Below are 63,585 nucleotides of genomic sequence, written 5' to 3' on the forward strand. Positions count from 1 at the left end.
CGCCCTTGCACATGTGGGCTAATTAATGCCCTTCTCAATAAGATCCCATTTTTAAAGAGTTGTTGCCAAGAGATTTAATAATTTTGGGGGTCCAATTTAAAATCAAGGGGCCTAGGAGTTTATAAGGAGAGAGACAAGACAATGTGTGTTCGATGTGGGACTAAACTCAACACGCCCTTGCATATGTGGGCCAAATCATGTGAAGATATGAACTAAGTGATGTGAAGGAGAGAAAGGCTCGCTTTGATAACCATGATAATTTTGGGGGTCCAATTCAATGAGAGAAGAGACCCAAGAGCTTAAAAGGAGAGAAACACGGCAATATGTTCGATATGGGACTAAACTCATCAAGATGTGTGGTAGTATATGGCTTGATCAACTCAAATCAGTAGACAATTAGATTACCTCTTAGGTCTTGATAAATAGGATCCACCATGGGTAAAAATTTTAGATGTTGTAAAAATGTACTAATGCAACTAACAAGACAGAAATGTTATCCGGTAGATACCCTAGAGTCGAACAAAATTAGAATTGACCGAGGCTTGTGTTGAACACAATGTCCTTAAGACAATTTTGTTCCCACAACTTGGTGCCCACGGATCAATGAACAATTGTCTCCCAAGATACAACGATCACACGTGTAAAAGCAGCACTACAATCTACATTTCTAGCAAACCGAACGCTAATGTTGTATTCTTAAAGAATGCAGACAAGAAATCAGAATTCAAGCAATTTAAAACAACAAAGAAGAATAGAAAATTTTGAATTAAAAAAACTAAGGTCGAAATGACCTATTTATAGAATTTTAAGAGACAAGGTGTCTCTTGGAAAAATGGAGGTTTTAAGAGACATGATGTCTCTTGGAAAAGGAAAGGTGTGTCTCTTAAGAGACAACTTAAAACCAAAGGAGGTGTCCTTTCTAGACGAACAAGCATCTATAAAAATCAAGAAGTGTGTCCTCTCTGAATTAAGGGGTGTGCCCCTTCTGTCCTTCCTGAATTAAGGGGTGTACCCTTTCAAAATCAATAGGTGTCATCTGAAAGGAATAAAGGGGTTGTTTGGAGCCGATTTCTCATTCACCCAAAATGGATTTTTGAAACTAAATACATGAAACTATTCTTTTCAATGAGAAGAATAAGTTTCCAAGTGGTCTTGCCTCAAATAAATTATGAAACCCACTTAAATCGTAGCTCAAATAGACCCACTAGATCACAAAAATCTGGAAAAACTGTAGATTTTTCCAACAAGAAAATCAATTGACAAGAATGATTGAGGCATGATGAATCACTGTCCTTAAAAATATATCACATCCCACGAAGATTATATCTTGGTGCAATAGATTATAGAGGAAAAGTCGTGCTGGGTGACACAAACGGAGACACAAAGGTGACAAAATGATGTGATGTCGCGTGCATTACCATAGATGCTTTTCTGTAAGATAAGAGTAAAAAGCATTTACAATTATGTGGATGCCACCACATCATTTTTGTCACCTTTGTGTCTTTGTTTGTGTCATTCCAGCATTTTCCTATAGAGGAATACCATCCAGGATACAATAATTTGAATCCCAAACCAAGTGTGTACTCACAATGACTGAGAAGGTCGAATAACTCAAATTGCTCCTTATTGAAGAAAAGGAAGAGAAAATAATTTTAGGTCAAGAATAGAAGAATAGATAACAAAAAAATTTTGTGCGTATATTTTATTAGAGGAAACTCGTTTTTATAGACCAAGGGTTTGACCGACCCATGACAACTAATTAATTTTATTAAAACAGTAAATAACCAGTTAGATTAAAACGTTCTAATTGTTAATTAGGCACATCGGCTAAATTAATTACGAACATATGGATAATGGATCGAATCCGGTTCAAAATAATGCTTTGATTAGCAATTGGAGAATATATTTTTTTCGAAGTGCAATCACATACTTATGAAGTGCAACAAGGATTATTTAAGTGATGGAATGCAATCAATATTAAGTGATCTACAACTAATTGGTACCTAAAAAGAACCTTGATTTTTCTTGAATAAATCCATCTTCTTCAAGTTCTTTAACCTACTCAACCTCTCCTTAAATCCATCGGCTTCAACCTTTTGAAGAAAAACCTTCGATTTTTGTACCAAAATCAATCAACTTCTACCTCCTCAAAAATTCTATTTTATTTTTTAAGTTTAAAGGTCAAAGGAGACATATCTTAATGTTGAAGAGGAGTGTAAAAATTGAACCCCCCTGAAATTGAAATGACTAGTATTTTAGAGCAAAACCAAGTGTTTTTACATAGAGGATTGAAAATAAGGGAATTTAGAGTCTGTTAAAGAAGATTGAAGTCAGGGCATCTCAAATATTCACGAAAATGTTGAAGGGGATATTTCTAAATCACCCTAAATATAAGCTTCTATTAGTGCACCGACTTTTGCTTATAGCACCCTAATTCTAATGCACTCAATTAAATCATAGTCACCTATTTTTCTTTAACCTTCTTTTAAGTTTCTTCTTAACTCTCCACAACTCCACAGTCTGTGGGAACTTTTGGTATGCTGGAAAATCACTCGATACACCATTTTTCGAATCTAGATGATCAGAGCATCCAAGACCTATGATGGGTTTGATTCTGGAAAGTTGGGGTTGGTCACTTTGTTGAAGACTACTATTTTGGTCAATCTTTTATATACTCAATCCTAAGTCTTATTTTTACTACTTTAATGAGAGAAGGTGGAGTAAAAGTGATTCGACACCAAAATTTGGATTATAAGATATTTTAACATTTAAATTTAATATAATTAAAATCATTTTTATCAAAATCAATAAAATTACAATCCCACAACCCTCTAATTATGTCCCATAATTTCTAAATTATCCTTTTTTTACCATCTAATCTTCAAAATCCTATAACTAATGTTTTAAATTACAAATAAACCATTTAAAAACATATGCATACGCGCATTTCAAGTTTTAGTTTGTTAAAATCACACAAGATGTCTGAGTAGGAGATAACATGATTGGTTGCTACAAGTAAAAGTTGGCGTGGCAATAGAAGCGCTCTATACAAAACTATATAAACTGGAAGTCAAAAAGTAAATGAACAAGGCCGAGATTTTGATTGTAGATTTTCAGAGAGAGAGAGAGAATGGGGTCTTGCTGCGGCTGCTTCGGTGGAGATAAGGAGCAGAGAAGAGAGGAAGACAGATTGGCCTCTGAAGAAGTTCGAGCGAAAGCAGCTGAAGCCGCACAGAGAAGGTAAATCTAATCACTCCTTTTTCTGTGATCGCAATTGAATTTGTTTCTTCCTCTTCTTCAGATTCAATAGATATCTAGATCAATTTTTATGGTTTCTTTTTCTATAATTAATCTTCTCCTAGCGTTGTCGATCCTGTATTGCATTTTTTTGGGGTTTTAATTCTGTTATGTTTTTGGTGCAAGAATTATAATGCACTCCAAGCGTTGAACTACACCTAAATTAGGAAGAAGGAAATGAAATAAATAAGAATGAAAATTTATTGAAGTTTCAGAAGCACTACAATTATGATATGGTTTGTCTTCTTCTTGAAAGCTATCTTAAGAGTTTACTGAAATTGATCTAGAAAATGATCCTCTTCGAGGGGGATCTCCTCCATGTTTTCCTCTTATTGAAGAGAAAAAGGTTTTTTGGATGAAATTTCTGGTGCTTTCCTTCATTAGCAGATGAAATTAAATACATACTTGACACTTACTCTGACTCCCCATGATCTCTACATGTAGATCTGAATCCCACAATTACCCAACTAACTAATACTAACTGACTTGTACTCCCTCAATGTTACTCAACTGTCTGACTCAAACTCCTAAAACAATACAAAGACTCCACACTGACTCAACATCTACCATGACTCCTAACTAACTCAAGACCCATAACAATCCTCCCCCCTTGGTTTCGCCTTGTCCTCAACGAGAAAACTCAGGGTAACGGTTAGTCATGGTTTCAAACCGCTCCCAAGTAGCATCTTCTGGCGGAGCACCATGTCACTGCACCAATACTTCTATGTCTGCCTTGTTTCCTCACTTGATCATACAACGATCAAGGATAGTTAAAGGTTCTAGCTGTAACTCTCCTTCTTCTGTGAGCGGTGGTAGGTGTTCGTTGGACTGAGTGCTTTTTCCAAGTTTCTTCTTAAGACAAGAAACATGGAAGACATTATGGATCTTGCTTCCAGCAGGTAGATCTAACTTGTAGGCTACTGATCCAACACTTCGAATGGTCCATAATACCTGGCTGACAGCTTGAGTGATTGTCGAGCTGATATAGTAGACTGTCGGTAAGGTTGCAAGCGAAGGAAAACCCAGTCCCCAACTTCAAACTCTCGTTCAGTACAATGTCTATCAGCAAATCTTTTCATTCGTTCCTGTGCAATCTCCTAATTAGCCTTGAGTTGCCGTAAGATTAGAGAACGGTCACGAAGCTCTATATCAACAGCTTGGACTTTAGTGGTTCCCGGTTCATAAGACAATAGCATTGGAGGCAGCACTACATACACAACCTCGTAAGGCGTCATACGAGTGGCAGAATGGAAGGTGTTATTATACCACCACTCAGCCCAATGCAACCACTGCACCCAGTTTTTAGGTTTGGTACTAGTGAAGCACCTTAAATAGTTCTCAAGGCACCTATAGATGACCTCTGTTTGCCCATCTGATTGAGGATGATAAGAACTACTCATTTGAAGGCGGGTTCATTGTAGACAAAACAATTCTCACCAGAAAGCACTAGTAAAAGTGGGGTCTCTGTCACTCACAATTGAAGTTGGCATTCCATGTAATTTAAAGATGTTTTCCATAAAAACTCGAGCAACGATGATAGTCGTATATGGGTGTGCGAGTGATAGGAAATGTACATATTTTGATAAGCAATCGACCACGACAAATGTCACAATCTTACCATGGGAAGGTAAGGCTGTCGATGAAGTCCATAGATATGTTTATCCTAACCTTCTCCGGAATTGGTAAGGCTGTAATAACCACGGTGAAGCCATTGTTTCAGTCTTATAAAGTAGGCATACATCACATTCTTGAACTTGCCTTTTGATGTATTTTCTCATGCCTAGCCAATAAAATAATTTGGAGATCCTCCATAATGTCTTATGGTAGCCTGAGTGACCCGTGATGGGTGAGCTATGCAAATCATGAAATACTAAATCTTTAAAAGAAGTTGGGCTGACTATAATTCATCCCTTTCTATAAAGAATTCCATCTTTGAACTGATAGTAACTTTGTTTAGAGCTCCTTCTTCGTACAATGTTACGAGTGCCTAACCAAGAAGCAATCGGTATAGATAAGGCCATTATCTCTCCATTCTCATCTCTTCTTGATAAGGCATCTGCTGCCATGTTTACTCTGCCGCTTTTGTACTCGATGGTATAGTCATACTTCTAAAGTGAGTCTAAGATGGTGCAAATGTTCTTCCCAAGTCTTGTTGTACACTAGTATATCGTCAAAAAAAAAAAAAAAACCTAACACAAAACATCGAAACACATCATTCATCAAGCTTTGAAATGTGGAAGGTGCATTGGTGAGCCTGAATGGCATGACTAAGAACACATAATGGCCTTCATGAGTTCGAAAGGCAGGCTTGGGAATGTCACTCTCGCAGACTCTTATTTGGCGAAGACCAGACTGCAAGTCCAACTTCGAAAAGAATCGAGCCCCATGTAGTTCATCAAGCAACTCGTCAATGACAGGTATTGGAAATTTGTCTTTGATGGTTACTTGATTTAGAACTCTATAGTCAATGCAAAGACGCCAAGTCCCGTCATGCTTTCGCACTAGCAATACTGGTGAGGAAAAAGGACCAGTGCTAGGTCGAATAATACCAGCAGATAACATTTCCTTGACAATTTTTTCTATTTTATTTTTTTGGTAATAAGGGTACCTGTAAGGGCGTATACTGACTGGTTGAGCTCCTTCAATTAATGGAATATGATGATCATGAGTACGAGGTGGTGGTAACCCCTTCGGTTCAATGAATACATCCTTGTATTTGAGCAATAAGTCATGGAGGTCCGCCTTTGTATCAACAGAATACGTGGTTGTTGGTGCAATGCTACAAAGTTGCAATACAAGGGCCTTTCCATGCCGTACTGCTTCTTTAGAAATTGACTTTGTCGTTGCCATTTCAAGAGGAGCAGCTTGCATGCCATTAAGTTGGTGCTCTTTTTGGTTTGACATGAACTTCATGGAGGGATCTGAGAAATCCCAAACTACTGGACCCAAGGTTCGAAGCCATTGAGCGCCTAACGCAATATCACATCCCCCAAGAGGCAATAAAAAGAGGTTTGTGATGATGGGTACTCCTTGTACATGGATTGTTAATCCTATGCATTCCCCTTGCTTTGTAGTCACTCCCCGCTATCTACCATAACCTCAAAGTGAGAGTCTTGTTGAATTGGTAGACTTGCCTTTTTAACAACAGCAGGATCAATGAAATTGTGGGTGCTCCCACTATCTATCAACACCGTTGCTGCCAGATTGTGGATCATCCCAATGACACTCATGGTTTGTGGGGTAGAAGTCCTTACAATTGCATGTAAGGAAATCTCAGCTGGCTTCTGCTCATCCTCAGCTTGCTCTTTGGTTCCTTCTTTCAGTTCATCGTCTTCAATTGAGGACCCATCAATTCCAAAAAGACGAGGATTTTTACAACAATCACCTGACTGAAAATTTTCATCCCAATAATAACATAAGCCTTTTCACGTCGTTCTCGAGCTTCCTGTGAAGAGATTCGCTTCGCCAATGGCATTGAAGTGGTGTTGTTGGAGTTGCTAGCAACCATCACCCGCGCCCCTGTTTACGACGAATGTTTAACTTCTCTTCCTGCAAACGAGCTAATCCAATGGCAGCATTTAGTGAGGTTGGGCGGAACATTTGTACCTCAAGTCTTATTTCATCCTTCAGCCCACAAACAAAACAGCTAACCAAGAAATCTTCTTGAAGATGGTGGGTGCGATTGGCCAATCGCTCAAATTGGCACTGATAATTTCGGACAGTCATATGTAGTTGGGCCGAAACATTTGTTGATGGCATCAATAAATATAGGCCATGTCAGATGGTGGTGAAATGTCTCGAACCACCTAAACCACTGAAGAGCTTCACGCTCCATGTGAAATGAAGCAATAGTGATGTATTGTTCCACCTGAATTCTGTGATAAGAGAAGAATTGTTCTGCCCGGTAGACCCAACCCAATGGGTCGTTGCCGTCAAAGCGCGGGAAGTCAAGTCGGACTGCTCTAGTTTGAATGCCTCCTCCATCACTCATTCCCGACCTGTTTGGAACGTCAATTGGGGGTTGAACGTTGACTGAACGCCTCATCAATGTCTCCCCTTGATCCTTCATAGGGCTTCGAATCGCCTGGTCAAATTTAAGATTCATGGCTGCAAGCATGTTGTAGAGTTCAGTAAGTTGTTGGCCATGTTGGTCGGAGGACTGATGGAGCTCATCAAGTCGCTTGCCTTGATGCTGAGATGTGTCTTGGAGATTTTTCACAGCTTCCTCCATCTTTACAGAGCGTGTGCCTTCGGCCATCCCTGGGTCGCCTGCTCTGATACCAACTTGATATGGTTTATCTTCTTCTTGAAAGCTATCTTAAGAGTTTACTGAAATTGATCTAGAAAATGATCCTCTTTGAGGGGGATCTCCTCCTGTTTTCCTCTTATTGAAGAGAAAGAGGTTTTTTGGATGAAAGTTTTGGTGCTTTCCTTCATTAACAGATGAAAGTAAATACATACTTGACTGTCACTCTTTAACTCCCCATGATCTTTACATGGAGATCTGAATCCCACTACTCCCACAATTATCCAACTAACTAATACTAACTGACTGGACTCCCACAATTACTCGATTGTTTGACTCAAACTCCTAAAACAGTACAAAGACTCCACACTGACTCAACATCTACCATGACTCCTAACTAACTCAAGACCCATAACAAATTACCACAAGTCATGGTTTTGAATCTCGGTATTTCATCTCGTCCCGATCATGAACAAGACCGAGTTGTCTCAAACGAGTCATCTCGGTCAAAGATGAGACATCCGAGATTCATTCATCATCTTTTACTTTCTAAAAATCATATCTTGTTGTTGATGTTTGAAGTGGATAGAATCTTTTGTTGAAAACCAGGGTACAAAAAAAAAACATTACCTTTCATGGATTTGGGTGGAGAAAAATCAATGTAAAATTCCATCTAACTGCTGTTGAGGTTTGAAAGTTGAAGGATCTTTGGTTGAAAACCAGTTATACATATATAAAAATACCTTAGATGGGTTTGGGTGGACAAAAGTCAATGTAAAATGTCCATCAAATTTTTGCTCTCCAAAATCCTATCTCATTCTTATGGTTTGAAGGTTGAAGAAGACAGAATTTCAAAGTTGAAGTTCGAAAAAAAGTAGGATTGGGTTTGGGGAGAAAATCAAGGGACTTTGGCTACGGTTTGAAGACTAGGGGGCATGTCATCTGTTTTAAAAACACAGGTATCTTTAAAAACACGATATCTTGATTATCTCATTCGAGCTTTACAAAATATTGGCCTAGATATATGGTATATCCAAGGATTCAATGTCAAGGTCGGATCACGTAGAATATCCATCTTGTTCACCAATGAAACCAAGATGACTCCGATATTTAAAACCATGACCACAACCTTTGTTAGCCCAACCTACTTGAATCTTAGCTGCATGTATGAAAGATTTTTCTTCCACCCATCCTCCTATACTAATGTGGGCAATCTATTTTCGTTCTTATAGAATTTCTCTGTCAAGTCAAGTTTTCAGTTATGGTTTCCTATCATGAGTTGCCCATAAGCGTATATGGGTTGGGATCTGTTGAATCATGAAAAACAACTCATAGATGTGTTTTATATGAGTCATTTTTCGTGAGTCCATGGATCCCAACCATGGCATATTAATCTAATATTTGAGTTTTCACTAGCATCTTAATTATGATTAAAATTGCCCTGCACATTATGTTTCTGTTATCCTGAGTTTAACAATTTTATACCGTATAATACAAGCGGAGATAAATCATAATATAGGATTTAGTCCATACATTGGGGTTGGCAACATGAAAATTATTTTGTTATTCAGCCCTATTTGAGCCATATCTTTGTTCAAGACATTTGAGTTCATTCAATGAGAGAAGTCAGAGACAGCAATAATAATAATAATAATAATATTAATTATTATTATTATTATACTGATTCTTATGTCTGTAAAACAATGCAAATTGCAGGCAAGAGCAATTTGAGAAGTCTGCTGCAGGAAGAGCTGCACGTGCACAACAAGTAGCAATTGCAAAGAAATCTTCCAGTACTGACCAAGGAGAACCGGTTCTTAAGGTATTTCCGATGAACATACCTATATACTTTGCTTGATTTCATTGCTACCAATCTGTGTTTTTAGAGGCATGTGAAGCTTACATCTCGAGGCACACCACAAGATGAGGCTTATGAAAAACGACCTGAGGCAAAAGGTTGAAACCTTAAAGTTGTTAAGGCTTACACCTCAAACCATGAGGCTCCTTACAAAGCAGCTTAGAAATGAATTTGAATACAATATATATGTATATATGTATATATAGATAGGGCTTAGACCCATAGCTCAGTTGGTTCAACACATTGCAAAGCAACTTTGAGGTCGTGGGTTTAAGTCCAGCTTACCTATCTAAAAAAATATAGTAATATATATACAAAGAAAATCATTGAGTTAAGCTGATCTATAAATAACTTTTGGTAGTATTTAGTATTGTACATATGGAGTTATTGAAAAAATATTTAATTATATTTTTTCAATAAATATAAAATAGTTATTTATTGTAGAGACTTTTAACTATTCAAAGAATATTTCTATTTTTCTAAAATATAAAATAATTACATTTTATAATATTAATTATTGTAATGGGTTAAGACCTGAAATTTGATTGTGCTAATTTAAGATTTATAAGTATGCAATGGCTATCCTAATTTTTAATATTATATTATTTATCTAAAGAAATCATACATCTAAGGCTTGCACTTTATACCTTAAGGCTTCTGCATTGAGGCACTGGCCAGCCAAGCGTCTTGCCTCACGTCTTAGTGTCTGAAAACATTACTAGCAATAATGCAAGACAATGGTGAGACAGCTCAAGCATTAAAGTAAATATTAACTCAAGTGTTAAAGTTAATATAATAGCTCATGTGTAAGTTGTTCTACAAGTGCCAGGGTTCCAATCTGTTGGATCAAGCGACAATGTGTTTTTTATAGCATTATTGTCACCCCAACCAATCCAACCGGTTGGGACGTGGGACCCTTCTAAAACTTGATTGTGAAATGGAAATGAATACATGACTTTGGGTTTTTTCTTGGTTGTGTTGTGGATTTTACAGTGGCAGATGGGATGAAGTTTTTCTTGTTGGAAGTTCAATTGTAAGTGCACTGAATCTTGACTCAGTATGACGTTGAACTAGTATTTTATGTATTCAAGGTTGAAATTTTTTTTTTAATGTAGGTGACATTTTTAACTTGAGTTACGGTACTTGTAAGAGAAAACATGTGATTTAGATGGATTGTCATATGTATAATATAATGCATTCTAATGCATCAGATATTTTATCTAGTTTAGGAATAGCCCCAACAGTAGATCAAATAAAATCTTTTGAGATGTTTTGCACAAGTGCAAAGAAGACGGATAGAATGCAATGGCGAAATAGGGTTCGTATTTATATTTGGGATAAGCAATAGATGATGATTATCATACGATATATGTATTAATTGTTTGATAGGTAAAAAGGGTTAGTGGTTAGAACAGTGAAGTTGGGTTCAAAGGGATTTGAACCTAATGTGGGAATGACATTCCACACGTCTTACCAACTTAGCTAAGTTTGTGCTTCGTGATCGTACCAAATCATGTCATACACATGGCCCACCAACTCAATAATTTGGAATGTTAAATTAGTGGGTTTCTTAGGTGTATTATTATCCAAGAGTATGCTAATTGGATAATCTAGTGATTATCAGGGCTGTAATAATATATTTTCCCATTCAACTTAATAGAATAATGTCGATCCCAAGTGCTTCCTCTTGGAATGTGAAATGTCAATAGCTTTGGTTCAGTTGTGTTTGATAAAGATCAACTAGAAATATACATATATGAGAATCACAACAATTGATAACTGTAGTCTTGGATGAACATTAAAAAAGAAGATTAGAAGATCCTTGTAAAATAAAATACTACATAATATCTATGATATTTAAATGCTTCAATATGCCCAGCATCTCCTTAGGCTATATATTAGAAGCATAGTAATAAATTTCGACATATTTCCACGAAATGTACCGAAATATTTTCTTTTCCACAAGTACCAACACGAAATTTAACAGACAATTTCTTTTTGTATATATTTCGGTGGAAATCACTATTCATTTCGTGAAATATTTCGATGTTTAGTGAATTTCGGCTGAGATTATCATTTTTTAGGTATAAAAATGCAATATTTCAGTGGAAATATTCGATGAATAGTAAATTTCAACCGAAATATTTTCTTTTTTGAAAAAAAAACTTATAATTGCTTTTAGAAAGAACTTGTGAATTACACATAGTATTTACTAATAAAAATTGCATAGAACATTCATCCATTAGTATAAGTGAATTATGATTAATTAGTTATATATATATATCATCTTATTTTAATGTATTCTAAGCATATTAGGACATTTATATAAGCACACATGCAATCAACCATGTTTCAGTTAGTTGGATACATTAGCAATTTATTCATACTTATTCAAAAAATAAAAGAAATATAATTACACATAAATGAAATACTTGACAGTTTCTTCATTTTAATGTCTTATATATTACATTGTATGTAATTAACGCGACATTGTTATTGTTATTTCCACTATCAGCATCTCAATACATGTGCTTATGTGTAGCAAAATGTTGTTGATATTCAATTTCTCACTCCTTATGGTAGTTTATTATATTTTGATGACTTAATGAGTGTGTTTTAATGCCTATTTTATCGTTTCCTACAGGGTTAATGAAAGCTTCATCAATATTTTTGTCATTTCCATCATTTCCAAAAAATTGTATTCATTTCCACACTCATCGAAATATTTACATTTCCAGACTAACCAAAATCGAATACCTTGATCAGAAGGATATGAAACCAAAACTGGGCATTTTACTTCCAATCCCAACACTTTCATCCACAATACTATAGGCGTATCCTCTCCATGGATCTAAGTGACAGATAATGGCAATCCTTTGGCTACTCTTTCACTGTCTACTTAAATGATTTTGGAATCCCAAGATGAACCTTTTGCAGTCCTCCCCATCAGCTATTGGATTCTTTTTTCAGAAGGGTAATAACCAGAGAAGAACATCTGAAAGATCTCAAAGCCTTCCAAGAGGAGAACCACCAGTTACACTCAAATCCTTTGAACCCATGAAGTAAATGCAGTTACTTGTGAAGATACACTTGAATTCCAGATACTTGTATTGTACACTTTGCATCAGCAATATGTGCTTACGATTAATTGCAATGCTGAATGGGATACATACATCACAGGAAAGCTACCGTAATAGTCTATTTCCTGAGATGTGAGCAGTAGGTACATCTATTTAAATGTTAACTGGGGAGGACAAAAGAAAGCTGGCTAAAGGGTTCTATTCACCAATTTCTTTTTGATTTTCTCAGCCAAGTTTGACCTTCTTGCCCCATCGGAGGATGTACCTGTACAAGAACTCATAAGTTCTTATACATGTTCATGCATATCATAATTCATAAGGGGTGTGCAGTCTACAGAACTTGCATCTTGGTTCTCTGTTTTTTTTTTTTTTTGGGGATGGGTAAGCTGGACTTGAACCCATGACCTCAAAGCACCTTGGTATTATCTTCAAAGTTTTACTGTTTCTTTCTTATATCTATAATATTCACTCTCAAATGATTGCATCATGCAGGTAACCACTATAGTGAAACCAGAATGATTCCCATTGAAATTTGTATATTTTCATCACATTTATTGGTTGATTGGCTCTGTTGTATGTTTTTAAGCGTAGTTTTCTCACCTCTATATTCATTCTTCATAAGGACATGTGAAAGAATTTGGTTCTAACACACATCTTTATTACCCCATTTTTCTTTCAGATCATACAAAGTTGAGTTATCTGGAGCAGAGAAGATGCATCCGCAGACAATAATTTGATGGCTAATATGGCCTCTAGTTATATTATGGAATGTAAAAAATCTTTAGTTCAATGTCAGATGTCAGGTCTTAATCTGTAATTTATTTCCCTTTTTCTGGACCTTGGAAAATAAAGTTGTAAATTGCTGCCTTTTCCTCCTCTCTCCTGTTCTTTCACTTAAACTTATAATGCTTTCTTCATAGAAAATAATTTATTTATATTTTCATATTTGACGGAAGTAGACGTGCTGGGCACATGCAAGAATCAAAAACTCAGAACCCACCATATGATGGTTCTCTCTTGATGGATCTTTTGCTCTAAATGTCAAGCCAAATCAATTTATTGCGATCCAATAACTGCATGAGACCGGCAAGTTTGTAACAAGCCATCGTCATTTCATCAACACAGAAAATACTGCTTTTACAATACAAGGTTGCAAAGTTACAGATTATATGCTGCAAAGCAGATTAAGAGGCCTCTGCAGTAATTGAGCTAACATAATGGATTTTAAGGACAATCTTGCTAACTGCAGAATATCGAAACATCGACTCCTTACACAACTGCCATATGATGAGATTCTGTAGGAAGGATAGAATCTGAATGACCTTTGTGTTCACTTGCACTTAAGTTGAAAGGGTAAGAAGATACCATCCTTGTTTCGACTTTCCCTCCATCCTTCAAGTATTTCAGATGCTGAGGGTACAGAGTCACTAGAATTATTAACCTGGCTGGTTAGCAAGTCGAGTGTCTCCTCAGTGTTAGTATCTTCATGGTCCCCAGGTAGAATGGATCTTGAATTCCTGTAATCAACACAACCACCTGATACACTGAATGTTACATCTTCTATGTCATCCCCCAATATGCCACTAGAGCTAGTACCTATGTCTCCAATGCCAATGCAACTTGGTGAGTCGGATAGTAAACTGACATCATCATTTGCTGAATCATAAACATTAGTTTCAGCCCCATTAGGAGGGTTAGTATTTCCATCCCCCAATCTACCGATCAAATTCAATTTCCATTTACCATCATGAGAGAGTGATTTTCCCGTGGTGACATCATCCAAAGCTAAGGAACTTAGTGAGTCTCTTGGGGCATTTGATCCACAGATGGATTTTAATGCCTTTGATAAATTAGAGACGGTGGTCTCTGTCACAACATCACTATTGCCGAGAGTGTCCAACAGTTTCTGCAACCCATCCTTGCTTATCCGGTCTTCACTCCCCTTGAAAATGTCTGTCCACTGGTTTTCACTCACTTTGAATGATGCATGGGCCATGCTGTTTACGAGAGTAACGGCCCTTTCGTAGTCATGCTGAGCTGTAGCTAGGCATACCATTTCAGTGAAGAATGACAGATGAGGGATTTCTCCTGCTTCTAAAATCATTTCAAATGCATGTTCCAACAAGTGCCCCTGCAAATAAACCGAAAACAAACCATTAAAAAAAAATTCATTTATCTTTCATGGTTAATCCAGATAGCTTTAAAACAATGGATTGGGAACAATAGAATCATGAAAACACTCAAAAACAAACATGCAATATCCCAACAATTGGATTTTGTGTTTGTTTAAGTTCTTTTTCACTAGTCAACAGATCCCAACCCTAAAACAGTAAGGGTCCAATTGGACAGGTGAACAGATTGATTGTGGAACTACAAAATGCTAGATTAATTTGTATCCAAGTATGATTATGGCTAATTAGAATGATTAATCAGTTCCTCACCAGCTTTATGGCTCATGACATCAAGCGAAAAAAAAATATATCAGTAATAAGAAAGAAATTGGTATTAAAGCGTAATTTATCCAAAAATCTGAAAATAATGAATGTAAATTTTACCTTCCGAGCTCTGGATGCTTCTACAAGTAACCATGCATGTTTGTTTTGATCAAACTGGTACAAACAGAGAGCCATCTCCTTGTATACATACTCAAAGTATTCCCATTGATGCGCCCTAGCAGATGCCTCCAGTATTGAGCTATACGTGTATGAATCCAGAGTAAGAGAACCACCACCAACGATGTTGGTATTAGAACCAGAGTTCTTTCTCTTTATTTCTTCAAATAACTCTTTAGCTTTCACAAACATGTCATTGCGACCATAGACTTTTAACATAGCATTAATAGTTCCAATATTTGGAGAGCAGTGGTCTTTCATATGCTCAAAAATTGAGATGCAATCATCAACATGTCCACCGTTCATACTAGACATTATCATACCAGTGAAGGATACCTCCAACGGTTTAGAAAGACGAAGCTTTTTAAGCTTCTCAACCTGCATGCATGTTACTATGAATGAATCCCATGGTTTACCAAAATAATGAATAAGGATAAAGATCAGAATGCAAAATAACATAATATAAACCAAGGAGGCAGTCAAATTTAGTCACATTTAAACCAATTTTTTAAATGTTGCATACAAGCACGGTTCAAAATTTCGTTTCAAAGGAATGTTTCGGTTAAGGAAATATGAAAACATTTCTCAAGACAGAACCACACATTCATCAATATCAGAAGTTTAGGAAAAAATGAATCTTACAACAATTTATGTTAAATCAATCCCACTTTTTCATGTTGTATGCACTGATAAATCGATATATGCTGGCTGTTGAGAATACACTTAAAAGCACTAAAGTATGTTTAATGTTTCAATAAGCTATCAAATACCTTTACATGGAAAATGTACAAATAAATTGGAGGAAAAAACTTCTCAATGCTATCATATGCTCCAAGATTCAAAATTCCTTCTCAAGGTAATGTTTATATCAAGGAAGAAACTTGGGCATAGCCTCGTCGGCCTGAGTAGGACCTGGGCCAGGATTAAGCATGGCTTAGTGCTGGCTCACATGTTGGGCTAGTGTATAATAAATCTGTCACGATGTCTGTGATAAAAAATGCTATATCCAACGGTTAGAAATCACTTATCAGGATGATTAGGTGACCTCAGTGCCTAAAAAACATGAAGTTGTTTAGCTACCCAACTCCCCAAATTAGAATCAAACGTTTTTAAATTATAATGACCCAAGAGAGAAAGAGACTTTTTTGTTCTCTTTAACTGTTATAGGACAGCATGAACTAAATTTCCCCAACATCTCTCAGGCATCTTTCCAACATATTCATCTTTAGTAAATGGTAACCTTATCTCCTCTTCTCTCTCTCTTCTCATTGTTTTTTACATCAGGGAGCTTGATTAGAGGTTTTTCTGGAAGAATCTGAATGATACATTTTTCGCTAAGATTTTTCTGAACGTATATAACCACATTGGATTGGGATTTATTTTATTTTATTCTATTTTTTGTCTAGGATGTTTTGGCCAAAGATGACTAAGGCATTTCGAGACAGACCAAAACAAAGCTTAATGTTTCAGGAAACCAGAAGCAGAGAAATAGAAGTGTTCAAAAATAGCCCCTGAAGCGAATATTCAATAGTCAAGATTGCAAGTTGGCTTTATTATGCAGGAATTCTAGAGGCTTGGAACAGTAGACTTTGAAACAAATTGAGAGCAGTTATGAATAATGACAATCCGCATGAGAAAGCTAATCCCATGTGGAATAAACCAGAGGAGAGAAGATCTATGCTGAATTGTGAGGAGTATTCCTGGGATAAACCAGACCTGACTAAAGTCTGACAGATGACAAAGTTAATGCATTACTATGCTTTTTTCTAGGAGGTTAGTAGTCGGAGATTTCTAACAAAGCTTTCGATTTGGTCTTAATATGCTTGAAATCCTAAAGTTCTTTTGAAGCCCCCTTTTCAAAGGTTCTGATGTAACAGTGTGCTTCAAGGCCAGAGGTGCTGATATCATTTAGTTCTATAATATGTGCCTGTCAAAGAAGAGCCTAATCAGTCATTATGGTTGGCACTAGGCAGAAGACATTGATCGCACTACCCTTCAGTATGTCTATCATCGTGTTTGGCAGCTAAGACCTTATATGTAATCTAATAAATGAAGCTAGAAATCTGGCATCTACTGAAGGGTACCCTTCTCTAGCCATTGAACTAAACCCATTTGGGCTTCCTAAAAAGTAGAATTCTCAAGGGTTCATCGTTTATCAGCAAGAAGAATATTAGGCTCTTCGAGAATGTGTCATTTTGGGAATTCTAACTATTAATTGACACAAACAGTGACCTGGATCTTGCAGATATTATGGTTGCAGCCAATGATGACACTATAGCTTCAATTTGACTGATTCTTAACAAATCAGTATCCGCGATTTGTGAGGGTCGTTCATTCGTTCTAGCTATATAACAAATTGTTGATTAATATTAAGATAAGTGAATTACTGTATTCAATTGGTACAATAAATAAATGTAGTTGACCTAAACTTGACAAAGTGGAAAAAACATCTTATTATTCTTCTTTCTTATTATTGTTCCACCCATAGTGACAAGGTCACGATTCGGGAATAATTTGGCAAAGAAAAACTTTGAAAAAAATCGGGAAAAGTCGGAAAACATAGTCAACACATCGGACAAAAAAATTATATATAATAAAAAATATAGGAATATGCATTTCCTTTATTAAATGGTAAAATAATATTAAATAAAATTTTAAATTTAGAAGAAATTGTTCAAAAGTAGATAAATAATTCGTGAGAAACACACAAAAACCCTTTTCTCTTTCTACTTCATAAGACAGCTGTATTTCACATTTTAGTCAGGCAAGAAAAAGGAGATGCAAACATATGCTGTTAGGAAGCAGGAATTAAATGATAAAATATCCACAAACAATGGACTCCAATATCACTCTTCATGCATTTTAAGTCTAATCGTAACGATTTTTATAGACAATAACATACCTCCAACATAGCTTCTTTCCATCTCCCATTTTTGCAAAGGCAGCATGCTAATTCATAATAGACGCTAGCTGTTCCAACCACTCCTCTCCGTTCCATATCCCTGACTGCTTCAACAGCTTCATTCACTTTACCTTCCTCCCAAAAGGCTCTTACGAGAACTAAAAAATTTAATAAAAAAATATATGAATCACCAAAGTATGAACCCAATTACCAGGAAAGAGAAAGAGAATTACACCTTTGTATGTGAGAGCCTTCGGAGTTGCCCCACTTCTTCGCATTTTTCCAAAGAATTTGTGGACAAGATCATACTTCCCTGATTGCAGCATTACCTTTCAACAAGTACCACCTGTAAGACTTGAATACAAATATAATTTGAGGGTAGTTTGTATTTTCTAAATAAGAAATGTAGCATGCCATCCGGAAATATCCTGCCACCACTTTCTAGCAACCATGGTTTGAAATGACATGGTGAATTAAATTAGTTTGGAAAATAATAATTGAAGAATCACTGAATATAGACCATAAAGCTCATGGTAATTCTAATCACCAATTCTAGAGATGTGTGACCCACTGAAAGCACCTCCAATTCAAATTTCTGGTTATAATAATTTCAAACCAGAAATTGGGATATATATCCCAAAAAATTTGCCACATACTGTATAAGAAAATTTTGCCAATTTTTTTTATTTTTATTTTTGGAAGGTAATTTTTCCAATTTAATAGAGCTTTTTCTATTTTTTTATGGAAACAAATTTACAGAGTAGCTTGTAAAAGGTTCCAAAATTTATGTGGAAGTGCAATTAGATAGAATCTGTCAGGATTTCTTGTGGCGCGGTAAAGAGGGTGTAAGAAAACATGATTGAGTGAGCTGGTGTAAGTTATGCTTGCCTAAGAGGAGTGGGGGACTTGGGTTTTCGAAGGTTTTGTTACATGAATTCAGCTTTGTTGGGGAAATGACTGTGGAGGTTTGGGGAGGAGGGAGAAAGTCTTTGGAGGAAAGTAATTGGGGATAAATATGGGGTGCATGAGAATGGATGGGAGAGCGGTCCGGCAAAAAAGGCGACAGGGTGTGGAGTGTGGAAAGGAATCCTTAGACGACTTCCTCATTTGAAGAAAAAAGTGAAATGTAAGGTAGGGAGGGGGAGTAAGGTGAGATTTTGGGAGGACTGGTGGTGTGGGAATGGCCCGCTAATAGACTCTTTTCCAGAACTTTATGCCTTGTCGTTGAAAAAGAATCAAGTTGTATCGTGTTTCAGAAGTTTTGAGAACGAGGCGATTAATTGGGATTTTAGATTTAGAATACCTTTCAATGACTGGGAGGTGGACACTCATGGAAGGTTAATTTCTTTGGTGGAAAACAATAGTTTGGAGAGTTCTTCGGAAGACCATAAAGTGTGGGAAGGTACGAGGGATGGAAAGTTTACAGTGAAGTCCTTGTATGAGGGTATTGCTCCTATTACAATATCATCATTCCCTTGTTCTTTTGTCTGGGGTGGTAAGGTTCCTCCAAAAATATCGATTTTTCTATGGATGCCGGCTTTAAGGAGACTTGCTACTATGGATCAGTTGATTAAAAGGGGTTTTATTTCGCCGAATCAGTGCAGTTTGTGTAGCTCTCAGGCGAAATCGGTGGATCATTTACTTATTCATTGTTGGGTGGCTCACCATATTTGGTCGCATTTCTTATCTTTGTTTGGCATCGTGGGTTGCTTTCCCGAATCAATTAAGTTGGCTTTGAATTCTTGGATGTCGTGGGGAGGAGCATTCTCGTCTTCTAAACGAATTCTTTGGTTCTTGGTTCATTTCGCAGTTTGTTGGGGAATTTGGAAACATCGCAATCGTTGCATTTTTTAGGGAAAAAAAACCTCGATGGAAGGATTAGTTCTCTCTATTTTGGAGAACTTGTTCTCTTGGAGTAAACTTTATAAGGAATTTAAGAGGGTTTTCTTTGAAGATTTTGTTGTGAGATGGGAAAGGGTTTGTTCGATGTCGTGACTGTCTTTTGTTCTTCTTTTCATAGTTGTTTGCTTTTCTTTTCTTGTTTCCTTTTCTTTGTTTTGGGTTGGTCCGCTCGACCCCCCTTGCTTCTTTTTCCTTAATAAAGTTATCTTTATCGATCAAAAAAAAAAAAAGTTCCAAAATTTTCAAGAATAAAAATAATCCTAAAGATAAGAGGTAAAAAGAAAGGCACATGGGTTAAAATTGCTAGTAAGAGAGAAAGCAAATTTGCTTGAGAAATTAATAAATGGGGAAGTTATGTCAAATTTGGCAACCTAAGAGGTAATTTTGTTCAGTGAAAAGTGAAAGATAAAACTTACTAAAAAAGGTGAAAAACTAAAGCAACACTCAAGTAGAAAGTAGACAGTATTACAAGCAAAAGAATGTGAAAATGTGAAGAAAAAACAAATTACCATGGTCATTAAAACGTCGTTTTCATTGTAAGTCATCATCATCATACGAACTACCCTCAAATCTGGGGTTGGCAACATGAATCCTCTTTCACCATTCAACTCTCTCTTTCGTTCAATCAAGACACGCAACTTCATATACTTCCTTACAACCTCCATCCATGTTATTTTGTGCCTTCAACTTGACCCCAAAGTACTTACTGGTAATGTTATTGGTCAAACCATCAAGTCCAGCAAGCTCTAGCCCTTTATTTTATCTCCTAGTTGGGCAATACCTAAATTCCCCCAAATATATTACCCATTTTAGATTTCTTTTCCCTAGTCTTACCACTCGTCCACCTCAACATCGTAATCTCTACTACACTCATTTTATAAACATGTTTCTTGATTGCCCGGCATCCAACTCCTTGCAAAATGACTGGTCTTCTTGCTATCTGATACATTTTTCCCTTTACTTTGGTTGGTGTGTTGATAATTTAGCTCATTCTACTTGCCATGTTCCATTGAGATTTTGAAATAACTTTCTTTTTAGCCTAACTTATTCAAATTCAAATTAAAAGCCTCTAAACGAAAAATAGATTACATATAAGCATTCCCTTGGGGTCCATGAAATAGGATTATAATAGTTCTATATGCTCATTTATTCGGCTTACCTCCATTGCAAGTCCGTAAGTTGCTCCATTAGGTTTCAGACCACTCTTCCTCATCTGCTCCAGTACCCAAGATACTCCTTTCCACTGACGGGATGGGACACAAGCATTCAGTACCTGGCCACCATTTTTGTAGATCAAATAGTTGAGTTAATGGGCAAATCAGATAAAATTTGGGATAATTAATCAGTCAATAAGAAATGATGGCTTCTTACAGCATTGTACACAACCACATCAGGCTCAAGGCAAGGATCCCAGTTCTTGTGCATATTTTTAATTCTCTTAGAAGGTTTCTGCCTCATGCCCTCAATAACATTCACCAATTCCCTCACAAGACCAGCCTGACCAAGTGTAACAGAAAGGCTGTGATACGCAGCCATATCAGGATAGATATGGCAGTCTTCCTGAAATATTTCTATAGTTAGAACTCACATGACAAAATTTAGAAGGAAAAAAAATAAACGAGGAACCAACATTTCTCAACATATGGAGTAACAAAGCTACTTGGTCTTACACGCATTAGATTGAAAATGCGAAGAGCTTCACTAGGCCTCCTAGCCTTGCCAAGAACTGCCAAGAGTTTTGTGTATACAAACCTACAAGAGCAATATTCATAAAAAACAGAGGCTTGACTTTCAGCACTGACACAATTTCATTTAAGCAACTCTATATAGTATAGAGGGAAAATAATGATGCACTTTATGCAATTTAAAGGTTATGCAATTTAAAGGTAGCCCATGTTGAATAAATCTTGGAAGATTAGCAATCATATGCACGATAGAGAATATACACTAGTTGGACCGAAAAAATTAATACTCCCCTTCAAAGAATTTATCTCAGTGGAAACAAAACATATAACAATGGAGTGGATGTTAAGAGTCAAGATTACCAGTCATAGGTTGTCAAACCGAGGTAAAACCAATGATAAAAAGAAGCAAAGTTCTGCAAAAGGCTACTATAGTTATAGAGGGACAAAATTCACATTAAACAATGTAATAACTTTGCTTTCTTTCTTCTTTTGCTTTTAGCCTTCACTAAAACTCATATTTGTATAAAAATAAAAATAAAATGCCAAGATTTGCAAATTTTCAACTGTTGGATCTTTAACATCTGTAAAAAATAATACCAATGATGTCTCCAGTCTTGGGTGACCATGGTATGTTTATAGTATTGAAGGCACAAATAGAGAAATGTGGTGACTTCAACTGATTCTCTTAGCAAAACATCAAAATAAATAATACAAGCACAACATTCTCAAGCTTGAACAAGGATCTACCAAATGAAGATTGACCCATAAATCCATACCACAACAATGAAAACTTAAATCTCATCTCCTTCAATTCAAGCAATGCTAAAGTACAACTTAAATGTCAAGAATTTACCTGCTTTTAAGATGTTTGTACTCATCACGGTTGTACACCCATTCAACAACAGATAACGCGTGTCTCCAACTGCCAAGAGCCCCAAGTCCTTCAATAATTCGAAGTAGATGTTTCTCAGTGAAATGTAATCCTGATTGTTTCATCAACCTCGAAAACTTCCAGTCCTGCATACTTAGATCCATAGCGCTTAACCTAAGACCATGAATGCATCATTTATCAAGTCAGATTGAATTCAATCTTTCTTTTATAGATGAATAGGCAAATTTCAATAGTAAAAGGAGTGGTCAAGATGACCAACTGAAACATACAAAAAAAAAAATCAAATAAAGCAAACTTAGGACAACCAAATCATAAAGAAATATTACAAACCCAATCCCCTCTGCCAATTAAAGCCTCAAAAAAATACTTCCTTTATCCATTTTCTTGAACAGAATCTAAATTATTATACTACAGATTCAACCATCAATAAGTAATTTCTTGAGTCACAAAACAGATGCAAACTTTATCAAACAAAAAAATATTTGAGATAAAGAATGGAAACTAAACAAAATCATAAAGAAATATTACAAACCCAATCCCATCTGCCAAATAAATCTTCAAACAAATACTTTCTTTATCCATTTTCTTATACAGAATGTTAATTATTATACCACAGATTCAATCATCAGTAATTTCCTCAGTCACCCCCAAAATAATCAAAATTCATCAAACAAAGTAAGAATTCAGAAAGAAAGGAAAAAAAAAATTGGAAACTAAACCTGTTTACGAGAAACCGAATTGCATCAGCATCCCCTACTCGACGCTTCGTCGGAACCCGCTTTCCACTTTCATCCTCCACCCAATCTCCCTCTTCAATGTCATCATCCAAAAGCCACTCATAATCTTTGCGATTTCGCTTAGCGAGAATTTCGCTCAATTCCTCCAAATGTTCCACCTTGAGCTTCTCTCCACTATACTCCTTACTCCCACTATCAAGTTCTCTCAACTTGGATCTCTCCAACCTCTCCCATGGCTTCCCCACCATTAAAACTCCATTTTTATCTCCGATTTTCGATTTAAACTCCTTCTTAAACGATTTATACTCCTGTGTTAGGGTTTGAAAGTGAGCTTCTTCAGCCATGACTTGTTTCTGAGATTCGGAAATGGGTTTATGTAGGGTTTTTTCTGCGATTCGCTTTGATTTTCGAATCGATTTCTGGATTTCTTTCTTACGTAGAGTGTGAATGATTTTGGGAGTTGGGAAGACGCCTCTTTGAAGGAGATTTCGTTTGATCTTTTCGGTGTCTGGTTCGAATGAGAGAGCGAGAATTCGAGGAGAAGCTCCTGCTGAAGCTTCCATGGCGGAAGAATGAGAATTGAAATTTATGGGGTTTTAAGCCTCTTTAAGGTTGTAACGGGTAAGGTTTCAAAGGTCAAGGAGGTTCAAACAGTTAGAAAATATTTTATATATAAGATACCCCTTATTTTTCAAATTAATGATATGCCCCTTGATCACAGTCTTGTCTCGAAGATTAATAGAACCCGGCAGGTGTTTCCTGATTCGTGGGTTAATTTGGGTTCGCGGTTCCGTGATTCATCTGTCAATAAGGAATTTGGTTCGTAGGGACAGGGGTGGAGCTAGTAAGGAGATGGTGGGGGCAGTTGCCCGCACAGAACTTTGAGGCACCCTTATATTTTCAACTAATTACATACCCATTTGCCCCCACACCTTCATTTCTCTCGGATCATATTTTCTAGTAAAAATAATTTTTCCACCATTCAAGTTTTTCAACTATACAACTAATCATAATTTGCCCCCACTATAAGAAAATCCTGGCTCAACCCCTGCATAGGGCTAAATAGAGATGAGGGTATTTAAAGGTTGTAGCGATGATTAGGATAAAAATATGTTGAAGTTGATAGATTTTGGAAAGAAAATATCAGGTTTTTTTTTATTTACTGGATGAAGATTTTCTTTTAGTCTATTAATAAAGACTAAAGTCAATAGGGTATATTATCAATTTAAAATTGTAAGGGATATCTCAACTATAATAAGTGAAAGAGATGTAAAATATTAGAGTCCTGGTAATCTGACAGCCCTTACGCCCTCATCATAGAATCGTAGATCATTTACCTCGGGAAACTCTAGAAAAAGATTTATGATTCTGTATTTCCCTAGGCAAATGATATACGATTCTGTGATGGGGCGTATGTTAGAGGGTGCATCATCAAATCATTATTCAAAATATTAACGTGAAAGAGTCTTTCTAAAGTGACTGATTGCAATGACACTATGTTAACAATAGCAGTATAAGTGAGTTCAACATTTTTTCATAGTAAAATGAAGAGGTTCGTTAGTTGCTTAGATTCGTAGTCACAAAGTCGAAGTACGGGTTTAAAACAACAAGAGAAAACTTTAAAAAAATAAATAGAGAAAACGAGAAAAAATCAAAAAAAAAAAAACAATAATATATATAGATATATAAATTTATGAAAACAAATGTATTCATAATATAATGTATAATACATTAGATATTTATTACAATTTATAATGTATTAATATTATTAAATATGATGACATGTTCCCATTCATGATTATATATTTGATGATGATAAAAAAAAAAAGTCTAAACAACAATATATCTTTTAAGCAAAATAAGATTATTGAAGAAGAAAAAAAAAAATTTCCATTAAACAGTATAATCAAATCATACATTAAACAATGAATACAACGTAAAAACTAGAAAATTTGACAGAAAATTTTGACTGGCCAAGGCCCACGAATTTTAGAAATTGAATTTTGACAATCTAGGGTTGTCGAAATTCTTGATCTTCCTCAGATTCAATGGCTTAGAGCCATCAAATTTCTCTCATCTTTCATTAATTTGACAGTTTTGACCCATCAAAGAAAAAAAAATTTGACAATGAAAAATTCGACACCAATTCGACCTCTTGATCAGTCGAATTTTATGAAAATCAACGGCCTTGGGCCACAAACTTGGGCTTTTCTCACATTGTGGAACCAAAGCACAAATAATCGTAAGGCCATTGAAATTAATCATAAACAGTAGACTATTCATTTTAATGACCTAAATATCCTCATTTTCAACCTCTTGCCAAATCTCTTCATTTTCTCTTGATTTTATCTATGGGAAATTCATAATAAGGTTAAAAAAAAATTGATAATTGAAAATTTTACAATACATTTTACCATTTTAAATAAAACATTTTGGTTAAAGTGGGAAAAAATTATTATTTTATAAAATAGTAAATATTTTCTTCAATAAATGATTAAAAAAATGGTTTTATAAGATAGAAATTTTTTTTCCACTTCGTTTTAATTTTGAAATTGATAATTTATGATTTTCTAAGTTAAATGAATAGTCTAGTGTTTTGGAAAACTTTCAATTTTAGTACATGTCTTGAAGTTTGAATCTAAAAGCAAGATAAAAATTTTAGAGAAGTTGAAGGTGTGGGGTACATAGATAGAAAAATCTAGGGTTTCATACAAAACATTGAATGTGGAAGATTGAAAATGAATTCAAATAAGTTGTACAAAATTCTCCTAAAGGTGGATGAGTTTGAAGACAATTGATTATTTGTTGGGGAGAAAAATCTTCAGTTTTTTTGTAATGCTATGTTTGAATTGAGAGAAATTGAGAGAAGAGAAGGGAAAATAAATGAGTTACTCTCTATTTCTCTTGTTTGGATTGTTAAGTGGGGAGAGAAGAGAGAAAAATTGTTAGTTTTCTCTCTCCAAAAATAAAGAAAAGAGGAGAGAAATCCTTATAAAATATTGTACAATTTCAACTCTGCCCGTAGATCTCTTTTATGATATTTTAAAATTTCAAAGTTGTCCCAAGTTCTCTCCGTCAATCCAAACATGGTGGAGAGAAATTGAGTTTCTCTTCTCTTCTCTTCTCTTCCTTTCTCTTCTCTTTTCTTAATGAGTATCTCTTCACTCCACTTTTCTCAATCCAAACATATCCTAAGAGTTTGAAGATGAGGTATTTAGGTCATTTTTGTCGATCTTCTTCTTGAGAAAGTGAAACATTTTTTCTTCTTCGTCGACTTATAGATCTTGTTCCACAAATTTAGATTTGGGTTTGAAATTTGAAGGTTTCATCGCCCAACTTTCTCAAAAAATTTCTTTTTTTAGTTCCTTTTGAAGCTTGCGACGAACCAATTGATTTCTCCTTTACGTTGAAGCCAAACAAAATCTCTACATAGATGTAAACCTAGATGGAAGGTGGAATGAAGCTAAGGTTTTTCTAGGATTTCTTTAGAAGAAAATATAACGAAACAAATAGAAAATTTATGGAATTTCACTTAAATTTCAGTATTTATATTGTACTAGGGGTAAAATTTTCATTTTTTGTATTTGTTTTGTTTTGATTATATCTCGACGCTCAAGACTCGAAAATTTGCAAATTTATACTCTATCTTTAATAATTTTTTGCAATGAATCTAAAGGTGAGATCGTATTTCGAAAATTCTAGTTCTAATAATAATTTTCCCTTTTGAGTATAAAATTGACACGAAATTTGATGATTCGACAACTTTTTCATTTGATCTCTAATTAAGGCGTGCTTATAGGCTAAAATATATTTTTCAATGCTTTTGAATCTATTGGTAGTGTCAGATTTTTTCAAAAGATTATAAATCAAGATCCATACTTCTAAATCACAATATAAACTCCAAATTTACAAAGTCATAACTTCAAAATTTTCTTTGAGATACAAGTTGAATTTTCAGGTTTCAGGTCATTACAATAAAGTTAGGGATAATTTTAAAAAGAAGAAGAAGAAAGAAGTTAAAAAGATAAATGTGTCCTTGAGATACGATGTTTATGGTATAAATCTTAAGACAGAGAGTGGGATCCACCATAATGTTTAATAACATAGATAGTTGATAAAATAATTTTTTATTTTTTATTATCTGTATTAATATATTAAGAGTCGTGCTGGAGTGACATCAAGATTGACCTCAATTCACACTTTGATGATGTGGAGCTCTATATGTCTATATGGAATCATAGATGCTTCTCATATGATAAAGGAAAATTACTTAAAGGACCCTAGTGGGGGGACATTTTTTTAAATAGTCCATAAGTTTTGGGCAGTCTCTTAGTAAATTTTTCTTTTTTTTTAATAGTCCCTAGACCTCATCTCCCACATTTCTCATGATTGAATGTTCTAACCGTTCGAACTCATAATTTTCATCTAAAAAAATTAGATTTTTGACATCTCAATCGAGTTTCAAAGATTCCATTTCAACAAAAAGGATTTAAAAAGCAAGACTAAGTCATTTTCAAGGGTTTTTTTTTTCACTTTTTTTCTTAGTTTTTGGATAAAAATCGATCGAGACTGGTTCTTTTGGTTTGAAATCATATAAACAAGTTGTTATCTCAAGTTTTAAATTGATCTTTTTATGTATTTTAATCGAAAAAATTCAAAAATTGAAAATGGGTGAATTTTATCAGTATTTGACAATAAATAAAAAGTGGTGAACTTGACAATAAATAAATAAAAATGGTGATTTCACCAATAATGAGGGACTATTAAGAAATTTTAATTTTTTTTTTACTAAATGTCTTATCAAGCTACCATCCAAAACTTAGGAACTAATTACAAATATCTCTCTCCACCAGGCTCCTTTAAGTAATTTTTCCTATAATAAAACACAACAATGGATCTCAATCTCCTTATCTCAAGATTTATACTCATAAACAACGTAATTTGATGATAGGTTTTGACTTTTTACCTTTTTTCTTTTCAAAAATACCCTAATTTTATTCTTTCTTCTTCTCCCCTTTTATTATATGGTCTCGTTCGGCACCCAACAATTTGCCAATATGTTTTGTCCTACAGGGGTTACAAGTTTTGGAATGGGCTGATTTTTGGTGAGGATGATCTTCTAACCGTAGAAGATCATTCTCACCAAAAATCAACCCATTCCAAAACTTCTAACCCATGTAAGACAAAACATGTTGGGCAAATTGTTGGGTGCTAAACATTTATCTTATTATATTACTCTTTGAGCTTAGAAGATCATCCTCACCAAAAATCAGCCTATTCCAAAACTTCTAACCCATGTAGGACAAAACATGTTGGGCAAATTGTTGGGTGCTGAACATTTACCTTATTATATTACTCTTTGAGCTATGTTTTCTTCTTCTCCCTCTTTCTTAATAATCTCTCTCCAAATTCATAACTAAAAATATTTAATATCTTAAAAATCATTTGTACATACAAAAATATGTTGAAATAGACCCAACCATAGAAATCAAGTTCAACCTCAGTGGGGGTTCAATTTGGTTAATTTCGGATAAATTCAAAAACATTTTGTAAAAAAATCAATAAAATTTAAGTTATGCAAATTACGATTTTCGGTTTCTTTCTAGAACTCATCATCTTCAACCTCCCTAGAATCCATATCGTGCTATTGAATTTGAAATGTTGAAGAAAAAACTTTTTTGTTGAAGGGTAAAATTTTTTTATCTCAATCGAATAACTTCATGAATTTTTGGAAATATTCAGAAAATTTTGTAACCATGGACCCAACTGGTGTTTTCGATTTCCAACAAATCAACTCATTTTTTCAGATGATATAAGAGGTAACCGATTCCCATTAGAAACCCCCATTGACAGCTTCAAAAAATTTAAAGCATGGGCTGTTGATGGTTGGTTGTTATTATTTACTTCTTATTATCTCATGGCCCCATTACATTGATATGTTTTTTTATGAATATAAACGTTTAACACAAAATCCTTAAAGTAGCTCAAGATAAAAATATATAACATGATTGTCATATACAAGATTCTTTAATAATCAAAGTTAAATGGAAGATTTAATGTATTTAGGATATTTCGATAAGATCTATCCAATCTAAGCTTGAAATATTGGAATAATCGATCTCGTCATTTAAAACTTAAACTTGGACAATTCAAAAAAAAAAAATTTTTTTTTTTTTTTTCAAGCTTGCCACTAGATATATCTTCCTGAAATTTCCAAAATGCATATATAACAGAAGCTCAGATCAAATATTATGCCCAAACATTCAAGGTGGGAAGGCATTTAGAAAGAAGATTTTATTAATTAGATTATCAAATTACCACCAAACAATTAGGAGGCTCTGTAGAATGAAATCACTCTATAGGGTCTCATTAAGTAATTTTCCCAAAAGTTTATCCAAGCATCAGTTCAGTTCTCGAAAAAATTTCCCAGTAAGGCTGATTTTTAAGGAGTTATGAGATCCTGACAGTCAGTCAACATTGTTGTTGTGCAAATGTCTTGTATACTGTTGTGCCACAGAGTTGCAGAGCACCCCCGCCGGGAGTCCTTTTTTGGGGATACGAAATAGGCAATAATGTAATATTTTCTATAGGATTTTCTATTTTAGGAGGTTTGAAGAATTTCTTATTTGGGAAGACCAGTAAAACTTAAGAGAAAATAGTGATTGTTCTTGATCTGATCCGTGGATGCAAGCACACTGCTGAACCACGTAAATCTTTGTGTTTTGTGCGATTGTGTTATCTTTGTCGTTTTATACTTTCACAGTTGCATCCTATATCATTCAGTCTCAACGAAAATTTTGAATTGTGAACTTTAACTTGTTGGGTCTGATTCAGCTGGATCACTGGTTCAAACCGGGTCATAAACCATTAGCATTATTATGAATTTTTCCGAAAGTATGAAGTGAACAAAAAGAATTAGGCTGAGGTAAGACCCAAATGGTTCTAGGTGTCGGGTCAATGGTTCGCCAGTTCAACTGACCAGTCCTGTCTGGATTGAAAACACTGATCCATAAAAGTTTTGAACAGGCATCTTCACAATGCAAACCAATTCTACTATTTTAAGGTCCCTCAAAATGTTGGATTTCTAGGGTACCTGAGCAAAAAGTTACAAAATGATTCAAGGGGTATAAGACTGTTTCTGAACATTCTGAGATAGCGAGGGCAAGGATGTGACACGAGAAGAATGCAAGAAATAGAAACTTCAATCAGGATAACATCTTTCTATCACTTGCAACGCTTACTAATAAAATTGCAATCAGCGCACAGAAGCCAGACAAAGGCCACTGATTAATTGATTAAGAGAGCTGCCATTGGCACCCTAACTTTTTCTTAGTACACCCCAATTAAACACCGAATAATAGAGAACCTAATCCAAAGTGTAAACAACTGTTCAAGTTGTTTGAATGTGTTATAATGCTTTGAGGTAATAACCTGAACCAAACTTTTGTAATGTTTGAATGGTGTGTTTTAATCTTTAACTAGAGCGTGATAAATAATTTAAGAAATTGGGGTGTAATAAGAAAAAGTTAGGGTGCCAATAGCAGCTCTCTTGGTTAAAAAGAAATACAAATGAAAAACCAGTTGGTTACATGCTAAATATGTTAAGACCCCCGGTAAAAACTAAGAGAGTACATAACTTATTGCAACTAAAAAGTAACTACAAGCAGCAGCACTTCAATGAATTCAAAAGGACCCAAATCATGAAACACTTTAAAAGAAAAAAAGTCATCCGGAATTCGATTTTCCATTTTGGATCTAATTGACAGAAAGATCTGAAATTGCAAAACCAGGTGTAGCAAATGCTCAAGAAAGTAAGAACTATTCAGGATTCAGGAATACAATTGGTTTCAACCATCTCCGATTCTTAACAATCAAATTCTTGCAAGGTAGCCTAACATAGAATATGAATAAATGAATCTCAAGAGAAAACCTGTCATCTCCGGCTCTTTTTAGCCTTTAGTGTCTTGACAGCCATGAACGTAACAGCAGCTGATAGAGAATACCTGTCCATGGATGAACAACTAGAGTTAGAAAATTGGTGAAAGATTAAGTAGATTTTTCAATTGTGTATGCACACCCATATCAAAGCTAAGACATCATTGACGATTTCTTTGCCTGTCCTTTGAGTGTTTCTAATATATGCCTTTTTCAGTGAGTGTGTTTATTATACTTCACTAACACTTTTTATGGGTAAGCTGGACTTTATGTCAACCTATCTATAGATCAGAGCCCGATATTTCAATAGTACTCAAACTTCACAGCTAGATCTCAAGTGAAGTAAAAGTTAAGACCCTTTGAGTGTAGTCTATGAATACTTATGAGAGCTAACATTACACCCCAATTACTTAAATTATTTCACACCCCTCAATTAAAGATTAAAACACTCTTCAAAAATTACAAAGGTTTGACTCATAATATTCTCAACATTACAAAATATTATAAGACTCGTTCCAATAATTTCAGTAGTTGGTTACAATTATGATTAGGCTCATATAAAATCCTAAACCCAAAAATTAGAAATCTAGAAAAAAAAAAAAAAGAAAAAAAAAAAGAGCTTCTATTGCACCCCAACTTTTACTTATTCTCAACTGTTCACTAATTCTCTTTATTTTTAATTGGGGTGTAATAAGAAAATGTTGGGGTGCCAATAGTAGCTCTCTTACTTATTAGTTATTACCATATGCATTTAAAAGTTTTCCAGTCTTGGTATTGAATGCTTCTAAAATGTTTGCAGTGGTTTTGTTGATTTAACTGTGTCAGTATACGTTATAATTTATCATGCTCAGATGCTAAGAGGGCAGTGGGGATACAATCAAAAAGTTCATATTTTCCAGAACAGATACAAGTATCCTAAATATTTCATGAAATCTCTAACACATGCATACATACATACACAAACATGTGCATGCTCGAACCACTTGATCTCTTAAATGTCAGGAAGACATAAACAAGTGTCACAGAATATCTATCATATAAAAAAAAAAATTATGATTATTGGACAGTATGCCATTGCATAAGACACATATTGTAGTATGTGATCGCATATACCATCACATATTTGTCAGATAGCATATTTTTGGATATGCGATTTTTATTTTTATTTTAAATAGCATATGCGACCGCATTTGACAACATTGATTACTGTGGGATTGTAACCAATCTTAGGACTGTTCGCTTGGATTCTCTTGCATATTTAGGAATGTATGAACTTAAGATTTATGTTTACATTGCTCATAGTAATTAAGCAATCTCATTACGCAACTCTTCAAGAACTACATCATATAAATGTACTCTCCACCTCAAACTGCTCCTTTGAGAGCAAGTGCAAAGGCTTTCTTCAACTCAAAAAACTTGGGCTTTTCTTTGCAATGGCTCTTAATATGTTTGGCTGACATAGGTCCATAATTTACCACCATTCTTAACAAGAACTTGAAATATCAGTCTTCTTTTACTTCACCCTTAGGTGGTGTTGTTAGTATGTGTCTAACTACACACGTACAAGTGTTGTCCAGCTATTCCTCTTCGTAATCATTAATAAGTTCTATTGTCTTTTGTGTTGGTTTGTCTTCCTTCCGGACTAGAGCATCAACACTCTTGTCAATTCCAACGTGCAGATTGTTAGTTGGAAATTAGTGCATAATGATTCTTTCCATCGCGTCTATAAGTTTCATTATTTTCCTTCGTCTTTATCTTAGCCTCCATTGCAACCACCTTCCTTTATGATCAGCAGTTTGAAAAAGTTTAGACCTTCTAGGTGCCCTAAAAGTTCTACCACCATCTGCAGGCCTCCGATTTGTCGTCTCCCTGGCTTGCTTGTCAAATTGTATCCCTATCGGATGCCTCGTGCTTGTCATCTGAAATGCATCTTCTAAATCACAGGATGTGCATAGCAGGCCTCAAGCCATTCTTGAAACAACCAAGTTTATGTTATCATTCTCGATAATTTCAAACCTAATAACTCATCAAACTTCCTATGTACTCCATGATGGTTAAACTTCCTTAACGAAAAGGAATATCATGGAAATCAACAGGTAAGTACTCCTTAAGATGTATTTTCATCTCCTCCCATTAAGTCATTGAGGTTGCCCAAAGTTATAATGCATTCTCACCAAATTCCTCTTCCATACCTTGGCATGACCAATCAACTTCATTCTTGCAAACCTGACCGGCTGAACCTCTAATCTTCAGGCATATCATACCAATCAAAATATTCTTCAATAGTTGCAAACGAATCATTAAAATCCTTAGGATCTATATCACCACCAAAATCTAGACCTTCACCTTCTTAGTAATGTCTCCCATAGCATCACAAGGTTCAATTTTGTCGCAAGAACTTCACACAACACATCAGCCATGGTGGTGTGTAGGTTTCTATCCTCCCACACACTACTTTGTTTACTAACTACCCTAGGATATACAACAATCAATTGTCCACCTTCAAGATTCACTGAGACATCTCCATCTTCATTACTGGGCTATCCAACAGCATCTTCATCATTCCCTTCTTCGTGGTTGGGGACATTTCCATTACCTTGTGACTCCTTAATCTACACTTTCAGGTTTTCCAACCTCTCACCCAGTGTAAGAAGTAGTTCATCTTGCTCAAAGTCATTAAGCTTTCTCTAAAAGAAAATTGACTGCAAGTCGTCGTCATAAATGAAATGCAAACTAGTTAGGGGACGATTTAGGTAATGGTATTGGTTGATAAGAACCTAAATATACCAAAAGCACCTAAACAATAATGGTACCGAAATTTAAACCTTCACTCTCTTGGGATTGTAACACACCAGCAGGTATTGTAGCCGATGTCCATGCACAGACAGCCCACCATGTGGCACTTCCACCCTGAAGCTCTTCTTTTCTGGGACCCCAAAGTAGCCTTTCCCCGTGTCTTTGCAATGGCTTTCACTTGGTACCCTTCTTTGTGTGCCCCTAGATAGCCCTTCCCTCAAGTCACCCCTCCCAGGATTCAAACCCAAAACGTGGTGTTCGGGTGTTGGCTCTAATACCTTTTAATAAAATCCTAATAAATACACCAAAAGAAGCTAGAGATTGATGGTGTGGAATAGTAATCCTTTACCTCTTGGGTTCATAACAATTCAAACTTGTTACAAACCTGAAAATTAAAACTTAACACACAGCAGAAACTAAACATGTATTATTTAATATGACCACATCGGGGCCAATCTCCTTACATCTTTCCAATAAAAGTTTCCTCAATATCACATCTTGAACAGTTTAGAAGTGAACCTAATAAATCAAGAACAAGAAAAGATGATATGAAATGAAGCATATGAAATGAGAAGAATATTTGCATGAGACATCCCAAGATAAGTCACCGGCATAATGTACCTGCAATCATGTGAGGGGCTGCCATTCAACAACCCTGCTTGAGTGATCCCAAGACAAAAGGGTCCAAGGATAATCCTAAATTATGTCCATGGGGGGTTTTTCCTCCTCTGTACACCGATCTGTTGTATTTTGACTATGATAATGTGATAGATTACTATAGAGATCCATTTGAGTCAATAGGGCTACAAGATCTCCAAGGGCAGGACTGAGATTGTGGCAGTCTTTATGCCTACATGCAAGCAACATGTATAGGCCAGCAGGAAGGCCTCATCACATCCTTGACTTTTGTATTTTTTTTTTTTACTGTGGGTATCCCTACCATTCGGGTGAGACTAAATCCCACAGACACACGCACCACACCCTCAGAAAGTCCTATGTGCAACTGATTGAGGCAGTGTTTGCTTGTGCTATTTTTCAGCGCTTATTGCTGAAAAAAATTAAATTCAGCACTTTTTGTCAAAATAGCGCGTTTGTTTACTCTATATTTTCAGCGCTTATTGCTGAAAATAAGTGAAAAAAATTCACCACTATTTTGATGCTGAAAAAAAGTGCTGAAGCGGTAAACACTTCGCTTTTTTGAACACGGACAAGTATGCCCTTCATTTTTTTGAGCACGGACAAGTATACCCTTATACTTAAAAGGATATTACCTCTTATATCCCATGGATAACTACATAAGCACCTCACAAATTAATAAACCCACACCATGGCCAAATTATTGTGTCTTATATGGGTTAAAAGTTTTGGAATGAGTTGATTTTATGTGAGGATAATCTTCTCATTAGTATATAAGCACCCCACAAATTAATAAACCCACACCATGGCTAAATTATTTTGTCTTATATGGGGTTAAAAGTTTTGGAATAAGTTGATTTTTTATGAGGATGATCTCTACAATGAGGAGATCATCCTCACTAAAAATTAGCCCATCCTGAAACTTCTAACCCTATCAAAACATGTTCACGAATCGTAAATCGTCCCTTTTTTTAAAAATAATTATTTTTGACGGGTTAAAAGTTTCAAAATGGACTGATTTTTGGTGAGGATGATCTCTAGACTATATAGACCATCCTTATTAAAAATTTGCTCATTCCAAAAACTTTAACCCATAAAAAACAAAAAAAATTGGCTATGGTATGGGTTGTCCTTATTAATTCATAGGGTGCTTTTATAATTACACATCCTTCATTTCCATCGACATTTATTCATCCAAAATTAAGTTCTTTTAATGTTGATTTCAAATTTTGGTGACTTGTATGACATTATTATTTTTAATTTGAAATTTGTGAGCTTTTATAACTAGATATTATTATTTATAAATTGAAGATTTGAATATTATTTATTATTTAAAAATGAATTGTATTTTAATTTTATAAGAAATAATATATTTTATTGTGTTTGATAAGAAATAGGTATTTGAAACATGCAAACAATGAATAATATGATTGTAAGGGTAACAAAGACAATTTATCAGCTTCAGCAATGTGTAACAAACATGATTCAACATTTAAATAAACAACTTTTTCAACACTTAAATTTAGCGCTTATAAGTTTCAGCGCTTAATGCTATTCAGCACTTATTTTTTTCAGTTTAACAAACAACACCTGAGTCGAGGGTCAACCGGACCCCGGAGGGTGGCCCCAAGGAATTCATTGCTTTGTAGGGTTTCGAACAATTGACCTACCCTTCCTGAGGGGCTTACCACTAGGACAACCCCTTGGGGTTATCCTTGACTTATGTATACATGGGAAACAAATCATGGCAAATAGTATTAAAAAGCAAAAGAATGCAAATGCTTGATTGTGCACGCATTTTCAATTCTCCAAGAAGTAAAAAGTCATACCACGTCAATGTATAATTTAGATGGTCTTGTGGCATGACTGAACTGCGGATCAAAGTATTGACATCCTTTGGAAGAGGATATGGATTACTAGGCTCAACATTTTCATTGATATCTTCGATGTAAATAGTATTTTCAGGAAGTCCAGAAGCACGCGCCATCATAGGGACATCAACGTAGAACCACTGACCAGAGCTGGGATCATTTGCTGGAACGAAAATACTTGGTTTCTCACTCCCACGAACTACACCAATAACTTTCACAGGTGTAATAGGAGGACCTTGATCCTGTAGGTTTCATCACCAAGGTTAGAACCTCTCAGACTCCCAAAATTGCCTCCATTAAGAAAAATATCATAGCAAAATAAGCAAAAAACCTTTATTGTTTTAGGCTTCTTGGACCAAAATTTCCACCAAGTGCTTTCTTCATTTTCTCCACCACTGGGGGGTTTTATACTTGAAAGTTGTTCACCATGGAGTGAACCTTCCAGAGGCTTGTACCGCCAGCTGCGTGGAACCCATCCTTTGTTAACCAGAACCGGTGACTGCACACTGACAAGAGATTTCTTAATAAATCCAAATCTGAGAAGAAGAAATAGACGCCTAAGTATTGTTGCAATATATCACTGAAAATCCTAGAGGAAGCGATAAAAACTAAAAGTAATTATTATTTTATTCATTAGTATGAATAGTGAAGCGTTTACTATGAAAAGCTATGATAAACTAGTAAATCATCAGAAGATAAACGAACATGTTAAAACATCAAGAACCCAATTTGGAAACCCCAAGTTGCCCAATAATCTCTTGGCCAGCTCATGCTACCATGGGAAATTCCTATTTTCTAGTGTTTGATTTCAATTTAAGGTGGAAAATGATATATATTAATGATAATAATAAAATCCCCCCCCCCTCCCTCTCTCCTGTTGCTTCCTTTGTGTGAGTGTGTGTGTTTTGATAATCTTCCTGGTTGAAATCAAATGATGGAATTGATTTTTCCATCATGTCCACTTTCTCATTACAATTTCCCCCTTGATTTTGAATTCGCAGAAAACAAAATTCCAGGCAATCAAATAGACCCTAAACAGAAAAATAATCTCTAATCTACAGCATTTTTTTTGTTTCAGATTCACTAGTAACCGTGCCACCAACAACAAGAAAACACTAGAGATTTTGACTAAATGCCCATATATTAGTTACTAGTTCATGCATACTTCAGTTGATTAAGTTGGATAATTGATAAATTTTTAAATATTACCAATCAGTAAAAGAAAGTTCCAGCAAAATTCAGGAACATGATCCATAATTTATTTTGAAAGAACTAATCAAGTACATAAGAATAAATTTCCTTTAAAGAAAATCAAAATGAAGAAATAATTGATCAGTTGTGGATCTATAGAATAAATCCAATTAATAACAATGGAAACATAACTAACCCCCCAAAACCCAAGATATCTCTTAAAGTCACACCACCGAATTACCTCTCCAGGTTGCCTGGATAGGCATTAGGGGCGTAATGACATAATAGCCATTTTCAGTCACTCCTGAAATGCTCCTTGAGCGGGGACCCACATATATTGACTTGCTCTCATCGAAAACTCCTTCACATATCACCCTTCTGAATTCCAATGAACCCAAATCTCCACCGAAAGAATTTGAAATGCTGCTCCGGGTAAGAGGTTCCAATCCCAACCTATTCCTTCTATATTCCAGCATTTCAATCTATAAAAACCCATTTGAGGGGAAGCGTTAAAACCATGTTTATAATAGCCACAAATTGATTAAAGAAACATGGGCATTCAATAAAAAATCATCAATTCAATGAATATGTACCATTCCTTCTATATTCCAATATTTCAATCTATAAAAACCCATTTGAGGAAGCATTGAAAAAACATTTATAATAGGCACAAATTAATTAAAGAAACATCGGCATTCCAAAGAATATATACACATCATCAATTCAATGAACATGTAAAATCTACCTACAAAAACTATGGAAAAATACTTTTAAAAGAATATATTTTTTTAATTAAAATAAGGGCCTGCTCTATCACCGTCATTGCTTCAAGAAAAAATCATTTGAAAGCTTTTAAATGCCCCCCAAAAATTAAAATTAAAACCATTTTTTCAGAAAACAAAGAAAAAAAAAGGATCCAAACTGTCAATAAAGAAGTGATTACAGGGCATGACCATTGACCAGTACAAAAAATTTAATAAAATCCATAATACAAACATCAGCATTGCTATCTAAAGGGAGTGTTGGAGAAAAAAAAATGAAAAGAACAATGTTTATAACAAAAAGAACATACTAATTATAAAAGATAATTTTTAAGTACAGATTTAAAAAAAAATTACCCAAAAATGTCTTTTTTCAGTAAAATCCCTAGAAATTCAACATAAGAATTTACCCATATCTAAGCAATTTTACCTTGTCTTGCCTTCTGAAGATCTGCCAAGTTCCAAGGCCAAAGGTTATAGCCCCTGGAAGGAAAAGCATCCATCTCGACCATCCCCCTCTCTCTTTCCCTATTATAATTTATAACAGAACCAATACAATGTGAGATTTCTTTAAAAACAAAAGTATTAAATTTCACAAATTTATGAATTATCAGACATGAAAGAAAAACACTTTGAATTAATGAACATAAATTCAAACTCAATAAACACGGACAAGTTTACAGAGAGAGAGAGAGAGAGAGACCTTGAGCTTGAGGCAACGACGTTAATGGAGATTCTGTAAGTGTGGAAAGAGTTCTTTCAGAGGTGAAGAACGAAGACGAGACGGGAGAGGTAGGTTTAGGGTTTCTGTACCTTGGAATCGTGCTACGTCTTAGGGTTTTGGAAATCAAGTGAGCAAATCCTGACGAAGATGACATTTGAGTTCCTCCCTGGTCTCTGCACTCCACAATCAAACGAAGGGTTTAGTCGCCTGGGTTTATTTAGGCCAACTGAATTTTAGTGCGGCACCGAGGCACAATAGTATGATGCTACACTACTCACTGCCTACCACGTGTACCATATATATATATATATATATATATATATAATATATATATATATATATATGGGTCCCGTTCATCACCCTAAGCTTTACCACACATTTTAACAAACGTGTTTTGTCTTACATGGGTTAGAAGTTTTGGAATGGGCTGATTTTTGGTGAGGATGATCTCTATGATTAGAAGATCATCCTCCCCAAAAATCAGCCCATTCTGAAATGTTTAGCCCCATGTTTACACGTTGAAAAATCGTGGACCGTCCATTTTTTGTAAACCATTTTATATATATGGGAAATGTTCAGCACCCTAAGTTTTACCACACACTTTAACAGACGTTTTTTTGTCCTACATGGGTTAGAAGTTTTGGAATGGGCTGATTTTTGGTGAGGATGATCTCTATGATTAGAAGATCATCCTCCCCAAAAATCAGCCCATTCTGAAATGTTTAGCCCCATGTTTACACGTTGAAAAATCGTGGACCGTCCATTTTTTGTAAACCATTTTTGATGGGGTTAGAAGTTTTGGAATGAGCTGATTTTTGGTGAGGATGATCTCCTCACCATAGAGATCATCCTCACCAAAAATCAGCCCATTCCAAAACTTCTAACCCATGTAAGACAAAACACGTTTGTTAAAGTGTGTGGTAAAACTTAGGGTGCTGAACGGACCCTATATATATATATATATATATATATGGGTCGCGTTCCTACGACCCCCATTACGACCCTCATCGCGACACACGAAATCAGCCATCGGATTTAGCGCAGATCAGCGGTCCAGATCGCATGTAGATTTAAATTCGATTGTAATGTAACAAAGTTTGTTATTTACAAACGCCTCCCCATTAAAAAAAACCCAAAAACAGATCTGATTTCTTCTTCGTTTCTGCGTTCGAAGACACACAGATTCAGCTCCTTCAGATCTGATTTCTTCTTCGACAGATTCGTCTTCTTCTTCACTCTCTTCCTCTTCGACATTATTTACTTCGACAGATTCGTCTTCTTCTTCACTCTCTTCCTCTTCGACGTTATTTTACAATGTTTCAGCACAAATCGATCTCCATCTTCGTCCTCTTCAAACTCACATCTGCGACAACCATTCATCACCGTCTTCCTCATCTCTCTCTCTCTCTCTCTAACTAGTTGCGAAGAAACGAAGACAGAAACCCAACTCGTCCACCCTCCCTCTGCTGGAAACGAAGACAGAACCTCCTCGAAGATACCCAACTCGGCTTCGTCCTCATCTCTCTCTCTCTCTCTTTCTCTCCAACAGAAACCCTAAGGTAAACCCTTAAATTTTATTTTATTTCATATTTTTATTTCATTTGTTTTTTTTTATGTATCGATTATGACGAATCGTATGAGTTTCTTGCAATCGATCTCCATCTCCATCTTCGTCTTCTTCTTCTTCGGTTTTTATGTGTGTTGTTGGGTAGCATGGGTTTTCTGCCTAATGGGTTTTGGTTTCGGTACATTGTTCATTTTAAATGTGTTCCTACGACACATATGGGTTTTCTGCCTAATTGGTTTTGGTTTTGTTACATCGTACATGGTATGATACTGCAAATGGGTTTTGGTTTTGGTACATTGTTCATATTAAATCCCAAAACATGTTTTTCCAGTAAATTCATCATGTTTAGTATCAACCAATTCATTCAAAAATTACCAGTGAAATCGCTGGTAAGGCAAAAATTACCAATGATTTGCATGGTCTTATTAGTCCAACTCCTCAAGGAACTCCTCTTCCAATCGTTTTACTTGGAAACGTACAAATTCATTGCCTATTTAATGTGATACTTTGTTTCAGTCCAAAAATGCATTACTGTCCACTTTCTTGTTTCTGGATCAAATTGTCTGGCTTGGGAGAACTGGCATCTATAAGGTACTGTTTTTATGTTCCTTCCATTATGTATTCCTCATAAAATATTTGCGGGGAAAAAAAAAACTTAATTATTTTATTGGTACTCCAGAACAAAGCACGTGCAGAGCTAATTGGCAGGATCTCTCTTTTCTGTTGGATGGGCTCCTTGGCTTGTACCACCTTGGTTGAGGTTTGTACCATCTACATTCCAGCTTCAATGAGAAAGATTTTATACATAGGAATGTGAATAAATGAACGTTTTAGCTTTTGATAGAATACCCATTCACAATATGATCCCCAACTTGAACTATCTGTTTTGTTCCTCTCTTTTCTATATGAAGCTTGCAGAACTTGGAAGCCTTTCAGCATCAACGAAGAAGTTGGAGAAGGATCACAAGAACATTGATAGCTAATCAAGTATGTTTAGCTTGATAGTGCAGACTTGTTTTAAAAGTGTGACCCTATCATATCTTCTCCTTCTCCATTTTTTATTCCAAAGATTGGTTCTTTTTTTACCGCCTTCGTGAATGCAGAACGAGCAATACTACAACAAACTCAAAAAATCAAATGATAGGACTTTGGCTCTCGTAAAAGCCGGTATGGATTTGGTGGTTGCGATTGGGTTGCTTCAACTAGCACCTAAGAAAGTCACTCCCCGTGTAACAGGAGGCTTTGGATTTGTCAGCTCATTGATCTCTTGTTATCAAGTAAAGGCAAAATCCCGGTTTGTTTCTATATCTATGGTTATATAGCGCAGAGTTTGGGTGATGAAATTTGTTATGTTGTGCAGTTGCTTCCTTCCCCACCGAAGACCAGGACACAATGAAAGCGGGAGATTCAAGCTTCCACACCATGAAAATAGACAAGTTCCGCTAACTTGACAAATGTTCTCATTATTCAGTTACCCTTGATTCAATGAAGTTGTGCTTGAACAGGAGATCTCAAAGTTCCATTCCAATAAGTTGACTCTCATACTGGGTGTAATTCAAATCATTGTTAGTGAAGTTTGTACCATTTATTGTTGCTAAAAAACTGGTTTATCTTGGTCCAGTTGTGGTTAATGGGGTTGCTATGCCCATTGAAATCATTCTAACTAATTATTGAGGATGTATTGGATTGCAGCCATGAGATTGTTGGAATTGTCAAAGAGGTTGGTTCCAATGTTGAACATTTTAAAAGTGGTAATCATGTTGGAATGGGAACTTACGTGAACTTGTGTAGAGATTGTGAGTATTGTAATGATGGGATGGAAATCCATTGCTCAAAGGGTTATATTTTTGGTACAAATTGTTTGATGAGTTGGGAGTTGTATTTCTTGAAGTTTTTTTTTTTCTTAAATGGGACTCTTGTGTTCGGGTTCTGATTAAACTTTTTTTTTTTTTTCCTGTTTATGGTAGATTTCCTGAACCTCCTTTTTTAATTAAAATTATGTTCATAAAAAAAATCATCTAGTCCCATTGTCTTGGTTAGGGGTACATTCAATATTATTTTGAACCGTACACTCAAGGCCAACTAGACTAGTTCGCTTATACTCATACTTGTGCAATTCTTATTTAATCAGTGTCAAAATATCATTAGGGCCATTGGGTTTTGTGGATTACATAGGTGAAGGGTTGGATTGCAACATATAAGGGCAACCACTTGAATTTCGAATAAAACAAGATCATTTTTGCTATTATTATTGAAGGGGCGATAGTTGATTTCAAGCAAAACCATGGGGTGGTGTAATTTCCTGTGTTATAATGAAATGTTAATGTGTCAATGTAAGTTCTCTTGATTTATTAACTGTCTAAGATTGTATTAGATGAGGAAAGCTACTTCCCCAATCTGTTCTCAACTTTTGAATTTAATTAGTGATACAAATGAATGGATTTTGCAGACAACGGATATTTTAAACCATCTTCTTGGCCTTCTACATTTAATTGCTCCATGAGTAGGGTGTGCTGCAGTTGTTTGATGGGGCACCGCTCAATAGTGAACCCTTTGGCTTTTGAGTGACTTGTTTCACATGGCAAGTACTTGCTTGGTGCACATAATTGTATGCATATTTTCCCATCCAGCTTTGTTCCTTTCAAGTATGAGGGTGCAGCCAATGATCCAAGAGTTTTGGTGATGAAACTAGAGAAGAAGCATCCTCTGCTTTTGTTAGTTTTAGGTTTAAGTTCATAGTCCATGCCCAAATGACTGATGGTTGCTCAAGTGGATAGGCATCCTAAATTTATTTCTTCACTTGGTTAAGAAAACTAAGTATTTCAATAATTTTTTTACATAAACTTACGCCTTTTGTGAATTGAACCCACCCAACAAATCCAAAACACTTGAAACAAGATGTAAAACAGAATAACGACTTTATTGAAAACAGAAGCAAATTGTGCAAGGCTTCAAACTATGCAAGTTGAAGCTAGTTCCAAATTCAATTTTCGAAACAACTTGCTATGCCATTGCCTCTTATCACCATGAATTAGTACATCTTTAAACAAATCAAACAATGACAACAGTTCTGCCATGCTTCTTTGTTCCATAATGTTTCACTAAAAATAACTAAAGCAATACAATCTAAAAATCTTTAGATAAAAATTTATAAAAAGTTCCAATGCAGCCTTTTCATGCAAAGTGCCTGACATTTGACAGCCACCTCAGACCCCTATTAGCAGAAACATTCATAATCGCTTACCACATTCATAGGAAAAGCTAATAGAAAAACCGTTAACAATGATGGCCAAATAAGTTAGGATATATGACCAATATAGTCCAAATGCGACATTCACACTTACATTGAAGTATCAGAACAGATTCATGTCACCCAATTAGTAGTATCCTAATAACGTATGTAAGTTGAATCATTAATCCACTAAAGCATCACAATCGCTTACCACATTCAGAATCCCTTTGGGTTCAGTCTCCTTCACAATAAAACATACTGCTCATACACTATGGGCAATATCTATCCATTCTTTTTCTCTTAGTGGTTTTGGGGGAACATCTCTGAGGGTGTTAACAATGTAGAATCCAATGTCCCGGACTTGGCTTCTTTATTTGAGGCGTGATGATGCTTGAGTAAATCTTCTCATAAGTGATTTAGATAATCCTTAATAACAGTACTTATTGAAATAAAGAAGGAATACTTAATAATACTCTTTTAACTCAAGAGAACACTGAGAGAGTTGAAACAAAAGATGTATTGCACTCTTCAACATGAATTGAATCTCGAGCAAATACAAAAACTGAACGAAACTATAACCACATGACTAATTAATGAGAAACTAGGAAGTAAAAAAATCCAAAACTTCCCAAGACTTAAATTATAGAGAATAGTTCACAATGGAAAAATAAGCAACCACTTTCCTTATTTTACAGATTCAAAACAAACTATAGGAATGCAAAAAATAAAAAATAAAAAAATGAACAATATAACCAACATAAGTGTTGCTAATGGCCAACAACATCATCTCTTATCCTATTTACATAACCAACGTAAGTATTGTTTTATAATTGGTTACCGCTCATTCACTAATATACAACGTACAACCTAGAGAGTTTCACAAGGCTGGAAACAATTTGTGACCTTTCCCATCAAGGCAATAGCAAATCTTCATCACCATTTGCTATAATTGGAATAGAAAGTGCTGCTACAACATTAGCAATCTCACTCCACTTAGCAGGATCCCATGGCCTATCTGCAACTTTTCTGCAAGTTATCAACATGAAGGCATGCGATCATATTTTGGAAGGAGTCAGAATGAAGTCAGTCCATCACTAATGAATGCAGTCAAACTCCAAACAGCAGATCAAAGGAAAACGTTAGTCAATAAGAAAGCATGAGATGTTGTCACATAGATACATGAAGGTGCTGACAGTAATAAATATCCACATCCGTCAATGTAACTACATATATAAGAATGATAGCTATAGTAGGAGGAAATACCATTCAAAAGTCTGACAAGAAACAAGCTACTAGCATTCATTGTGGATTGCAACATTGGCCCGATGATAAGGGATGGACAAACTGTTACGACATTGAGCTCACTTCTCTTTGCATACTCAAAAGCCTGACTTTCTGCTTCCGTTTTGGATAGGCAATGCCAGTTCTAATTCCAAATAGAAGGAAGTTAAAGTTTACACGAAACAACCCTATCTATACATAATCCAGAATCAGATTGGTCATGGGAATCTAAAATAAAACAGAACACAAACCTCCAATGTAATCCATTTATAAGTAAAAGTTGCAATAGTGAATGTGGAATCAGTGATCTAGTCAATCTTAATAAAAAAAAACGTTAAAACACTATGATACATACAAAACTTAGTCAAGAAAGATAATACAGTTTTTTCAAGATCTAGATAAAATTGAGTCCTTTAGAAGCTCAACATGAACTCATTTGAAAGGAAGCGATAATTGAATGACATGTTGCCTTATATTGACAATAGCTTGTGAAAACTATATGTCGTGATCTTAGTTGCATGAACATTCTATCATATGTTATGGTCCTCGTCCCACTTCCTAAAATAGTTCTGATTCCCCACTTCCGCACCCGATTCCACTTCGTGCAACTAAGACCTTGACCACTAAATGACTACAAGGACTTGAATTATATTGTAAAAGCAATGGCTAGTACAATTTTATACGGCATGTAATAAATGAATTTTTTGAGACAGTAAAACTCAAATTATTGGTTTACAATGGGTAGTCGACATTCAATACAGACAATTTTACTCAAAATCTAACATTAAAAATTATTTTGCTAGTTACTTACCCCAATTGTCTTGCAAGCTTCCTTGTCAGACCAACATGATTCATCCATGGCTTGATCTTTTGGCCAACTTGGATTCACCGTAATAGCACCGACAGATGACACAACCACAACCTTCTTTACTTTGGCCATGGAACTCGTCTTTAGAACATTAGATGTACCTGTCACAGCAGGCTCAAATTATGGAAACAATAATGGGAGCAGTGGTCCCATTTAGGGTGGGGGCAACCTAATTGAGGGCCCCTACAAACACGGCGAAATACTGAAAGGCATGGGAGTTGTTGGGTTTGCTGGAGTTGATGCAACCAGGGCGAAACGTTGAAAGGCACAAGGAGTTGGTGGGTTTGCTGGAGTTGACACAAACAGTCCGAAAACCATATCCAACATCTAACGTACTCATTATAGGCTGAATGTACCTGTTCAGTAAAGGAAACAGCCGATTTCATTATAACTGCCTCACTATAGAATTCCTTTTGCGGCTAAATTATTCAGAACCATAAATTTTTCAGAAAATCCATAAGATTCAACAAAAATATAAAAGATGCACATTTTTTCCAAGTAATAATTTAAAAAAAAAAATGGACATTGAATGTACAACAGGAAAGTAAGAATGATCAGAGTCCCCTCTACACCCTATTTGAAAAAGAAAAGCCACAACTACACTAAGTATCCCTTGGTTTTAAAAGAAAAAAAACAGGGTTTGTGATTTGTTACCTTAGGGTTTCTGTCGAGCTCTTCGTTTCTGTGAGTCGTCGTCTATTCTAGAGAGAGAGAGAGATGAGGAAGACGGTGATGAATGGTTGTCGCAGATGTGAGTTTGAAGAGAAAAAAGAAGACGAAGATGGAGAACTCTCTGTCGAAGATCGATCTGACGAAGAGGAAGAGAGTGAAGAAGAAGACGAAGGTTCAGATCTCAGATCTGTGTCTTCGAACGCAGGGCAGAGAGTTTGGAAGAAGACGAGGAAGAGAGTGAAGAAGAAGACGAATCTGTCGAAGAAGAAATAAGATCTGAAGGAGCTGAATCTGTGTGTCTTCGAACGCAGAAACGAAGAAGAAATCAGATCTGTTTTTGGGTTTTTTTAACGGGGAGGCGTTTGTAAATAACAAACTTTGTTACATTACAATCGAATTTAAATCTATATGCGATCTGGACTGCTGATCTGCGCTATATCTGATGGCTGATTTCGTGTGTCGCGATGAGGGTCGTAATGGGGGTCGTAGGAACGCGACCCTATATATATAATATATATAGGGTCGGGTTCCTGCGACACACATATAGACAACGTGTTTTGTCTTATATGGGAAAAAATGTTTGGAATGGGCTGATTTTTTGTGAGGATGATCTCTGTGATGAGGGGATCATCCTGGCAAAAAAGCATCCCATTCCAAAACTTCTAACCCCATCAAAATTGATTTACAAAAATTGGACGGTCTATAATTTTTCAACAAAAATTGGACGGTTTAGAAGTTTCATAATGAGCTGATTTTTGGCAAGGATGATCTCCTCACCACAGAGATCATTCTCACAAAAAATCAGCCCATTCCAAACATTTTTGCCCATATAAGACAAAACACGTTGTCTATATGTGTGTTGAAATGGTTGTCGTTTGAACCTGACCCATATATATATATATATGGGAAATGTTCAGCACCCTAAGTTTTACCACACACTTTAACAAACGTTTTTTGTCCTACATGGGTTAGAAGTTTTGGAATGGGCTGATTTTTGGTGAGGATGATCTCTATGATTAGAAGATCATCCTCCCCAAAAATCAGCCCATTCCGAAATGTTTAGCCCCATGTTTACACGTTGAAAAATCGTGGACCGTTCATTTTTTGTAAACCATTTTTGATGGGATTAGAAGTTTTGGAATGAGCTAATTTTTGGTGAGGATGATCTCCTCACCATAGAGATCATCCTCACCAAAAATCAGCCCATTCCAAAACTTCTAACCCATGTAAGACAAAACGCGTTTGTTAAAGTGTGTGGTAAAGCTTAGGGTGCTGAACGGGACCCTATATATATATATATATATATATATATATATATATGGGTCCCGTTCAGCAACAAACATTTTGGCAAAATATTTTTCAAAACATGGGCTAAAGGTTTTGGAATGGGCTGATTTTTGGTGAGGATGATCTTACCGTGGAGATCATCCTCACCAAAAATCAGTCCATTCCAAAACTTCTAACCCTATAAAAAATGGTTTACAAAAAATGGACGGTCCACGAATTTTCAACGTGTAAACATGGGGCTAAACATTTCGGAATGGGCTGATTTTTGGTGAGGATGATCTTCTCACCGTAGAGATCATCTTCACCAAAAATCAGCCCATTCCAAAACCTCTAACTCATGTTTTGAAAAATGTTTTGCAAAAATGTTTGTTGCTGAACGAACCCTTATATATATATATACACATGTGAAATGTTCAGCACCCAACAATTTGGGTTAGAAACTTTTGAATGAGCTGATTTTTGGTGATGATGATCTCTATGATAAGGATATCATCCTCACCAACATTGTGCCAAATATTTTTTTAAAACATGGGTTAGAAGTTTTGGAATGAGCTGATTTTTTGTGAGATGATCTCTACGGTGAAGAGATCATCATCTTCAAAAATCAGCTCATTTTTTTATATTTCTAACCCTAGTTTATAAATTGAAGAATTGTGGATCGTTCAATTTTTGTAAATCACTTTTGACGGGGTTAGAAATTTTAGAATAGACTGATTTTTGGTGATGATGATCTCCTCATCATAGAAATCATCCTCACAAAAAATCAGCTCATTCCAAAACTTCTAACCCATGTTTTGAAAAATGTTTGGCAAACTTTAGGATTGCTAAACATCTCTCTCTCTCTCTCTCTCTCTCTCTATATAATATATATATATATATATATATATATATATATATATCATTGATTAGATAGAAATGTTGAATATAAGAAGGCACTCGGCACTCCGCACTCCATGAGGTTTGAAAGAATGAAAAATGTGATGGTTTATTTATTTCTTAATTTTTATTTTATTTTATTTTTAAAATCTATGATAGATTATTCAAGAGGAATGTGGAGATATTTTATTAAATTCTTTAAATAATAGATTGAAATTATGTTTGATTATTATTTTATTTTAAATTTGAGGTACATCAGATCTTATTTGACTTTCTCCAAATAAATTATTAGTTTTAAGATTTTCCACCATAGTGGTTGGATTAAGGTCGAAAAGATATTTCTAAAATTGACAAAATTATTGAAAAAAGATGAGTATTAAATTTTTATATATATATATTTTTAAATAAATTGTACGAATACGAATTTTTGCCATCTTTGCAAATGGGATCTATTTCTGCCAATTTTTCTTTAGAAAAAGTCCTTTTTCAAAAATATTTAAAGCACGAAACTTTTGGGTTTCCAACCCCATTGACTTTTGTAAAAACACCGAGTGTCCAATTCTCAACAATTATTTCTTTTAAAATATTCTTCGATTATTCACTCCCAAAATTCTCTCAAGCAAGTTTTATAGAAACCCCTCTCTTGAATTTTGAAGATTTTTTTTTTTAAAATTATCAAAGTAGGAATTCTCTATTTATAGAATCACAGTGGATGCCTTTACATCTAAAACAAAAAGAAGATGAAAAAAAAACATAATTTTTCCTCTCTTTCCATTTATATCGAATCAATTTTGCTATACAGCAAATTTAATTATCCTTAAATTACTAGTCGAATTAAATGTTAATCAAGAGATATTTTGAAGTAAATGTATTTTAACCAAAAATAAAATATAAATAGAATGTAGTCTTTATTTTTTACTTTTTTTTTCTACATAAATAATCATTCATTTTCAATTTCAACAATAACCAAATACCAAGCCATTATTTCTACATTGATTTTTTTTAAAGGAATTTATTGCTAATATCAACTCCCAATCGAGGAAGTACAAGTTAGATTTATCTCGTTAAAAAATCATTGTTTATTTTATCATGCAATTACATTTTTTTCTCATTAAAAAAAATATCCATTTTAATGGATATTCGACGGTCACTGATAGGCACATGGTATTTGTAGAGTCGGCTCTGATTCTAAAGGTTTTGTACTTGTAATCAGAATTGGAACCTACAAGAATTGGAATCGAGATTTTATTTAAGCTCAACTATCGGTATATGTAATCAACTTTTTAACAATCCCCCTCCAAAAAAATAAAAAGATATTATCATCTTTCAATTTTATTCATTCATATAAATATGTTGTGCGTTTACACAAACCTTCTGCCAAATGTTTGAGATATCTCCATATAATTTAAAGTTGATATACATTCTTTGACCTCGATCTACACTAGAGGACTAGTTAACATGACATAAGCACCTCATTGTTTCAAATCTTACTAAGAGACCGAGATGGATTTCACACCATCTCACGAGATAAATAAGATGACTTAGACAATATTTTAAAAATCCCAGACGAGTGAGTAAAACTTGACAAGATTTTGTACTTGAAAAAATTAACATTTTTTAAAATTTAAATATTTATTATCTAAAAAAAATATGATTTTATGACTAAATATCTTCTAATCATTCTTATTTTATAAAAAAATAATAATTGTTTTAGTATAAATATACATAAATAAATAATTGTAAAACGAGTCAAATGCTTTTTGTACGAGATGAGTTGACTCACCCGAGTCAATTCTGTCTCGTTCATTAACGAGATGGTAGTGGCAGGTTTGTTTCTCAAATTGGTCCTCCCTTTGATAGTCTCAGATTTTTTCGCTTTAAACCCTTTCCTCCTCACGTCCTGGAAACAAAAACCCCTCAACTCAAGACCCCTCAAAACCATCGAACTAAGAAAACCAACAATTGCATAGCAAAAAAGAAAAAAGAAAATGGAATCACTCCCACCACCACCGCCACCACCACCACCGACTCAATCACAAATCACCCAAACCATCATTTCCATCCTCACATCACAAACATCTCTCCAATCTCTCAACCAATACATTCCTCACCTCACACCATCTTTAATCCCATCCATTCTATCCTCAACCACTCTCTCTTCCCGCCCAACAACCCTTCTCTCCTTCTTCAAATGGTGCCAATCTCATCTCCCTACATTCACCCACAACACCAACTCCCTCCATTCTCTCCTCACTATCCTCCCTCCCCTCATTCAAACCAAAAAGTTCTCCGACGCCAAATCCCTCCTCGTATCCTTCATCGCCATCGATCCTCTCCACCGTCTCCACGACTCTCTCCTCCACCCTCCGTCCCGCTTCCTTCGCCCCTCGAGAGCCCTCCTCGATACCGCCATTGGTGCTTATGTCCAATCTCAAAAGCCTCACCTCGCAATTCAAATTTTCAAGAAGATGAAGGGACGAGGTCTCCGCCCGAATGTTCTCACTTGCAATACTCTTCTCAACTCTTTGGTAAGGTACCCATCTTCTCATTCAGCTTCAGTATCTCAAGAGCTTTTCCAAGACTTTATTAAACTCGGGGTTGCCTTGAATACCAACACTTTCAATATAATCATATATGGGTTTTGCTCCAAAAGTAAGTTTAAGGATGCTATGGAGTTTTTAAATCGAATGGCCGAGTTCAATTGTATTCCAGATAATGTTACTTATAATACGATCTTAGATGCATTTTGTAAGAAGAGTCTGTTAACTGAGGCTCGGGATTTACTCCTTGACATGAAGGATAAAGGGCTTTCGCCCAATAGGAATACATACAACACTATGGTGTGTGGGTATTGTAGGTTGGGGTGGTTGAAGGAGGCGACTAAGACGATCGAGTTGATGACAAGGAGCAATTTCTTGCCCGATATTTGGACTTATAACATGTTGATAAGTGGGTTGTGTAAAGAGGGTAGGATTGATGAGGCTTTTAGGCTTCAAGATGAGATGGAGAACATGAAATTGTTACCTGATACAGTTACTTATAACACATTGATTAATGGGTGTTTTGAGTGGACGAGGAGTTTGGAAGCATTCAAGCTGCTTGAAGAAATGGGCGAGAAAGGTGTGAAGCTGAATGCAGTTACCTATAATATAATGGTTAAGTGGTTTTGTAAAGAAGGGAAGATGGAGGAAGCGATAGAGTCCATTCGGAAGATGGAGGAAAATGGGTTTCCCTCAGATTGTGTTACTTATAATACTTTGATTAATGGGTTTTGTAAACTAGGGAAAATGGGGAGAGCCTTCAAGACTATGGATGAGATGCTTCGAAAAGGCTTGAAGATGGATAATGTTGCCCTTAACTCCTTTCTTCACACTCTTTGTAAGGAGAAAAAGCTTGTTGAAGCGCATGAGTTGCTTCGTTGTGCCTCGAAGAGGGGTTATGATCTTGATGAGGTTAGCTATGGTACTTTGATCACGGGGTGCTTCAATGATGGAGATATTGATGGGGCTTTGAAGCTTTGGGACGAAATGAAGGAAAAAGAAATATTTCCAAGTGTTGTCACCTACAATTCGATTATTGGAGGACTTTGTAAAATGGGCAAAACTCAACAAGCAATGACCAAGTTAAATGAGCTTTTGGCGAGTGGGTTGGTGCCGGATGAAACTACGTACAACACCCTCATTCGTGGGTACATAAAGGATGGAGATTTGGAGAAAGCATTTCAGTTCCACAACAAAATGGTTGCAAACTCGTTCAAACCTGATGTCATAACATGTAACATTCTTCTTCATGGACTTTGTAAAGAGAGAATGGTGGACAAGGCTCTCAAGCTCTTCGATACATGGGTTTCGAAAGGTAAAGCCGTTGATTCCATCACCTATGCTACACTTATAATGTACTTGAGCAAAGAGGGGAAAATAGAAGATGCGTTAGAGCTTCTCAAAGTAATGGAAGAGAAGAAACTAGGAACTGACCATCATATTTACAATTCTATTCTGTGCGGGCTTACAGAGGCTGGTAGAACTGAAGAAGCTCAAGAATTTCTGTCAAAAATGGCTGAAATTGGAAAATTGCCCGATCATTCTTCTTTTGATGCATTGGAGACAGTCAGTGGCCAAGGAGTACAAACTGTGGAGGGTCAAGATTCAAGTTCTACAACTTATTCAAAACGTATTAATGAGCTTTGTAATGAAGGGAAGTTCAAAGAAGCTATGCGCACTTTAGAAGAAATGATGCAGAAGGGTATTGTAGTAAATAACTCCACCTATATTACTTTAATGAATGGACTCATAAAGAGGCGGAAAAGAACGTCAAGTGTATCCCGGTAGGCTGTCCAAGTTTCCGGGTGTGTTCTCTTCTGCATTGTCATCTAGGCTTTGGATCAATTGATGGTGGTGCAACTAATGTTTTGCTAATCAGTAGTGCTGCAATGCTTTTGGAAAGGGAGGTATGGGTGTCAATTCTTTCTCCACCTGCTTTTTATTACTACTGCCTACCATGCATTGAGCCTGTGGCATATTGATGCTCTTAGGTTCAATTTTTTAAGGTTTTCTATAAACATAAACAGTAGAAATTTCAATATTTATAGTGTTCATGGTTTTTTTTTCCTTCAATGTTTCAGATCCATAACAGCTTCCAGTTGAAAACAAGAAAGATGTTCCTTATTGGCATTGGAATGATTCCAATATTTCATGGTAAGCTGGGATTTTCCAAAGCTATAGTGGGCATGCACTTTATTCACTTTTTTCATCTTATCTTCACTAGAATGAATCTCTTATAGTCTTTGCTTTGCAATCCATGAGACCATCTCATCAACTTAAGAGATGTTAAAACAACCTATATGTAAGTTATATCTAATGATTAATTGTGTTGCAATGATATAATTGCTTTATATATATATATATATATATATATATATATATATATCTATATGGGTCGGGTTCCTGCAACACACATTGCGACACACATATAGACAACGTGTTTGTCTTATATGGGCAAAAATGTTTGGAATGAGCTGATTTTTTGTGAGGATGATCTCTGTGATGAGGGATCATCCTGGCAAAAAATCATCCCATTCCAAAACTTGTAACCCATCAAATTGATTTACAAAATTGGACGGTCTACAATTTTTCAACAAAAAATTGGACGGTCTAGAAGTTTCATAATGAGCTGATTTTTGGCAAAGATGATCTCCTCACCACAGAGATCATCCTCACAAAAAATCAGCCCATTCCAAACATTTTGCCCATATAAGACAAAACGCGTTGTCTATATGTGTGTGAAATGGTTTGTCGTTTGAACCTGACCCTATATATATATATACATACATACATACATATATATGTATGAATCTTGTAAACTAAAGACCAAGTATCTTCTATTCAGCTAGAAATGTTTTCTTTATTTTGTATGTATCTTGTATTCTTGTAGGTGTAATTTTACTTTCTATAGGTTTTAAATATGTTTGTCATTTTTTTTGGGAGTCCTATTGACTTTGGTTTGTATGTGTTTAATTGTATGAATGAAATGTGAAGCCTGACATCTTTATCTTTGCATATTTTACAGATTTTCAGGTCAACTGTTCTATGAGGGTGTGCAACTTCATTCAGAGTTCCGATCATGAGCTGGGCAGCCTTCGGTTCTATTTCTAGGTAAACCATTTGTTGTAGTTTGCCATTCTATGAAGGCCCGATGGATCTTTTTCAATAAGATATTATAGCGCAAGCCCAACCACCATGCACTAGGAATTTACAATATACTTGAAATATTATGTATATTATCATTCACTTTTTGTGATGTTTGGTATATCAATAACAGAAAAACAAGTTACTGAATTTTTAATATCACACCATCCCTCTATTGGACATGTTAGGATATGGGGTTGTCATTTCCACATGAAAACAGGACATTACTTGAGTTGGCCGAGCAATGTTGGGATCAATCTCTGTTCTCTGGGAGAAAGAAAATCTTGTGGAGACTTCTCCCCTTTGCAGCAGTGTGTTGGGGGATTTGGTTGGAGAGGAACAAGAGAGTTTTTCAAGGGTTGGAATCCTGAACTCACGACCTCTTAATCAATATTCTAGGGCTGCTATTTTGTTGGTGTAAACTATTTTTAGAATTCAAAGGTGTTTTCTTCGAAGAGTTTGTCTTTAGGTGGGAGTCGTTGTGCTCGAGTTAGTTTTTTTACTTTTATTGTTGTGAGGTAGGTTATCTCGACTACCTTTGTACATACTCTTTATTCTTTGAATGAGGTTATACTTATAAAAAAAAATTTGAATGCAATATGACCTCACACATAATAACACCCTCACAACCATAAGAACAACAATAGTCTGAATAAGTTGATTGGATTGCCAAACAATAATAATTAGAGTGGGTAGTGAAGTTGCATTCATGATAAGTGTTCTCCCATTAAAGGAAATTAGTTTTGGAGAACTAAGAGGGATCATGAAGCATTTGGTTTGAATGAATCACAAGAACTTTTTCTTTTTGATTGGAGGGTTGCAGCATTTAATCGAGTCCATTGACCTTTTTTTCAAACTTAGATTGACGTCTCTCTAGAAACACTTATATTATATCAATGGGGTTAACAACGTTTTTCCCTCACTCATTTGTCTAGGGTGGTAAGATACCTCCTAAGATATCGATTTTAATTTGGTTGGCGGTTTTAGGGAGACTCGCAATTTTAAACCAGTTAATCATAAGAGATTTTATTTCACCAAACCAATGTTGTATGTGTAGATCCTAGGCAGAAACGGTGGATCACTTATTCATTCATTGGTCGCACTTCTTATCTTTATTCGGGATAGTAGGTTGTTTTCCTCGCTCAGTCAAGTTGGCTTTGGAATCTTGGTTGGCGTGGGGAGCTTCATTCTCGTCTTCTAAACAGATTCTTTGGTTCTTGGCTCCATTTGCAATTTGTTGGGGTATCTGGAAAGACTGCAATCGTTGCATCTTTGAGGGGAAAGTTTCTATGATGGAAGGATTAGTTCTTTCTATTTAGGAGCTCATGTTTTCTTTGAGTAAACTTTATAAGGATTTCAAGGGGGTCTTCTTTGAAGATTTTGTTGTGCGATAGGATATGGTTTGTTCGTTGCTGCGAGAGTAACTTGTTGTTCTCACTTTGTTTGTTTCTTTCCATCTTTTGTTGTGCCGTTTTTCTTTTGTCTCGTTGGTTCTCTTTGTTTTGGGTTGAACACCTAGACCCCCTCGCTTTCTTCTTTCAATAAATTTATCTTTATTGATAAATAAAAAATTGGGGAAATCATTGTGTTCTTATATTCAAGTTTTCTTAGTATCTTTTATAGTTGTTCAGCATCACAACATTTTTATTGTTTTTCTAAAGAGAGATTCTATTGTCACACCAACTTTTGCTAATGCCACCCCAATTCATATGTAAATCACCAAAGAATTAGCACACACTTGGGGGGTGGCATTAGGAAAAGTTGGTGTGACAATAGAAGTGCTCTTTATTAATTATCTTCTTACACTACTCTAATGGTTTTGTGATTCCAATTGTAGTTTATAGTATTCGGACATTAAGAATGGGAACTAAGTCTGGTCACATTTTCTTGAGTTGTTTGGAGTCTCGAATTGTCTCCTGCCTCTGCTCGTCTTTTATTTGACTCTTGGCTAGTCATTGGGTTTTCTTTCCCCATGATAAAGAGGGTGCTTTGGAATATTACCCATTTTGCAATTTGCAATTTGCAATTTGCTAGGGTTTGCGGAAGGAGCGTAATTCTAGGATCTTTGACCACAGGTCCTTGATTGTTACAGATCTAATTTTGTCAATCCTAGGTCTGTTGTTTTTGTGATCTAAAACTTTTAAGGGGTTTAGAGGGATTTTATTTGAAGACTTTGTAGGGAGTTGGGAGGGGTATGTAGTATTGTGAGAGATTAACTTTGTGTACTTGCAATTCATTGACGCTGGCCACCTTGGCTGATCTTGCTTTTTTTTATTAATGAAATTTTACTTATCAAAACAAAAATGGGAGTTAATATGGATCGGAAGATGAAACCAAACATTTATGGCACCAAACTATAGGTGATCTCTAAGTTTTGATGCCAAACAATCGTAATTTTATATTGTCTTTGAAGTGTGAATGTTGGGAAAGACTTGATCCACAGATGACAACAAATCTTTCACGTGGGAGAATACATCTTACCCCCGATTAGAGGTAGCGACACAAAGTGCAAGTGGATTGACATTGGCTTCATTGGTGTTTAAGATGATCAACAACATACTCAGATTTACTTGAAAAAAGCCTTTGGTGATGGTGGGGAAGTCCAAAATGATTTTGTTTGGATACCAATCTTGCAAGAACTTGGACTTATATGATCTTTTCCTAAGACATGGAACTCTAATTTCTTTGTTCTCTACTTTTGTATTTATTATATATTTTTTTTATGACTACACTAACGTGGCAGTCCTTGTATCTCGAGGAAAGAAATCTATGATGCTGTGTACTGCCACATCAGCACAGTGTCCAACGAAGACAGTGTAGAACAACTCGATCTTCTGACTCTTGTTTTTATGACCAAAATCAATAACATGTAGACGTGATTATTCACTTTGACCTCCTAAATTGAATCTTTTATTTATATATTTTTCATTTGTAATTACTCCAACCATTTATCTACTTATCATTATATTTATTTTTCCAACTATCCTTACCAAGTTAGTAAGGATTTCGGTCTTACTAAGGGTCCTTGGCTCACATCGTGGCATCCAAAAACATGTTCCAATTCTTCAGGGCTGTAGAGGACAAAATTTGATGAACTTTGAATATTTTTTTGCCAAAAAAAATATTTTTCCCCGTTGAATTTCATTTGTAAGTTCGGGAGTTATGTGGAAATTAGGTAGCTGTTCATTTTCAAAACCTTGGATCAAGTTCAAAATAAAAATAAAAAAATTGATTTATTTATTTATTTTTATCTTAGTTTTTCTAATGAAACTTAAAGGGCTGTGGTGTCGGATTGCTGATGTGGTAATCCATTAGAGCAAAACAAACCTTAGTAAGACTTAAAATCTTTACTAAATTAGTAAGGAAAATATTTCTCATATAAAGAAATATATAATGATATATAAAACTTAGACAAAAAGAAAAAAAATTAGTGATATAGAAATTGACTGAAGATACATAATTTGGCCTATTTTATTATGATTAAATTATAATATAAAAATATTTTAATGGTCTTTGTGAACATAATAGTCCTCTCATTAGCTATTAAATTATTTATTTTAATATTTGTTAATATATAATATAATAAATTAAATTTTATAATTACAAAAATCTATGTGCATTTTACTAGTAAACCATAAAAAGATCAAACTGTTTCTTATCAATCATGTTAAGTGGCATCTTGGATGCATATCTCGGATGCCGTATTGGATTATTCTTAATATCCATGACAATTAACTCCTTGATGTCGAAGCTACATAAAACATTAATACAAAATGCTAAAGATAGGAGTTATTGAAACTAGGCAAGGGGTGCTTTGCAACGTATTTCTTTAAAGGCCATTGGATGAAAAATGTGCAAGAACCGATCGGATGATGATGATGATGGGGACGATTGTTATGATGATGGGGATATTGAGGCCACATTTTAAATGTGATAGTGATGATGATGACAATAATGAGGGGCATTGAGGTAATTTTTAATAAAATGAAAAAAATATGATAGTACTGGATCACTTTTCATTAATTTATAAGAAAAGACCGAAGTCAAGGGAATATAAAGAAGTATCTCAAAATATTTACAAAAGCTTAAGGGGCATACTACAACATTGTAAAGAGAAGAAACAATATGATCTGGTTCGTTGGTTTGAATTTGTTTTGTGATCTATGGTTTATATGAATCATTGATCAACGAGCGAGCAGTCGCCAGGTTGAATGATTTGGTGGGATCCACAAATGTAGAGGCTGGTGAACCACTTCTTCTACGAGGATTTAGACAAAACCAAGCTTGGATGAAATTGAACAAGATTTGGCGAACAAATACAAGAGTTCAAGTTTTGATCGATATTTGCGGAGTTGACCATCCTTCTCGAAAACGAAGATTTTCAGTGGTTCATAATTTACTGGGCATCGGAGAGATTAGTGACTTGATATCTCTTGTTTGTTTTGCTCTTAATATTATAGGATTTTTCTCTTTGTTTCTATTCTTATCCATCTCATCTATCTTCTTTTTAAATAGAGTAGGAACGCTTCGGGTCTCGCATGCCGGGAGATCCTCATCGCCTTCTTGAGTGAACAGACTACGAAAATGAGAGCAGATAAGGTCTTTGAGGGTATCTTTATCTGAACACCAGTTTCCATCATCCATTTTCAACTTGATTGACAATTTTGTTTTTTCGTCGCCTAGCCAGAGTCGTGATATGAAAGTACCTCGTATTCCTATCCCCATGCTGGATCCATTTGACTCTAGATTTTAGTGTTTATCACTCCCAATTCATAAGGGTATGTAAAGATAATTTGTTTTTCGGTGATTCCGTTGGTTAAATGATATATATGGGTAAGGATCCGTAGACACAGAAAGTTACTCATAAAACTACAATGTTTTTGTCTTATATGGGTAAAAAGATTTGGAATGGACTGATTTTTTTTGTGAGAATGATCTCTATGATGAGGGGATCATCCTTACAAAAAATCAGCTCATTCCAAATCTTTTAACCCCATTAAAAGTGGTTTACAAAAAATGGACAGTCCAAAATTCTTTAACTTGTAAACATGGGGATAGAAGTTTCATAATAAGCTGATTTTTGGCAAAGATGATCTCCTCACCATAGAGATCATCCTCACAAAAAATCAGCCCATTCCGAACTTTTTTGCCTATATATATATGATCAGGATTCGTATACACATAAAATTACAACGTGTTTTATCTTATATGGGCAAAAAGGTTCGGAATGGACTGATTTTTTGTGAGGATGATCTCTACGGTGAGGAGATCATCCTTGCCAATATATATATGGATTAGGATCCGTATACACATAAAGCTACAATGTGTTTTGTCTTATATGGGCAAAATGTTTGGAATGGGGTGATTTTTTGTGAGGATGATCTCTATGGTGAGGAGATCATCCTTGCCCCATCTGCTCATTATGAAACTTCTAGCCCCATGTTTACAAGTTGAAAAATTTTAGACCGTCCAATTTTTGTAAATCAAATTTGGTGGGGTTAGAAGTTTTGGAATGGAATGATTTTTTGCAAGGATGATCCCCTCGCCACAGAGATCATTCTCACAAAAAATCAGCCTATTTCGAACCTTTTTAACTATATAAGACAAAATTGTTGTAACTTTATGAGTAGCTAAATATATATAAGGTCGGGTTCCGTAGACAGATAAAGCTACTCATAAAGTTACAACATTTTTGTCTTATATGGTTAAAAATGTTTGGAATGGGTTGATTTTTTGTGAGGATGATCTCTATAGTGAGGGGATCATCCTTGCAAAAATCATTCCATTCCAAAACTTCTAACCCCATCTAAAGTGATTTACAAAAATTGGACAGTCTAAAATTTTTCAACTTGTAAACATGGGGCTAGAAGTTTCATAATGGGCTGATTTTTAGCAAGGATGATCTCCTCACCATAGAGATCATCCTCACAAAAAATCAGCCCATTCCAAACATTTTTGCCCATATAAGACAAAACACGTTGTAACTTTATGAGTATACAGATCAATATATATATATATATATATATATATATATATATATATATATATATATAGGATGGCGTTATTACGACCCCCTTTGCGACACACCATTTTGTCTTATATGGGCAAAATGTTTGGAATGGGCTGATTTTTTGTGAGGATGATCTCTGTGATGAGGGGATCATCCTGGCAAAAAATCATCCCATTCCAAAACTTCTAACCCCATCAAAATTTATTTACAAAAATCGGACGGTCTAAATTTTTTTAACTTGTAAACATGGGGCTAGAAGTTTCATAATGAGTTGATTTTTGGCAAGAATGATCTCCTCACCATAGAGATCATCCTCACAAAAAATCAACCCATTCTAAACATTTTTGCCCATATAAGACAAAATGGTGTGTCGCAAAGGGGGTCGTAATAACCCGACCAGGTTCAAGGGCCATATGAGAAAACATATGTAAAAACTTTCGTTTTTAATAAAATTTTAAAATATGGGTTAGAAATTTTGGATTTAGCTGATTTTTTATAAGGATGATCTCTATGATGGAAAGATCATCCAAAAAAAAAAATCAGCCCAATCTGAAACTTCTAACCCCATTAAAAGTGATTTAGAATGTGGACCGTCGATTTTTTACCAATTTTTATCACTAATTTGTAAATCACTTTTGATGGATTTAGAAGTTTCTGATTGAGCTGATTTTTTGTGAGGATGATCTTTTCATCATAGTGACCATCCTTGCAAAAAATCAGCTCAATCCAAAACCTCTAACTCTTATTTTGAAAAATGAAAGTTTTTTCATATGGCGCTTGAACCGCCCCCATATATAATATATGGGAAATGTTCTGCAACAAACATTTTGGCAAAACATTTTTCAAAACATGGGTTAGAGGTTTTGTAATGGGCTGATTTTTGGTGAGGATGATCTCTACGGTGAGGAGATCATCATCACCAAAAATCAGTTCATTCCAAAACTTCTAACCTCATCAAAAATGGTTTACAGAAAAATGGATGGTCCACGATTTTTCAACTTGTAAACTAGGGCTAGAAGTTTTGGAATGGGCTGATTTTTGGTGAGGATGATCTCCTCACCGTAGAGATCATCCTCACCAAAAATCTGTCCATTCCAAAACCTCAAACCCATGTTTCGAAAAATGTTTTGCCAAAATGTTTGTTGCTGAACAGGACCCTATTTATATATATATATATATATATTCTTTGGGGTTAAAAAGGGAAGATGGTAAAATTTGAGGATATGAATAATGATTTTTTTATGCCCCTCTAACATATACCCCCTAACGTGGCATGGACTAGAACCATAGATCTTTTTTCCTTGAGATACACAACTACACAAATTCATGGGAATGTACACACGAGGAGTAGATTTGTGATTCTAGCCCATGCCCGTTAGGGAGCATATGTTGAAGGGGGCATAAGAAAATCATGACTCTTGAGAATATTATTGAAAAAGGGGTTTAAAAAGGAAATACGATAAAATTGGAGGGATATTGTTTAAAAAGAGGTAAAAAAGGAAAAATATAACAAAATTAGAGAGATTATTGAAACTTGAAAACTAGGAAGAGAGGAAAGATAATAAAATTGAAGAGGGTGAAGAGGAAAGACACTCCACTATGACAAGAGTGGGATATACCGTTGTGTTTATTATATATATAAACCACTTTTGGTGGGGTTAGAAGTTTCGAGATAAGGTGATTTTTTTATGATGATGATCTCCTCCCCATAGAAACAATCTTCACAAAAAATCAGGATATTCCGAAACTTCTAACCATGTCTACATAAGATTGTCACCTAATCCCAACCCATATGTCTATATAACAAAACAGGTCGGTTATTGCTCTCTAAGAAGTATTCTATTACTACTGCTACTTCGAACAACGCTTATAAAATTGCTAACATTACTACCAAACTACCAATACTACTAACTACAGTTTATTATGTAACTAGTGCTAACCGAGGGTTTAAAACAGAGGATTCAAAGTACCATAACTAACATGTTTAATATCACATGGGAGATCTTTTAATCAAGCCTACCAGGTACAGAGATGAGAAACGATTCAAAATATTCTTCAAACAACAGTCTATTACATGTACATCTTAGAGAAGAAATGCTACTTAGCAATCACCATCAAACAGACATGTTAAGAGTGAAACGGATAAGTGAGGAAAGGATAAAAAATAATTGTGGGGAAGAAAGGAATTGTCCATCTCAAGTCTGTGAGCTCTTTCAAATTTCAATCAATTGGATATTGAGCTGGCTACCAAGCAATAATCATTGTAAACTTACTGTGCGTTTGGATGGAGCTTCTTGACGATTTCTGCTCCTGCGGGGAGCTAACAAACGTTTTGATAGGTTTTTACTCTTGCGGGGAGAGATTTTTTTCTCTTCATTGAGAAGATCTAAAAACCTATTTTTCCGCGGAGAGATTTTTTTCCTCTTGCGGGGAGAGATTGAGCTTTTGCTCTTGCGTAGAGAGGTGTATCCACAGAGGGCCTTAGCAATTATGAACATTTTTCTGTAACATATACTTTTAACATTCAAAGACCTTATTAGATGTATTGAATACGACATTGATAAGCTAAAAGGAAAAAACTAAAAAATTAAATCTGCAAGACAAGTCAATATGATCCCTTTTGCACAAACTTGTGTTTAGAATTTGTTTCTACGCTTAATGCCCCCCCAAAAAAAGAAAAGCAAATCAACTCTCGTGCTTTGATAGATTAATTACACACATTGCACAAAAAATAATTAATGTCTTAGCCGTGCATGGTTGTATAACATCTTTAACTCGTGTGTGTGAGTGTGTGTGTGTGTGTTCTAATGTCAATGCACATTAGTTCATTAATAAGGTGAAGGAAGAAAGGGAAAATAGGGGGTTTAGGGAAATTTGATTGGGAATTCGGTAGCAATAGGAAAATGGTTTCCAAAATACTAATTTGCAATGTAAAACATAAATTTTTTCAATTACAACATTTTGAAATTATGATTAGGAGAAG

General features: G+C 35.3%; 5 protein-coding genes and 1 pseudogene across 10 annotated transcripts; 3 read left to right on the forward strand and 3 right to left on the reverse strand.

Annotated features, from left to right (window-relative positions):
- The first annotated feature begins 3,074 nt into the window (after nt 1-3,074).
- On the forward strand, nt 3,075-13,357 carry LOC147404395 (uncharacterized). 2 transcript variants are annotated; one of them, XM_086440330.1, is made up of 4 exons: nt 3,075-3,240; nt 9,260-9,365; nt 10,395-10,434; nt 13,161-13,357. In XM_086440330.1, the coding sequence occupies exons 1-3, from the start codon at nt 3,131-3,133 to the stop codon at nt 10,407-10,409; spliced, it is 231 nt and encodes a 76-aa protein (XP_086296456.1). In that variant the 5' UTR covers nt 3,075-3,130; the 3' UTR covers nt 10,410-10,434; nt 13,161-13,357. The 2 variants fall into 2 exon arrangements, with proteins under 2 accessions (XP_086296456.1, XP_086296457.1); XM_086440331.1 differs by lacking the exon at nt 13,161-13,357 and adding an exon at nt 12,046-13,154.
- A 165-nt stretch (nt 13,358-13,522) lies between these two features.
- DG1 (Tetratricopeptide repeat (TPR)-like superfamily protein) lies at nt 13,523-23,793 on the reverse strand. 2 transcript variants are annotated; one of them, XM_086440328.1, is made up of 9 exons: nt 23,194-23,793; nt 22,436-22,627; nt 21,568-21,649; nt 21,269-21,457; nt 21,057-21,170; nt 18,231-18,324; nt 17,996-18,153; nt 15,037-15,471; nt 13,523-14,612 (listed from the first exon to the last, which is right to left on the reverse strand). In XM_086440328.1, exons 1-9 carry the CDS (start codon nt 23,772-23,774, stop codon nt 13,812-13,814), a joined length of 2,646 nt encoding a protein of 881 aa, XP_086296454.1. In that variant the 5' UTR covers nt 23,775-23,793; the 3' UTR covers nt 13,523-13,811. The 2 variants fall into 2 exon arrangements, with proteins under 2 accessions (XP_086296454.1, XP_086296455.1); XM_086440329.1 differs by having other exon boundaries at nt 17,996-18,099; nt 18,207-18,324.
- A 6,926-nt stretch (nt 23,794-30,719) lies between these two features.
- LOC147404397 (surfeit locus protein 1-like) lies at nt 30,720-38,904 on the reverse strand. Its single transcript, XM_086437847.1, has 5 exons — nt 38,842-38,904; nt 37,882-38,122; nt 36,781-37,028; nt 36,408-36,691; nt 30,720-31,214 (listed from the first exon to the last, which is right to left on the reverse strand). Exons 1-5 carry the CDS (start codon nt 38,902-38,904, stop codon nt 31,145-31,147), a joined length of 906 nt encoding a protein of 301 aa, XP_086293973.1. The 3' UTR covers nt 30,720-31,144.
- A 1,636-nt stretch (nt 38,905-40,540) lies between these two features.
- On the forward strand, nt 40,541-42,576 carry LOC147404398 (peroxisomal membrane protein 11C-like; annotated as a pseudogene). Its single transcript, XR_015177738.1, has 5 exons — nt 40,541-40,684; nt 41,209-41,283; nt 41,372-41,452; nt 41,604-41,969; nt 42,053-42,576. The product of XR_015177738.1 is annotated as a peroxisomal membrane protein 11C-like (transcript).
- A 2,231-nt stretch (nt 42,577-44,807) lies between these two features.
- LOC147404399 (cinnamoyl-CoA reductase 2-like) lies at nt 44,808-47,069 on the reverse strand. Its single transcript, XM_086440332.1, has 4 exons — nt 46,728-47,069; nt 46,017-46,429; nt 45,188-45,350; nt 44,808-44,950 (listed from the first exon to the last, which is right to left on the reverse strand). The coding sequence occupies exons 2-4, from the start codon at nt 46,143-46,145 to the stop codon at nt 44,892-44,894; spliced, it is 351 nt and encodes a 116-aa protein (XP_086296458.1). The 5' UTR covers nt 46,146-46,429; nt 46,728-47,069; the 3' UTR covers nt 44,808-44,891.
- A 3,724-nt stretch (nt 47,070-50,793) lies between these two features.
- Nucleotides 50,794-57,541, forward strand: LOC147404400 (uncharacterized). 3 transcript variants are annotated; one of them, XM_086440334.1, is made up of 4 exons: nt 50,794-53,355; nt 53,530-53,602; nt 54,474-54,559; nt 54,781-57,541. In XM_086440334.1, exon 1 carries the CDS (start codon nt 50,897-50,899, stop codon nt 53,234-53,236), a length of 2,340 nt encoding a protein of 779 aa, XP_086296460.1. In that variant the 5' UTR covers nt 50,794-50,896; the 3' UTR covers nt 53,237-53,355; nt 53,530-53,602; nt 54,474-54,559; nt 54,781-57,541. The 3 variants fall into 3 exon arrangements, with proteins under 3 accessions (XP_086296460.1, XP_086296461.1, XP_086296459.1); XM_086440335.1 differs by having other exon boundaries at nt 54,813-57,541; XM_086440333.1 differs by having other exon boundaries at nt 54,474-57,541.
- The last annotated feature ends 6,044 nt before the right edge of the window (nt 57,542-63,585 follow it).

The sequence above is a fragment of the Akebia trifoliata genome, chromosome 4 (assembly GCF_017979445.1).
Source record: "Akebia trifoliata isolate Shusen 1 chromosome 4, ASM1797944v1, whole genome shotgun sequence".
Taxonomy (NCBI): Eukaryota; Viridiplantae; Streptophyta; class Magnoliopsida; order Ranunculales; family Lardizabalaceae; genus Akebia; species Akebia trifoliata.

Excerpts from the sequence above, each read along its gene's own strand:
- LOC147404395 (XM_086440330.1), top strand. The coding sequence starts at position 3,131 with ATGGGGTCTTGCTGCGGCTGCTTCGGTGGAGATAAGGAGCAGAGAAGA. Across the intron at positions 3,241-9,259 it reads GCTGAAGCCGCACAGAGAAG|GCAAGAGCAATTTGAGAAGT; the intron begins GTAAATCTAATC and ends TGCAAATTGCAG.
- DG1 (XM_086440328.1), bottom strand. The coding sequence starts at position 23,774 with ATGGAAGCTTCAGCAGGAGCTTCTCCTCGAATTCTCGCTCTCTCATTC. Across the intron at positions 22,628-23,193 it reads ATTCGGTTTCTCGTAAACAG|GTTAAGCGCTATGGATCTAA; the intron begins GTTTAGTTTCCA and ends TCATGGTCTTAG. Across the intron at positions 18,154-18,230 it reads GAAGGCTCTCACATACAAAG|TTCTCGTAAGAGCCTTTTGG; the intron begins GTGTAATTCTCT and ends TAAATTTTTTAG.
- LOC147404397 (XM_086437847.1), bottom strand. The coding sequence starts at position 38,904 with ATGGATGCTTTTCCTTCCAGGGGCTATAACCTTTGGCCTTGGAACTTG. Across the intron at positions 36,692-36,780 it reads AGAAGCCTAAAACAATAAAG|GATCAAGGTCCTCCTATTAC; the intron begins GTTTTTTGCTTA and ends TGAAACCTACAG. Across the intron at positions 31,215-36,407 it reads CTAAATTATACATTGACGTG|GTATTCTCTATCAGCTGCTG; the intron begins GTATGACTTTTT and ends ATCCATGGACAG.
- LOC147404399 (XM_086440332.1), bottom strand. The coding sequence starts at position 46,145 with ATGGCCAAAGTAAAGAAGGTTGTGGTTGTGTCATCTGTCGGTGCTATT. Across the intron at positions 45,351-46,016 it reads AAGCTTGCAAGACAATTGGG|AACTGGCATTGCCTATCCAA; the intron begins GTAAGTAACTAG and ends ATTTGGAATTAG. Across the intron at positions 44,951-45,187 it reads TCTTGTCAGACTTTTGAATG|AAAAGTTGCAGATAGGCCAT; the intron begins GTATTTCCTCCT and ends GATAACTTGCAG.
- LOC147404400 (XM_086440333.1), top strand. The coding sequence starts at position 50,897 with ATGGAATCACTCCCACCACCACCGCCACCACCACCACCGACTCAATCA.